Source organism: Phragmites australis, chromosome 7 (genome assembly GCF_958298935.1).
Source record: "Phragmites australis chromosome 7, lpPhrAust1.1, whole genome shotgun sequence".
NCBI classification, from domain to species: Eukaryota; Viridiplantae; Streptophyta; class Magnoliopsida; order Poales; family Poaceae; genus Phragmites; species Phragmites australis.
Genome location: NC_084927.1, coordinates 33,637,041 through 33,692,797, shown reverse-complemented (window position 1 = coordinate 33,692,797; position 55,757 = coordinate 33,637,041). Strand labels below are relative to the sequence as shown.

General features: G+C 44.1%; 4 protein-coding genes and 1 pseudogene across 4 annotated transcripts; 2 read left to right on the top strand and 3 right to left on the bottom strand.

The window, feature by feature from the left end:
- The first annotated feature begins 16,402 nt into the window (after positions 1-16,402).
- On the top strand, positions 16,403-20,230 carry LOC133923645 (probable transcription factor FL). The gene is made up of 3 exons (XM_062368928.1): positions 16,403-17,035; positions 17,178-17,569; positions 19,880-20,230. The coding sequence occupies exons 1-3, from the start codon at positions 16,648-16,650 to the stop codon at positions 20,228-20,230; spliced, it is 1,131 nt and encodes a 376-aa protein (XP_062224912.1). The 5' UTR covers positions 16,403-16,647.
- A 437-nt stretch (positions 20,231-20,667) lies between these two features.
- Positions 20,668-22,578, bottom strand: LOC133924887 (large ribosomal subunit protein uL11z). The gene is made up of 2 exons (XM_062370621.1): positions 21,989-22,578; positions 20,668-20,953 (listed from the first exon to the last, which is right to left on the bottom strand). Exon 1 carries the CDS (start codon positions 22,489-22,491, stop codon positions 21,991-21,993), a length of 501 nt encoding a protein of 166 aa, XP_062226605.1. The 5' UTR covers positions 22,492-22,578; the 3' UTR covers positions 20,668-20,953; positions 21,989-21,990.
- A 14,784-nt stretch (positions 22,579-37,362) lies between these two features.
- Positions 37,363-40,551, top strand: LOC133924886 (late embryogenesis abundant protein At5g17165-like). Its single transcript, XM_062370620.1, has 2 exons — positions 37,363-37,626; positions 40,011-40,551. Exons 1-2 carry the CDS (start codon positions 37,544-37,546, stop codon positions 40,276-40,278), a joined length of 351 nt encoding a protein of 116 aa, XP_062226604.1. The 5' UTR covers positions 37,363-37,543; the 3' UTR covers positions 40,279-40,551.
- Positions 40,552-41,204: 653 nt separating this feature from the next.
- LOC133924885 (uncharacterized) lies at positions 41,205-44,982 on the bottom strand. The gene is made up of 5 exons (XM_062370619.1): positions 44,710-44,982; positions 43,490-44,612; positions 43,243-43,383; positions 41,700-43,000; positions 41,205-41,615 (listed from the first exon to the last, which is right to left on the bottom strand). Exons 1-5 carry the CDS (start codon positions 44,821-44,823, stop codon positions 41,514-41,516), a joined length of 2,781 nt encoding a protein of 926 aa, XP_062226603.1. The 5' UTR covers positions 44,824-44,982; the 3' UTR covers positions 41,205-41,513.
- A 4,708-nt stretch (positions 44,983-49,690) lies between these two features.
- Positions 49,691-50,225, bottom strand: LOC133925602 (uncharacterized; annotated as a pseudogene).
- Between the last annotated feature and the right edge of the window lie 5,532 nt (positions 50,226-55,757).

The window sequence follows — 55,757 nt, the reverse complement described above, 5'->3', positions numbered from 1 at the left end:
TTGAGGGTTGTCGGGGCTTTCTTGCCTTGTTCACCTTGTTTTCGGTCTGTCTCCAGAGAGCTTTTTTTTTCTTTTGTCGTCTTGATGAATGTAAATATAGGAGTGAACCCTTAGAAAATGCCTTGTATATGTCTTGTGAATATAATGACAGCTTTTCCTTGGGCTCGCAACTCCAATTTCTCTGAGTGTTTGATGTTTCTTCTGATGTTTTGCCTGCAAGTCCCGGGGAGTACTCAGTCGGGCCGTTCCCGACCTTCCCATCCCCGAGAACGAAGTTGTCCCGATCGCTGTTGTTGGCGCAGTCAGCCCTCGAGCTCTCGCGAGTCCGCATTGTCTAAGTTAAGAAACAAAGACACAGACTTCCTTGCCCAGGAGATAGATCGATCCAGCACGGAACACGCCGTGCCCAGTGAACACTTTTTCACTTCGCGACCACTCAGTTAGTAGACGGGAGACGTATGCGGGCGAGAATGTGACCAAGAGTCCTCGTAGTCCGGTGGTGCCCGGGCTTAAAACGGGCCGGACCGAGCATTGACAATATCTATCTGATCCGTCATTTTACCTACTTTTCTGAGCCTCATATCACTATACCTACTTGCAGCGCAATGGTGGTCTATATTTGGTTCGTCTACACCTACACTATCAATGCTTGCTAGACCCCTAGTGTCACAGTGCGCATCATCTAGTGGGTGTGAGAGGAACTGGAGTACACTTGCTTTCATCCACACCAAAGTTCGCAACCGATTAAGCTACAAGAAGCTCCATAAGTTGGTGTATGTCAACTACAACCTGAGAATACTGAACAACTTGGATGCAGGTATCAGGTCAACTGTTGTTGATGATCCATTTCAACGGCTTATGGAGCTCACATTGAATGAGGATAACAATCCGCTCCGGGACTAGATGGAGACCGGGAGATCAAATGCAGCCCCTGAACTTGACGAGGAGGACACAGATAGCGACGTACCCTTGCCTACTCACCTGGTGACAGACACAGTGAACACACCTGACTTGCAACAATGGGCTGCTACAGCGGTTGGTGACATGCACACATGAAAGAGGAAGAAGCAAATGACGCAAATAAAGAAGAGCAAGAGCACTAAGGGCAAGGGAAAAAGATAAGTACAAAGCAATGAGAGCACGAATAGTGACCTAAAGAGCCCAACTTACCAAGAATCGAATGACAGCAGCTCAAAGACTGACAGCGGCGATGATGATGGTCAGGGCGGTGATGCTCATCTAGGCCAAACATCTGTCGTTCCTCCTGTGCAATTCACTGGTGAGAAAACAGTTTTCGCATGCCACGCAAGATCAGGACCACGGTGCTCCATCCTCACCAAGGCATATAGTACATGGTGGCCACGATGGACCACAAGATAGTGCAAGCTATTCAAGCAGCTATGGCATGGAGAGTAGTTATGGATCGTATCCGTACCACTATCCTGCCCCCGATGCTCATTCAGAGCCTCCTATTCAGTGGGTCTATGAGTGGCAAGATCCTGAGTTTTATACCACTTTGTAAGGACAATGGTCAACCACTTCTGTATGAACAGGACAAACATGGGCTAAGTTTAAGGCAGAGTTGCTATCGACACGATGGCTAATGCTAATGTCCACCGATGAGTACAATATGGCCGAATGTAATCGGCCCCCAAGCTGGTGATTCTAAAGGTGATGCAAATTTACTTTCGAAGGTCATGACAATTCCATATATATTTATTAATTTCAGGCGTTGTATATGTAATATACGTATATATTCGAAACAATAATTATATGTTCGTGCTTGAATTGCTATTACTATCTGTTTGTTGCCTTTGAAACTAAAAAAAATAGCAAAGGTCATGCCAAAATTTTATATGATATTAAAATATATCATGGTTATATACTATTTTCCCCCATGATTTAGTGGTAAATTATTTGTTTATTATGATTTTTCAACTTAATTATTGATAATGCATCTACACATGTCGGTAATCGCTAAAAATCGATCGGTTATCGCATCAATTCGGTCGGTTTTCGACCTGTCGGTTACCGCCCAAACCGCTCGATTTATCGAGCAAATCGCTCGGTAACCGGTCCAAACCGACCGGTTACCGAGAGGGCAAAACTCGATATTTTCGTAAAAATTCAAATTTTGCCGAATGAATTTTTTTTGAATTTTTGACCGATAACCACGGTTACCGTGAGATTTCGATTACCGCCGGAGGTCGGTAACGTCAACCTTGATCATGAGTAGAAGACTTGGGTACGTATGAGTCAATGCATAAGTCCTGATCAACGTTATGTTTCCATGGAATTGAACTGTATGATGGCAGTCATAACCTGAGTGCTAAATGGGACTAGTGGATGACAAACGTGACAGGATGGCACCCTCAGTTGGATTGGATCGGAGTCCTTGACGCTGAGAGGCACCCTCACAAATCCATTGTAGCCACCACTGCTTATTGTTACTCTGTGTGCAGTTTTGCTGTGCTTTTTTTACATTTTCTAATATTAATATTTAAATAAATAGATTTTTGATGAAAAGATTTACAGGAATATGCACATACTACCTCTAAAAGTGCTATAACCTTTTTAAAGAGTGATAAGTATATTATAGTGGCACAGATACCCCTTACCGTCATTTGAGGGCGGTTAGGCCTCACCCTACCTTACCGTCCGGTACCCCTTACCGCCCTCTAAAAGGGGCAGTTAGCCCTCCAACCATGTGCCCTCTCTTTATTCCCTCTCAGGGGTGGTTAGCTTAGCTTTTTATAAAAAATGACAAAAATACTAAAAGTTATGTAAGATAAAAATAAAAAAAACTAAAAAATATTTAAGTGAAGATAGAATAAATACATATAGGTGAAATGATAAAATCATACTTAATGTTAGATAGAATGTGTTCATGAGATGAGTATATAGAATTTAAACATTACTAATATCATGTATGCTACATCTAAGATACATACACGACTTAGGTAATAAATTAAAAATGATAGAACCACCTTGAATTCAACAAGTATAACAATTAGTAGTATAAACATTATGGACAAAATGACCCTTGAAGTTGTCTGTGACTTATCTCTCGGGCCATCCAATTGTAATCATATTCTGGGGATTTTAGTCTATGTGGTGCTGGTTGTAGCAAAAATGACCCTATTAGGTTATGATTATGCTTTTAGTGATTAATGATATTATAGATATTGGAACTAATATATTTGTCAAGAATATATGTTAGTAGATCTGATGGATGCAATACATCAAGAAGCCACTCAGCCGGGATAAAGTTTGATTAAATTGGAGAAGTTCCAGAGAAATTATTCTCACCGGATAGTTCGGATAGTCATACTGAATTGACAACACTCTCATAAACTACAACAATGATAGTATGATACACGTAGCATACAGCATATAAATGTCTTACGTGGAATACATTGGCAGTAACAAACTCAATGTTCTGCACTAGTTGAACCACTCTTCCCATGAGAGGCAACAATAACTCTTTTCTGAACTTTTGAAAAATAAAATGACTAAACCAAGCAACAACTTTCATAGAGAATCTCTGTCAAACACCAATGCTACAACTTTTCTAACTTTCACAGGGAATCCCATGCTCCAGCTCGCAGTCATGCCTATGTACTCAGTCCATGCACCAGCCACTATAAATAACCTCACCCTCAAGCATGGATAGACCACTCATTCATGAGCTCTCTCAACTACAATATTTTTCTCAGCACCACTAAACTCACTCAAAAAACATTAAAGGATTTTCATCCCCCAAGGGATCGAACCGTTGAGTTGCTTCTGTGATGATCCTTGTAGGATTCGCGAGTCCCAGAACATCTACTACACCTATGACAGATGCTTCTTCATGTGTGTCAACTACCAGTATGACCCGTCTCGATATGGACCGTGCGAGTACCCACTGGTATAGCGATATAGGTCACTCATATGACACTTTACATACGATTTCATGCATTGTCTTACTAATCTTCCCTCTTTTTTCATTTCTCCAGTTTCCTCCACCTATTTGTGACTTTATGGGATGCCTGGACATGGATCAAACTGAGGATCAGAAGCGGTGAGTTGGCATGAGCATAAAGTGAAGGAGACAATTCAAGCTTACGTACGTAGGGAGTATGAGTAACAACAAGAGAAACTTTAGCTCAAGCGTCAGGAGGAGTAGCGCGTGATGAAGGCAACGAAGGAGTGCGCCGCGGTTGAGGCACGCAAAGTAGAGAGGGAAAGGAAGCGGGAGAGGGCTTGTCGTGCTAAGGTGAGGGACCCTAATACCTTGTAAAAGGCCAGATATCTTAGGTGCACTCAGTATATAGCATCTATTGTAACTCGACATATTTTCATTTCCTAAGGTATTTTACGTGTAGAAGCGGAACATTATTAGGTTAGTCTTTACGCATACCATACATACCAACGTTTGTTGCCGTAATCTTTTTATGATTAGAATTCATTCATGCAGTGATGATAAACCCATGTCATATGTAATGTTTATCAGCATATGTAACTTATGTGTCAGGTTATATGATAATTTTGCTTCACAACTACTATTATTCGATAAATTAGATTTGTATCCTCCCAACATTACTTAAAAAAAATTAACTCACACACTTTTACATTAACTATACAAAGAAATATCGATAAAATGACATCGAATCAAAATTAAGGATAGAATGAATCACTCTGTAATGCCGTTTAGATAACTATTTGCATAACTATTATTTTTCGTCAAATAAATGTGCAATAATTTTGTTCGTTCAAAAGTTATATTAAAAAATTATACATATGTCTATTCTAATATATATTAATAAAGATGCCGTTCATTCACCAAGCGAGATGAAGGTCTCGTCTATTTAGCGGGCGAGATCAAATTCTCACCCACTAAACGGGTGAGATGTTTCTCTCTCTAGTTATGTAATGCACTGAATGTCGGACTATAAGTTCTCACCCGTTTAAGAGATAAGATCTTATTCTCTCGTTAAACGAGCGACGATAACCTATCTATACAATTTTTTCAAAAAGTCTTGTTTTGTGCCACACCCGGCTGGCTCGGCCGGACGTTCGGTGAGTGTTGGGGATCAATGTTCATGGGCGGCCGGGGTGCACTCTACGTACACGCGGCCTGATGCGAAGGAAAAACTGATTTGGAACCAGCCCGCCTGGCACGACAGGGCATGTCGCCTGCGACCGTGGCCCAGTGGACGGCGTGGTCCGGCGGCCACCGAACGAACGGCTAACAGCCGGAGTAGATAGGATCGGTTTCGGCGGATGGAGGTTAAGATGGCGGTGCACATGATGGCACGGGATTTCGAACGAATAAACGGAGTCGGGTGTGCGGTGCCGAGGAGTAGTGGGGCGATGGAGAGAGGCTTCAAGACACACGGCTGGTCAGTGGCCACTGGTGAATCCGTGATCAGCTCGTGCGGCGTGCGTTCGGCCCCGTCCCACTAGGGAGGTGACGAACAATGAGGCCAAGGAACCGGAGACGGCGTGTGTCAGGGTGGGAGGATTGGGACGCAGAGATCGCGCGACCGTCACTGGGCCTGTTTTTTTTAACGCAGAGATTGCAGGAGAGCTGCCCGTTACTGAGACTGGTTGCTTGCGTTGTTCGTTTAGCCTAGCTTAGTACTAACAAACAGTCTAACAGAACGAGCAGGAGTAAAGGGCTGCGCGATAGGACGACTGTAAGATACGAGTGGGGGGCATTGAGAAACTTCACGTTACATTTCGAGGCAGTGAAACTGCTGAGCGCCGAGTGTGTGCTGTGTAGGGCTAGTGTTGATTGGTGACGCCGTGTTGTGATGCTTCTGCGGTTCCTGGGTTCTGAGCACATCGCTGAGGATATCTGAACTCTGTGCAAATTGCACGTGGTCAAAAGATTCCCGATGAGGTAGGGTGCGCCCAGCTTTAGCTTTCATGAGACAGCGGCACAGCCGCGTATGTAAGTTGGTGGAAGCAATTTCACGTGCAACTTTGTCAGTCTAGCTCGTACATCGTCGATCTCACAAAGTCCGAAGATAATACGTGCTGATCACGGTTTCAAGGAGGCGGGTCGAGACTTCTCAGTTGAAATCGTTTTGTTCACAAGAGACGTTACCTCGGCATGTAAACGCGTTGAGTGTATTACTGTATTTGGTTTGGTGTCATAACTTACCCTACCAAAGTAACAAAAAATTGCCCATGCCTGCTGTACGTGGGTGTTGTTTAGCTCGCCATTGCATATTTGATTACCCTCTCACAAATCTTGCCGAAAAGTTGGCAAAAGCATGGGCACCAATTCCATCGACGAAAGATTGGTGAGTCCATAAATCCTTGAGCTCGTGCATGGGAGCTAATACTACGCAGTCGAATTGAACGAGGACAAGTTTGGATGCAAACCACACTTCGCTAAACTACCTATGTCAAAGTGTGGCATTCCACGCAGCCAACAATTTATTCACCGTAACTGTGATGTCACGGAATAACAACAATGAGATGGTGCGCATATGGCTAAGAAAATAGGGCGCGCCAAAACGGCTAACAAACCAGCCTTAAAAAGTCGAACTCGCTTGAATCACCACCCGAGGTTATTTTCGGTATTTAAAATTTTATTATATTAGTCCCTGAATCAGTCGCTATTAAATACAAGTCTTATAACACGTGATGCCACGATCATATAAAAAAGATAGTGTTGAAATAACTCTATTAAACTAGTAATACATAAAGTACTATGCTAAGACCTGCAAGAAACATAGTCAACGATATCAAAGGGCACAATATGGCCAGCACAGGGGACATGCTACTTCACAGGCAACTCAGGTGTGGACGCGACCAAGACTTATTCATCAGCCTCATTATCGTCATCGGTGAAGTCCAGATCTTATTTTGCAATCATAAACAAGAGTGAATACAAACGTACTCAACAAGTCTCAACTCTTATCTTACATCAAAAGGTATAAATACATACACACACTATTGACAAGGGTAAGACAATAAATTTAACTTTTATGAAAATCCGAGTTTACACATGCAAGGGTTCATTTTTATAAGATGAGTTTTGTAAAAACACTATAACATTAATATTAAATGAATGGGGTTTGGCCGGGATGAAAGTTCACCAGGGCCTAAGTTTTAATGTTGCTGGTCACTCCGTGCATAGTAACCCATGTCGGGCCTATTTTCAAAAACAGGCATACCCTGCCCGCTCACACTCTAAGAAAACACACACAACATATGCTAATTATTGTGATCGAACTATAGTTTGTCTGTGACCATGGACATGACTATTTAAATATTTTTACCTCAGCAAAGTGATACACTTTACCTACAAGTTGAGCTTAGTGATAAACTACCATCGTGGCAGTGCGGCTAAACAAAAATATTACCCACCACAGCATCATCACACTAGCTGCCTACGAGTGCTAACCAGGGGTTCCTGATCTATACTAGGGCTCTAACCGAATCGACAACCCTACACTTGCTTGTGTTTGCTCTATGATCTCCTGTTGCACTCCTACCTTCGAACGTCTAGTGGACTAGCTGGTGGGGTTTAGACTAAATCCTGCCACACACAGGATTGAGTGGTTGTACGATGAAGACTTGGTAAGATATCACACCAACTCGGTCATTAATTGAACCAATGCAAACATCTCTACACTAAACTTGCCACACAAGCAACACTTAAACTCCCAAAGTATTTCTTTGGAACCCTGATGTGCCCAGCTCTAACATGCTCTCTGTTATTATTAGCCATCCGGTAACCCTTCCCATCTCGATAACTCATATGACACCAAAACACCAAGTTTCACACATTTCACAAAACTAAACATGATTATGTATGAAATAACCGTAAAGTACGCAACCCTAAGCATAGTAGTATCAAGGTGTTCGTATTAGCATAGTAAAAATTGCCGAGACGACTGTCCTAGAGTTACTAAGGTTATAAGTCAAAAGTAATCTGATGGGCTACTCTAAAATAGGACATAAAATCTAGGTTCAATATGATCAACAAGGGAAATAAATTGAGACTTGCCTCCGATGAAGTCCTCAAAGGGGTCCTACTCGAAGTCTTGCGTTCCCGGCTCCTCCTCAAACTCTCCGGTCTCTAAAATATGGGCACACAAACAACACAAACACACAAATAAATACATACTAATTTGAAACAAATATAAAACTTATGGGAAAGAATACTATTTGAAGTTAGATGACTATCGGTGAAAGAATCTTCAAAATTGGAGTTGAAACGGAGGAGATATAGGCTTTGGAAGTTGGTCAGCAGAAGAAATTCGAGAAAAAGGAGGAATATTCCCTGGAATATTCTCTGAAAAGGATTTTCAAGAAAAAAAAGGTTATTGTGTTGTGGGTTGGGTTCATGGACTTGTGGATCGGAGGAACTCCAATTTATGGTATACGATGGACCAGGGGCGTGGACATGCTGACTGGGCTAAAGGGGTGGGGCCGATGCTGAGGTGGTGCTAATGTGGGGGCACATGTCGGCACAGGGGTGAGTGGTCGTCGGGGAGGCGCTGGGATGGCGACGTCAGGGAGCCCATGGCGGGGGCTTGTCGCCGCCGGCTCTCGTTCTTGTATCGGACTGAGAGAGGGTCCAACATCATGGGTACGACACGATAGAGCTAGTGGCTGGCATATCGTCAACGGGCTGCGACCAGTACAGAGCCAATCGCTCGCCAGGGTTGGGAGCGACGGCAACCAATAGGGAAACACGTGGAGAGGCATTTTGGCTTGGGTTTTTGGGCGTTGTGAGTGTACACAGGGTGTAGGAAGCGATCTCCATGCTCGATTTGACCGGTGAGGCATCAATGACGGCCGACTACGGAGACAGAGGTCAATGGCCATGGTGGCTTAGTTGCAGAGGGGCGAGGGAGGCGGAGTAAGGTCAGTTGAAGCTCTTCGCGAGCCTAATTGGCTAGTGGTAGCCTCTGGTGAATCAACGACAGTGTCCGTCGGAGGGGAAAACAGTGAGTGAGTGAGTGAGTGAGTGAGTGAGAGAGTGTGTGTGAGAGAGAGAAGCTTGCCTTAACGGGCTCGGCGAGTGGCATGAGCTGCGGTGGAGCAAGCGGGCGGCTTTTATAGCTGGGCGGAGGGGGCAACAATGCCGACGGTGGGGTCCAGTGATGGTACTCGTGCGCGGTGCGGCGTGCATGGCTCGTCAACGGTGATAGGAGGTGGCGGTGTAGCTGCTTTCCTTGCATGCTTGCGCCAGCGAGGCTATCGGGCAGTCGTCAAGCACGACGCCAGAGGGGAAAAGGAGCGGCGACTCGTCACCAGTGCGAGGTGACATTGTGCACGCGTGCAAGCACAGAGAGAGCGGCGGAATGGGAGCAAGGCATGTGGTTAGTGGTGACCTACCATTGCTCATACATCTCTCAGTCCGCGTGGCATTATGTGCTCGTCTCCGGCTCCTGTGCACGGCGACCTCACAGAGAGGGGAGGGGAGACAGGGCGACGGAGGCAGCACATCAATTTGTCATGGTGGCAGCAGTTAGGCAGGCAGGGTCCAACTGTGGCGAGCTCTGGCACGTGCGAGCTGTGGGAGCGAGAGGAAGGAGGAGGAGGAAGGGTGACGGGCCAGTTGGCGTGAGCGGGCCACGAAGAAAGAGTGAAAGGGAGAGGAAGGAAGAGATGGGTCGGACCGCGGGAAGATGGGTCGAGGGAGTGGTGGTGGATCAGAATGATCCCAAGGATGACCCTAAGGAGGGGGAGAGGGAGAAAAGATTTTAAAAAATGGTTTGGATTGATTTCTTTGAAAATAATTCTTTTATCCAAACTTGCTGAAATTTGTGATGCTACACCTTAGCGAATAAAACAGTGTTAAATCGTTTTGCTTCACCACTGATTCCCATCATTCCATGCATGCATGGAGGGACCAAGTGAACAGTCTTTCTGATTCATTTTTCTTTGACCACTGTGCCATATGCTACGAAGTACGAGCTACGGAGTATATATCCACGTTCATCTCATCTCCCTCCGTTTCTCCTACCTGCCTACGCCCCGAAGCCTCATTTGTTCCTTCATCTCTTCTCCTACGTGTCTACATCCCATAGCCATGCCATAGGTGAAGGCCAAGGACCAACCAGGAAGTGAGAGGTCTGCTCGATTGCAGAACAATGCTTTTTTTAAAGAAATTGAGAACAATGCTAGGGGCGCAATGCTGGTCAGTCATCAGTACCCCGTGAGTACATGCTCGGCCCGGCCGGCCTGTGCCTTGAGAGGAGTGTACAATTGTCCATGTTCATGTCCATGTCCATGCCCGTGGTGGAGCAGATAGACATGCTGGCTCTCTGATGACTGCGTCAGTGAGATGCATGGCGAGCCGACATAACCCATGTTCGCGCACACGAACTGTAAAGTGTCTGTGACTCCGAGCCAGAGGGCGTACCGCGTACGTGCATTTGACTGAGAAACTAATCAAAGTTAAGAGTAGGAGCCAGTCAAATTGCACTGTGCGTCCCGGGCACCTGGCGGACTGCCGGACTCCCTGTCCCTGGCCTGGCATCATATGTAGTGGGTGTACTACTCTTTTTTTTTTTTTTGAATACACTTGCATGTTCGTGCGCAGGGAGGCAGGGAGCCAGAAAAAGCCTGGGGAGCACCTGCGTCGGTTTAGAGTGCTTGCACTTGCGCGTGCATGTGGATTCCCTTCACATTTTGCACGGATCCAATGATCGATCGATCAAATACACTGTTTTCATTTGTTCATTACTGGATAAATCTAGCTAAGAAAATGTCATTTTGTTTTTTAATAATGGAATAAAAATATTATTCGTCCCCAACAACTACACAATCATTCAATATTACAAAGTCTTAGCCATATGTTAAAGGTACGTAGCCTGATCAAAACAAACGATCACCAAACTAACATAAGGTAAAAAAAAAGTCATCAAGCTTCAATCTTGGTCTTAAACAGTTAACCAAGCATGCACTATTTAAGAAACCACCATTAGTGATACTGTATTAATGACAGCCGACCAAAACACGTCACTAATACACTATTAATAACGGTTCTAGTGGTGGCGTGTCATAATGTATGGTTCGGATTGTGACCCGTCTAAGACCCATCACTAATAAGGGGTCATTAATGACGATATGAGAACAACCTGTTATTAAAGATAATAGTGACAGGTTATCTCAAAGTCCGTCATTATGATAAAGTCATTAGTGATGAGTAGAGAGGACACGCATCATTAAATGTAGTCTCGGGCGACTAAACTCATCAATGATGGGATACGAAGACACCCGTCACTAATGATCTATGTATATAAAATAGATCTAGAAACACTAGCCCCAGATTTTGGTTAAGTCCGAAGACGCCTGTTGCCCCGTCCTCCTTCACACCCGCCACCCGCTCCTCCTCAGTCGTCACTCCTCCTCCCCTCATTTTCCCCATGGTATGGGCTTGTTCCCCTCTAACTTCCTCATCTTTTGGGGATTGCCATGGTAAGGGCAGTGCTGTGGTGGTGTTACAGTGAGGAGAGAAGGCCGAGAGGTGTTGTGGTGAAGGAAGTGGAAGGAGATCATCAATTGGGTCACTGTTCAGTTGGTTGTCGCTATGATTTCTTTATTTCCAGCGATTTCCCCCTTATGCAACTGAGGTTAGGGTTTAGCACCATCTTTCCCCCCTATTGTAGTAGCTCATAAAGCATCGACTGAGAGGTTAGGGAATCCGTTGCCATGTGTTTCCGGTGTTTCTACGCGCTATCGTTTGGAGAAATTTAGCGTGTTTGCGCTATCAAAATGATTTTTCGTGCAAAAGTGATCAACTAGAAAGTTGTAGCTAACTCTGAAACCTAGCTTCTGTTTAAAGCATAATTTTTGGATGTGTAGTTTGAGAGTAATATATGTTGGATGCCTGCTGTGTTGTTGTGTCAGGTTTTTGTAGACAGCCCTGTTGGAGGCCTTTAGTGATGGGTGTCTTATTGAATACCGTTATTAATGATTATTTTTAGTGATGGACGTCTGTGCACAATAGTCATTAATGATGGTCTTTTGTGACGGACGTGTGTACACAATAGTCACTAATGATAACATATTAGTGACATATATTGTAGTTATCCGTCACTAAAAATCATCATTAGTGATGGACAATAGACCCCACAAGTTATAGGAGACATACGTTAGTGATGAGTCTCAACTTTGACCCATCACTAATTATCACCATTAGTGATTAATGTGTCATCATTAATAATGTGTTAGGAGTAACCGGTATAGGATCCGTCACTATTAACGGTTATCACATATCACTAATGTGCTTTTTTAAAATAGATATTTGCATCACCACTGTAGCCAAAGAACGTGTAGCCGTATGCATCAAAGTCCGGTCCTACTCCTTGCAATAATGGCCACAAAGCGGATTTATTATGTCCCCTGAAGATTATATATGCATCCAGATTGCTTTCCTACTGGGAAGAGAGTTTTTAATCCTAGTAGGAGTGGAATTTCTACTTGCGAGGGAAAGACAACCTATGGTTATAGAGCCCTGTATAACCATAAAAGTGGGATGCCATATAAACAAGAAAACTAACACAAGGCCTGATCCAACTCTTTACCACAAATTTTTGTATAGAGCAAGAATCTAAGTATCTAAATGATCAAGAGGGTTGTGTGAGAGAGCGATAATATCTGAATTTTTAATATTATTTTTTATAGGAATTTCAAAAATATTGCACGAATTCAAAAATTACAAAAATAACCTACTATCGTGAGATGGTTCCGCAAAAATCAATTTCTACAAGTTAGAACCACGAATATATATATATATATATATATATATATATATATATATATATATATATATATATATATATTCGCGGCTCGATTTAGCAAAATTTAATTTTCACGGTTTGGTAGGACGAAATTCTTTTCACACCTTGAGACCACGAAATTACAATATTTGTCGCGGGACCGAAATGCGAAAACCAGTTCACGGAATGGGCGTGCAAAAAATAGTTTTCACTGTAACATTATTTGTTTAACCTTCTCAGTGTAACATTTGTGCTACCTCTTTTGCAGGCATGGAGCCCTCGTACAAGCTTCTGAACCGTTCATTGGACCAGCATCACCATGGCTTCTTACAGGCCACGCGTGGCCCAACGAACGTTCCTGTGCTGGCAATTCGTGCACCTTTGAGGGCTTGGCGACTTCATCCACAGTGGTTCAGCAGGTTTACACGTAGTTCAATTTGTCATCAACTCATTAAATCTTTTATCTTAGATAATCAACTCATGTATTGTAGGTTGGCCCGAGCAGGACTTCTTCATGTTGCACGAATGATTCAGGCCACAGATGAGGACACAAGTCTGCATCAGGTGGTTAAAGGTGACAAGGGCGAGGGTGACGGTAACGACAGCTAGATGGAGTGGTTATGGCGATTCCCGTTAGACCGTTCCCTTATTTCGGCTTTGGTGGACCGATAGAGGCTGGAGACACACACGTTTCACATGCCATTTACGGAGATGATAATCATACTATAGGATGTCTCCATGCTCACTGGGTTACCGATTTCTGGTGAAGCGATCTATCTCTCAGTCAGTCCATCTAGTTGACAGTAAGACTTGTTCGAGAGGTTATGAGGAGTTGTACCTGACCCATACAATGGTTGCATCTTGCCTATTCCAGTGGATCAGAAGCACAATCCCAAGAAGTAGTTGTTGGAGCAGTTCAAGGTTAGTAATATTTTTTTGTTGATTCATTAATTTCATATTGCAAGTTGTTTGTTCATTTATTATCTGGATGAGAAGCCTCCATTTTTCCACCAACCTAGTAAATATTTTCTTGCACCCGATAATCTGTCTTTCTATAAGGCATGCTTTATTTAACGATGGAGTACTACATGCCATTGTAACTTGTCGTAGATTATGTAGGAATAGTATACAGGTCGGTGCATGTTATCTTATGTATTGTAGCCACAGATAAGCATCGGATGCTTATGATGAGCCTTATATGTAATGTAATTTCCTTTCATCAATTAAATGGTCGTAATTTATCATTCTACCAATAAGTATTTTCTAAGTCCAATACTTTCATAGAATTCTCTGATTTCCATGCAGTGCAGAGGCAATAATAACTTATTGCTGAACTTTTGCAGAATGATATAACCACACAAAGCAACAGCTTTCACAGGTAATCTCTGTCAAGCATCAATACCATAATTTTTTTTAATCTTTCATAGGGAATCCCTACGAAAGTGTCCTTGGTATAGTACTCCCATGCTACAGCCTCCAAGCATGCCTATGCACTCGGTCCATACACTAACCCATAACCACCATAAATAATCCCACCCTAAACCATAGATACGTCATTCCTTGCCCAACTCTCTTAACTCCAATGTCTTCGTCAGCTCCACCAAGTCCACCAAAAAAACATTGGGGGAATTTCATCCCCCAGGGAGTCGAACCACCGATGTGTTTCTCTGACGACCCTTATAGACTTTGCGAGTCACAGGATATCTCATACACCAATAACAGATGTTTCTTCATATATGGCAACTACCAGTACGACCCGCGTCGACATAAACCGTATGATTACCCACCGATATAGTGATATAGATCACTCACATGGCACTTTTCTTACGATTTTATGCACTATCTTACTAATCTCTCATCTTGTTTTATTTATCTAGTCAGATCCACCTATCTGTGACTTCATATAATGGCTAGATATGGTGCAAAATGAGCACCAAAAGAAGTGTGTTGACATGGAGATGCGATAGAGGTGAGAAGCTTACGAATGCCGTGAGTACAAGCAACATCAGGAAGAATTACCGATGAAACGGTAAGAGGAGGAGTACATTAGGAATGCCGCAAAGAAGTGCGCTACAGCTCAAGCATGCGAAGCAGAGAGGTAAAGAAAGCAGAAGAAGGCTCGCCACACTAATGCGGAGGGCCCCGATGCTCTGAGGAAAGGCAAATATCCTAGGTGCACTCAGTAGAGAACATCTATTGTAACTCTGATACTTTCAATTCCTAAGGCATGTTAGATTTAGCATCGGTATGATATTAGGTTAATCTTTAGACGTAACATATATGATAATATTTGTTGTCGTCGTCGTCGTCTCTGTATGGTTAGGACCCATTCGCGCTACGACGAAAACCCTAATTCTAATGTAATATTAATCAGCGTACGTAACCTTCGTATCAGGTTTTATGATAACTATGGTTCAAAACTACTAGTGTTTGAAAAATGATTTTTCCCACACTCTCAAGGTTAATACACTAAAAAAATTACTCACTCAATTTTACATTTAATAAAAAAGGATTGTCAACAAATTTATATCAAACAAAAAATTAAGAAAAAATGAAACACTCCGTGATACATTCTGACAACTATTTACATAACAAACATTTTTCGCCGAACTAGTCCAAGGAATTCAAACTATTTTTTCCATGCATAAAAAATCAAACTATTTTACAAATTTTTGGTATTAGAAATAAGATAAAAAAAGCCAAAAGAAATAGATTTTCAAATATTCAGCGCAAAAATTTATTTTTCAAATTTCATTGTGAAAAAGCAACCGACCTACGAAAATAAAATATTTGCGGGACTAAACTCCTTCCTCTTCCTCCTCTGCCTCTCCCACCTTCCTCTCCCTCTCTTTTCTCTTCTATCCCAATCGACCACACTGTCTCGCCCGAATGCCCAGGAGGGAGAGGAGAGGAGTGAACAGAAGTAGAATAAAGGCAAGGAGCGCATGGGTGAACAGTGAAACTCAGTTTTTGCACGCCTGTCCCGCAAAAATATATATTTTCGCGGTTCCAACTTGCAAAAATTGATTTTCATGAAACCTTCTTGCGACAGACGATTATTTTTGTAAGTTTTTGAATTCGTATAATATTTTTGAAATTCCCATAAAAATAATTTTAGAAACATTCGATAATCCCTTATACTCTTTTGGAGTTGTACTTTAAAAAATTGAAAGCCATAATGTGGACGATCATGAGTTGTACTTAAAAAATTATCGGGTAGCTTTGCAAAATCTTGTCCTCTTGTCATTGTTGTTTCATCGCCGCCGTTATTTAGGTTCTTCTATGGGCTTCATCTACCTCGTTCTCGGTACGGTCTACACTTATACCGTAATCACAACACATTATATATCTGGATCCGGGGCTCTCTTGCGCATAATTAAACAGGTATCAAGAGTCTGACATGTCAAGTGTTCGAAAGAAGAGAAGGGGGAGGGGTACAAACACATTTCCCGTAGCACTCACTAGCTCGCAGCTACTACCTGCAGGCTCAGAGAAACGAAAAACATTGAAGAATTTGAGACGTGCACCGTGACATATGCACGTACGGTGCGACAGGACTACACGCGCGGGTGTCCTATTATAGGCTCGCCGAGTCTCCTTTTTTATGTACCAGCACGTAATAGGGGCGCAGAAGCTAGACTATCAAACCGCGATGGAGACGCAACTCTCTACAGGACAAGTCGTTTCACGTCGTAGCTCGCTCGCTCGCTTGGCGGATTCCACAAACAAGGCAGCATAAATGCACGCAGATACAGTACGTCCCAAGGAAATGAGTTAGGATTTGTCAAGTCAACCGGATGCGCGCGTCCGGTGGAGCGATGCAAGCGACAGTGCTCGCTATATAACGAGCTCCGTCGACGCACGGCGAGCCAAGGCACAAGACCCAGAAGTGGAAGCAAGCACCGCATGCATGGATCCCAACGACGCCTTCTCGGCGGCGCACCCGTTCCGGTGGGACCTCGGGCCGGCGGCGCACGCCGCGCCTCCACCGCCGCTGCCGCCTGCGCCCCTGGTGAACGCGCCGAGGGAGCTGGAGGAGCTGGTGGCCGGGTACGGCGTGCGCCCATCGACGGTGGCGCGGATCTCGGAGCTCGGGTTCACGGCGAGCACGCTCCTAGGCATGACGGAGCGCGAGCTCGACGACATGATGGCCGCGCTCGCGGGGCTGTTCCGCTGGGACGTGCTTCTTGGCGAGCGGTTCGGCCTCCGCGCCGCGCTGCGCGCCGAGCGCGGCCGTGTCATGTCCCTCGGCGGTCGCTTCCAGACTGGGAGCACCCTCGACGCCGTCTCACAGGAAGGTATGTATACTTGTTCAGTTCTGAGTTTTGCCTGTGATGTGATCATGCATGCATGCATGCGAACAGTATGCATGCGTGGGGCTTGAGTTGTGTGCTCGCCTGTGATGCCCGTTATTCTTATGCATTAATTCATTACAAGCAGTGCTGTCAGACGAGCAGGACGCGGCGGCCAGCGGCGGCATGGCCGACGACGAGGCGGGCAGGAGGGTGGTGGCCGGCAAGAAACAGGCGAAGAAAGGGAACGCGACGAGGAAGGGCAAGAACACGGGGAGGAAGAAGGAGCTGAGGTCACTGGACGAGCTGGAGGACGAGAACGAGGACGGCGGCGGCGGGTCGGAGTCGACGGAGTCTTCGGCGGGCGGCGGCGGGGAGAGGCAGCGGGAGCACCCGTTCGTGGTGACGGAGCCCGGCGAGGTGGCGAGGGCCAAGAAGAACGGGCTGGACTACCTGTTCCATCTGTACGAGCAGTGCCGCGTCTTCCTGATCCAGGTGCAGTCCATTGCTAAGCTGGGCGGCCACAAGTCCCCAACCAAGGTACACGTAATTTACCACCATTACGTTAGATTAGAGATGGGACTTGGCCGTGTCATTTCTGAACCGCTCATGGCACGGTCTAAAGCACACCACATCACGTCAAGAAATATTTTGGATAAGACTGTCACAGCATGAACAAGAAGTTTTTGCCGTGTCTAGGATTTTGACACGGTGAATATATTGGTACAATATGAAAAGGATATGATATAATCTATATAATTATTTTCTTTAATCTTTTTATATAAAATATGAGATATTAAGGATATGTTTGTTTGGTGAGAGATAAGAGAGAGATGTGTGAGATAATAACGGATAAATATCTAAACATTATTAGATGATACATAATAGGACTATGTCTGAATCCGTACGGTGCGATAATAGCACGATATGCCAAAAGTCATTTTTTGATCTTTCTAATAGATTAATCGTTTCTAACAAACATGGTATAATCTGACACTGCAAGTCTATCTTACGTTAGATATAACGACATGTTAATGCGTAAGCCTGCTTCATGCATCTATCATTCCATATGCATTTATGAAGTTAGGATACAACTGTCAGTTCGACGTGACAACTGAACACTAGCTTTGTGTAGATCACTGAGAGTTCATTGCTAATACTATTTTTTACGTTTACTTATCATCAATAATTTATTATAACAATTTTGATAGTATGTTTTCAAAAAAAAATATGAATACTTAAAGGATACAATATTAACGAAGTATATTTTACGACAAATCTAATAATATAAAGTTTTAGATATCTATAAATTTTTTTATTAAAAATGTATAATTATTTTTGCTACAGGAACTATTGATGACAAATAAATAAAAACAGGGATAGTACTACTAGTACCCTGTATTTCTTTCCAACCTCATGAACCGTATGATGCATAAAGAATGTTATAATAGACAAAACATGTGTAGATAAGTGACATTTCAATGGTACTGCTACCCTCAGTTTTTCTGAGTGTTATACTTGAATTGTAATAAGCAAAATGTGTGTACTCGATCAGCTCTTAGCCGAACTTGCATTCACACGAAGCTCTGAAACTTTTGTTTAGGAATAAGGGACTGTTGGGTTTTTTTTTGCTAATTTCACCATATATTGCTATCTAGATTAGTCTTCTCATATTTTCGTGGTAAGAAAATTAATTAACTAACTTTAGATAAGCTTTGTCAAAATATTGTATCTATCACAAGTGAGTTAAAAGGTTAAAAAGTTAGACAAACTAGAATAATAACATCAACCAAATATTGCCTAACAAAACTGATAGCACATTTGGTTTTTTACCATACTATGCCACATATTTTGCCAAATTTTGTATAAGGTGTGACCAACAATTTGTTAGCCATGCCTTACGTAAGGATTGACTAAAGCATGGTTCTACAACAGGTGGATCTAAAGTTAAAAAATTATAGCACATCAGAATTATGAGTTATGACAGCGGCCAAACAGTTGCTATAGAAAAGCACAACAGGCCAAACAGTTGCTATAGAAAAGTAGGTAAAATTTGGCAAACTGCAGTAGCCATCCAAACACGTCATACGATTGCTTAAGTTTATACGTGGCAAATATAGTGCAATTCAAACCAGCTCTAAGCTTTATTATTATTATTTTGAAGACTATAAGCTCAAAAAGAAATGATCACTCATATACAATCTAGTGACGTGCGAAGGGCGTTCTGCTTTACTTGGGGAAAGCGGCCGGGCCTATCATATAGATGGGATTGTAGAAAGACCACGTATTTTCATTCGAACGTGTGATATAACCAAAGCAAAATCAACGGGAGTAGTGGTAGTATATCCTAGATTTTTCGTGCATAACTCAGTAGTACTGTAATACAAGTACAAAACTGGGAAAGAGCGTGGACGTGTCAGTTATCGGTAGGCTGGCAAAGCCTGCGCTCCTTGTGTTGTCTTGTCCGGCCCTAGCGTCAGGTAGCTAGGCATGCAAGACATGGACGCCCTCTCGGAGTCCGTCGCCCTATGCGCTTCAAGCCAAGAGTTCCGCACGTACGAGCCATGTGAGCTCGCATCGCCGGGCTCCGCCTGCCACCGTGGCGCAGTGGCGTCGGAGACGGTGCAGTGAAATGAATGCACGGCCTGGCAGGATTCCAGGGTGATTGGATATGATGGCATCTGGACCGGACGGACGCATCGATGCGCTCCTGCCTCCGCGCCAGTCGCGAGCTTGTTCGATCCGTGAGCTGCGCACTGCGCGACATGACGGGAAACTAGCAGACGAGCAGCACAGAATCGCTGGAGAAATGTGGCGAGACGTGTGAATTTCTGTGGTGCGCGCGTGCAGGTGACGAACCAGGTGTTCCGGTACGCGAAGAAGTGCGGCGCGAGCTACATCAACAAGCCCAAGATGCGGCACTACGTGCACTGCTACGCGCTGCATTGCCTGGACGAGGAGGCCTCCAACGCGCTGCGCCGGGCGTACAAGGCCCGGGGCGAGAACGTGGGCGCCTGGAGGCAGGCGTGCTACGCGCCGCTCGTCGAGATCGCCGCGCGCCACGGGTTCGACATCGACGCCGTCTTCGCCGCGCACCCGAGCCTCGCCATCTGGTACGTGCCCACGAGGCTCCGCCAGCTCTGCCACCAGGCGCGAGGCAGCCACGCCGCCGTGGGCATCCCGCCGCCCACGATGTTCTAGCTGCACCGGCGTGGTGCGCGCCGCCGGCGTACGCCTCACGACTTCATGTGTTATCGGCCGTGCTTCCTTAGGCAGTTTGATGGTCTCGTCGATAGTCAAATAGTGCTTTCTGATGTTGTCACTTCATGTCTTAGTAGTGTTCAGGTTAGCGAGGAGTGGGCTCGGAAGGGATGTTACTTGCTGGGCCGCGCAGGCCGGGCATACCAGCATATGCTTGCAGTTTGGAATTTGGATGGCCCGCTTGTTTGTTGTTACCACGTCTAGGCTGCATCTTTCGTGACATCCTAATTGGCTGTTCCGCTTGTGATGCCCGATATCGTGTGATGCATTCTTGTATGAGTGAACAGATCCGTGGCAAGAGTAGACTGATTTTGGCAATCAGAAGTCAAATAACACGGAATGATTTCAGCACAGGTGAGGAATAAGGACGAGTCAGATGACCACAAAGGCTTAGGCAGCCAAACCAAATGTATTCAGGGAACAAAACGGAGTACGATGCTTCAACCAGACAGAAGATATAGATTAAGTTGCGCAAGTACTTAGAACTCCATTCCAAACTCCAAATGGAACCTAGATGAGGAATTTGACATTGAGGTCTCACAAGATAACTACTAAAGCAAGAAAAAAATAGGTGGAATCGGAGTCTGGGGAAGTACATAAACAACATTTGGAACAAAACACCACTTCAGTAGCATGTGATGATAATTTCCTTAGATGTCTAGGCTGCATAGAGAAGAAATGAAGGGAGTCAGATATATGAAGCGTGCAAAGCATTTGTTCATAGTTCAAGCAAAAAAGTAGCAACACTAATCACAATCACAATTCATCAAACATCATCAGACTGACAATACAACAAATGCAATATGGTTCTACTAAAACTATAAAAAAATTATTGGTTCCGTATTTGCCTACCAACACGCTAGAAAGGGCATCGATCTCAATATGTTACTGTTGAACAGAAGGCGCTGAAAAAAATTCAAATTCCAGGGCATGATTGACAACATGTCTAGAAGAAGCAAATAGTATTTGAAGAGGAAACATTGAAAATCGGGCTCAGGTATCGAATACAACTGTGGTGAATTGTGACAGTATTACATCATCACATAAGCATCTATTCGACTGGTCAATTGCTCATGATAACATGGTCGGAAAAAAAAGAGCATCACAACGATTACAGAAAAGAACAAGAATGAATATCTAGACCTCCAATCAACAGGTATGCTTAGACCGTAAGACCAATCATTTAAATCAGCAAGAGCAAACCAAGGTCCAGCTAGCAATTATGGATTGTGAAACAAACACACCCTCATCACAATACAGATTGTAACAATCCAATCCCCAGATTGTAACAATCTGGTAATCCGGATTCCACCGGCTTTCTGCAGATTGTATAATCCAGCTTCTGTCCAAAATATACTAGCTATTTTTCACAATCTCAAACAAACAGGCCCTAAGTCAGCTAGTCAATGAGACATCAAGACAGATAGTCATCTATCACCAGAAGAATGAATGTAATATAGCAGACCAGGCATCCAGCTTTGACCTACCGAACAATCACAAGCTCGCAGCGCAATCCTAAAGGGTAGAGGCCAAACATAAAACATATATCACATTTGATTATGCACACAGCGCACTAAAACTAGTACTAGAACCAAGGATGAGCACAGCAAAATCACACTAAAAACTGGTCTTATTTGTATCAGTATCCCGCAGAGCAATGCAACTAAGATTATAGTATGAAGTGCTGAAGTATTTCACCTTTACGCTGAGGGGATCTCGACCTCGCCGTCGTCTATCTCCTGCTGCAGATCCTTGGGGTCCTTGCCGTCGACGGTGCACCCGACGCTGACGCAGGTCCCGAGGATCTCCTTGACGGTCCCGGACATGTCCTTGGCCATGGACCTGGGCTTCATGGTCTTGGCGATCTCGATGACGTCGTCGAGGCTGATGTTGCCGCTGTGCTTGATGTTCTTCACCTTCTTTCTGTCCCTCTCGGGCTCCTTGAGCGCCTTGATGACGAGCGCCGCGGCGGAGGGCACGACGGAGACCTTGGCCTGACGGTTCTGTACGGTGAGCTTGACGGTGACGCGGAGGCCCTTCCAGTCCTTGGCCGTCTCCTTGGCGATGTCCTCACCGATCTTCTTCGGGGAGAGACCGAGCGGGCCGATCTTGGGGGCCAGCGACGACGCCGCGCCGACCTCTCCACCGGTCACGCGGACGAAGACCTCAACCACCTGCGACGGGTCTAGCTTGGGCGGCATGGCTGGTGCTCCGGTGGTGACGGCAGGTGGGGGAGGGTCTGGGAGGGGGTGGAGGCTGGAGGCGGCGGGCTAGGGTTTTGGCTCGAATGGTTACATGTATTTATATAGCAGCTCGCTTGTGTTCCGCAGTGGGTGATGGTTTTGGGCCTTAAGGAGTCGTTTGGGAAGATCAATTGAAACCCAGATTGGCAATGGTTTGGGCTTCAATGAAGCATTTCGGAAGTCCACTCGAAACCCAGTTTCGAGAGGCCTTTGCGTTCAGCTGTGTCTCTCCTACCCCTGAGCAGGACGGCCCTGCGCGTGTTTGTCAAGTGGACCGGCTCTTCTCGATCGAACGCGTGCTGCACGACCACGAGAACAGCTCACGGCCTCAGATGAGCCGTTCACCTAACATTGGTACGTGACTACACCTGCGAACAGCGATTGGGGCCCTGATGTTCGGATCTGATGTGTTTACTGTGGAGGCCCAACCTCTAACAGGATCCGTAGCGTGCAGACCTACCAAACAAGGCGTTAAAGCGGAATTTTCTTTCACACGACGTAGCCGTCGATAGCGAGCATCTGACTTCATCAATCATCAAAACCCTCCCCTGTCTTCTGTTATGTGAGTATGTACGTGTGAGTATGTGTATATTTTTATAAGTTACTAGTTGAGTAGCCGTGCATCCTATTCGCAACATACCTTCCTTGCTTCATTTTCCAATTCTCTACTCAGCAAAACCCATCTTCCCATCGAAAATAATAAAAAAAACTCAATCAATGGCCATACTTGAGCTAAACACAGGTAGGAAGCAAGAACCAAATGTTCTGGAAGTAATTCTAAGGAAAGATCGGGATGATGAAACCACTTATACAATTTTCATGGCTGCTCACAACCATGGATGTCGATTGTTATACAATTCCCTATGGGACGAAAGGGCAGCTTCGACCATTGACGACAATCCAGCGAAGAACTTCCACAACAAACCCGAGCGCCTCTGCTTGTCTTGATTTCTTTAGGCACCTTTGCTTCTGCTAAGATATGGTAGCATAAGAAAAGAGAATTCATTTAGAAAAATTGCATACTCATCAAATAGTGTGTTCAAACCAAGCTCCAGGTGGGCTCTTCAGATTAGTAATCTAGTAAATTTCCAATGGCCAAGCGATATACCATGTTTGAAAAAGAAATAAAGTAGGTTCCTTAGTCATGTGCAAAACATGGAAGTGTACACGATTTTGAAATGTTTGATCAGAAATCTCACCGTGCAATTCATGTAGTGCATAGTAGATGAGCACTATCTTTCAAAACCAATGAACAACTTGTGATACGAGACAGACTGTGAATATTAGTGAAAAAGGAAGAAAATAAGACTAAGTTGTCAGGAAATATTAGGACAAACTGCAAGGTGGTACAAAACCTTCCAACAGGTTTAAATGACCAAAATTGAAAGTTAACACAGCTCTCATAAGCAGAGACGCTCAACATAAGGAATGTAGGGAAACATATCTGACTTGAAGTGCATAGGAAATATTACAGACATCATTAAGTATAAAAATTCATCAAGTATTACATTGGATAATTCACAGGACTTTGAGAAAAACAAGGGTCAATCGCATGAGCATTCATACAGGGAGTCGTGAACAGATCTTGCACAAGAAAAAAAAATATTAAGACAATTCTAAGAATCAATCACTATTCAAGACAAGTGTTTCCTATTGACGAGCAGCTTGTAGCTAGCAGCATGTACAAATTGGACTAGGGGCTCCATGCCAATAGGAGCTGCAGGAGTGCACGAACGGCTATGCTTCAAATTTAAAATGTTCACCTGATGCCGCTGAGACAAAAACATAATTGCCTTTCTTAGGCTTGGACACATCGAAAAATCCAGTGTATGCAGTAAGACCAGGCATGCCTGAGTGGTCGAGGTTGTAGCATAGTTAGAAAACAACTCTGCACAAGATTTGAGAGTTATCTTTTTCAGAGGAACTATACAACATTGGCTTTCAGTAAAAGATAAAGGAACAATCAACTACTCGACTCAACTCATGACATTATGATTTCTCAGTCAGGCAAACAGAACAAAGAAAAAAAAGGTTTCATGGATTAAAGATGGCATTTTCCTCGAGGTAAAAAAGTGTGCGCTAACAATGAACTCACCAAGAACACCTATGTAGTACGGCAGAGGCATTTCATGACGATTGATCTTGAAGAGAGACTCTAGATTAGGGATGAGTATGTACTCCTCCCATCCCGTTATTCCCCACACAAGATCACTGACCTTAAAATCCGGGTGCTCGGATGCTACCACCTTGCTTACTCCATGGTTAACCAAAACCTGCAAGGTTTTGTACCAAGAGATACAACAGAATTGTAAATTTCCCAGTTTGAAATAAGAGGGTAAATGGAAGAAATAGTGGACTCAGCTCTAGTAAAGAAGCTGCAGTTTAAAAATAAGAGGGTAAATGGAAGAAATAGTGGACTCAGCTCTAGTGAAGAAGCTGAACAGAGTGTTGTAAATTTCATAGTTGCAGAACAAACAACAAAACCACTTGTGTTTTGTCCAAAATTTGTTGTTCAGAGCACACTGAATTCTTCATTTTTATCCCAATTGATAAATCAAGCCATATATTTGCAGTCGCTTTTGATAAATAGTCCAATTTGCTCGCTTAACTAACATACTTGGGCGACAGCGAAAACCTTTTCCGAAATCAGTAAGATGAATCTCAGAGGCTAGATTCAACCAGACCTGCTTTCATCAAATTCATCTAGACCTGGTACTTTCTGGTCTGAGGTCAATATTTTTTTTTTTTTAAAGGTGGAAAGTGGCAGGAGCTCTGCATATGCATTCAAAGGAAAGAAATACCAGCAGTACCATGGATAGCAAGTCAACAGATTAGAGAAAAGAGCAGTAACCCTTACTAACAAATTAAGAAATGAACTCTAAAGCTTTTGCTTGACTCTAATATTAACTCTTACAGCTTCTTACAGCCACTGTGGTACTGGAATTTTAAAAGTCTACAAGCTTTGTTCAGAGTATACCGATTGGCATGTCGTCAGCCAAATTTTTCAGTTACAGTCACCACAACCCACGGTTTAACGCCATCTACTTACATTTCCAAGTTTCATGAAAATAATCAAATGATACGGATAAATAAAGAGCCAGAGATAAATTGCAGGAGATGAGAGCAACTCACGTTGGAACAGAAGCCTGGTGTGGGTGTGATACGGCGTGAACTCCTTGATGATGAGGTGCTCAGTTCTGTCGTAGTAGTAGCCGTTCAGGATCACTAGCCTTCCACCCGTCTCGCCTCCTCCCAGATGAAGATCAAATAGATCAAAATAAGCTCTAGTGCCATCAGATTTACATACAAAATGTTTATTAAGCTTAAATGTTTGCACCAATTTGAAAGAAAAAAGTCAAAACTGTTTGCAAGAAATACATGTATAGTTTCAAGTGAGACCTCCTTCCAGATTAAATCAACCATGAATTCTAGGTTTTATATTCTAGTTACAATAGGCGAATAGAGGCAATTCAATATTGCCAAACTGATTGATGTACAATTTGAAAATTTATATAAGCCTCAAACGAAGTTATGATAAGTGATAAATAAAAGTATAAAAAAAAACAGAGGAAAAGCAGCAAGCATGAGCCATCAGTCTGACCTTTGTAGTGTATGGTGGAGGCAGCGGGCACCTTCTCCGGGCCTGTTGTGGATGGAAGAAGACGGGGGCGAGCATAAGCCAGCTTAAGCTTAACTATCCACATAAGCTCCTGTCCATAAAAACTCTGAGAAGCTTGTTGTCATGTTATAAACGGTTTATGAAATTTGGGCTTATTGTCTATGTAGTATGGAGAAAAGTTTAGTTATTTCTCGACTTGTTTTGTTTGGTGTTTAATTGATAATATTATTATTTGAGATTGTTTTTATGCAGTTAAGTATTAAAATAGCATTACAAAATAGAAAATGCTAAATTATGTTAATTTTGAAGCGTCATGTTAAATAAGGGGAAATTTGACTAGTATTTTTTGCCATGTTAACTTAAACACCTGTATTTTGTTAGTGCATTAGAAGAACACAGTGATAATGGACAAACAAGAAGGCGTTTTTTCTTTTCAGAGATTTGAGAAAATCTCTATCATTTTATAGTAGTAGAATAGGGTTTAAAAAATCATAAAATCTAGCACGGACTAGGGCAAGTCTATAATGGTTTGTTTGGTTTAAGAAATGGGGGTGGTGATGGATCATCTCACTCCTCATTTTCTTGTTTGGTTTGAGAAATGGGGGTGGTGATGGATCATCTCACTCCTCATTTTCTTGTTTGGTTTAAGAAATGGGGGTGGTGATGGATCATCTCACTCCTCATTTTCTTGTTTGGTTTGAGAAATGGGATAGGTTGATCCATCATCACCTCATCCCTAAGCACATATCTAGTATACACGAGGAATGGAGTCATCCTATCAAAAATCATGAGATGATCTCATGATGGATCATTTCGTTTAGGATCAATTGACTTCTTAAACCAAACATGCCATAAGACAACTACATGATCACAAGGAGCACGATAACAGTAACTTAAAATAGCAAAAGGTAAACATCATTTGAGCAACAAACGGGAAGATATACAGTGCACCAAACTAGAATTTTACCGAGTGCTTTGGTAATTGCATTGAGCAATTTTAACACGATTGAACAAGATTTACTGTCCTTGGCAGTTTGGCCACTATCCAGATAGGAGATTTCAGAAGCAACAAAGGAAGATATACAAGCCCCGAAACTGAGCAATTTTAACACGACTGATTTTTCTTGGTGCATTGGAAGAACACAATGAACACAGAGGAATATATATAGTGCATCAAACAAGAATTTTCTCATCGCTCTGAACATTCAGGATAAATGACACAGGGATGAAGAATATTCCAAGCTTCCAGAATAGAGCATTCACGGTGGCCGGGGAACCGGGACGGTGGCACGGTTGTTGGTGAAGGAGCGGCGGCACGGTAGAGGATCCAGTGGAGGAGGATAGGGGATCGGAGGAGGATGTGGCAACAGACGGAGGAGTAGGAGGTCTGGTGCTAAGGTTTGGAAGCGGACGTGCGATGCGGACAGACGGACGATCAACCAATGGACGGATGCACGATTAAATGGAGGAAGAGCGGGGTGGACGTGTTCCAGGACCGTGCGTGCGGATTTGGGCTAGGAGCAGACGGGAACGGGAGCGGAACGTGTGTAGACATGCAGTAGAGACTTTAAGAAATAGAGATACTGGTGCTTCTTAAAAAAATACTCAACAAAGAAAAAACATGAACAAAGACGTCCATATCAGCTAGTATGAAACGCGACCAACCTCAAACTTTTCTAAGAAGAATCCCACACGCCCGGATTAAATTTTGGATGGATCCGTCATGGCCGGTGCATGTAGGTCGCCTTGCCTCTTGACGTGCGCAGCACGGTGGCAATCGCGGACGACCGTCCAAAGTGTAGACCGGTCCTTTTTCTTCATGTGATTCAAAGCGTACACGAGTTTCGTTCACGACTGTCAAGATGACGAGTCATGCGTGACCGGTGCTTATCCCGTTGTGGGAAAAAAGGCGTGTCCTCAATGAGTTGTGCGTGACGCCGCGGAAAACGTGGGAAATCATACGGATAAGGAAATCGAACATAGTTTCCTTATTTTTTCAATGAAGAGATAAGATTATTGTAGCATCTGTATCACATGATGCGTGTGGCCGGAGTTGAACTACTCATGCAGGAACATGTATTATGCTTTAGACTCTTTTTTAGTTCCGTGTTTTTATGCAATTCGCGAACGAACACCTGCGCGCGGCATCTTGACTCCCAACCGATCAATAATCGCATCGATGGAGGTAAGATTCCGATACGCAGTAGCCGACGGCCACCGCTCCGCGTTGCCACACTCCATTCTCCACCGATACGGCGAAAGGAGCACGACGGATGGCCGGGGCGTATCGCGTACAACCCGCATCTGGTTCCAGATCGACTTCCAGTTCCACTGCCGTCACCCGGCGCGCGGGCGGTGGCACTCGGGGACGGTCCCATGCGCGTCACGTCGAACGCTCGCACGACCAGGTAACCGATCGCTCCATATATTAATTAGACGAGTACTTCCCCTGAAGAAGAAGAAACCAGGCATGAGGGATGAGCCAGCGATGACGTGTCAGCAACCGCATCGAGGACGGTATCGCCTATCATGAGGCCTGGCAGGGCGCGTCGTTGTTGCACCGGGCGGAGGCTGGACGGATCGTCTGTCTATCCGCATGGGACGACGACGGCTTCAGCTGGGCGCGGCACGACGCGGGAGTCATGCGCCTACATGACCTGCTCCTGGACGGGTGTCCGGTGCTTATCCGGCTGGATGGCATCGGCCGTGCAAACGGCAAAAAAATATAGATGCGCTCCAAAAATGGCATTTGGAAACTACAGTCTATTGAATTAGCTCTTTGAACATGAAAATTTACAATAATCTCCGTAGAACAGCGAGTGAGTCGACTAATCTAGTTGGTAAAAAAATTACTGCACAAGGCCATATGCTTCGGTGTCGCTATTATGATCCGTGGCGTCCGTCCTAACGCACACGAGGGCAGCACATGTTGACTGGCGTGGAACTGTGGAAGGGACTGGCAAGCAGAAATGGTGGGCCGGTGCTTAATCCGCATCTGGCACGGCATATTCGCGCGCCAAATAAACTACTCTACGGTACAGGCAGCGCCGCCCCAGGTACGAGCTAAAGCGCCGCGAAGGAGACGAGATCACGAGGTCGATTTTTTTTTTCATAATATTATTTTATTAGCAAATTAAAAATAATAGTTAAATTCAAAAAATTACAAAAATAGATATTTATCGGCACACGGAATGCCGGCACGGGACCTATCGGTATTCCGCATGCCGATAGCCTATGTGGCATGGGACCCGGAGGCCAGTCAGCACACAAAACGACGATATGTTGTGGGTCCAGCTAAAGGGGTGGGCTACGTAGGATGTTCGTGCAACGTACTGGCTTGTCGGTATTTTGCGTGTGGATAGGTGATGGGTCATGAAATGTCAGCATGTGAAATACTGACAAGTGCCACATCAGGTCTATCCGCATTCCAAATGCCGATAGATCTTTACTATCATCCTGGCCATCAAATCCTCTTATGTTTCTCGTCTTCCACGCGCGCGATCGAGCAGAGAGTAACGACGATAGTCGAGAGTGGCGGTAACTGCGCGCGAGAGCGAGACTGCAACGGGCAGGAGCAGACCAGCGAGCGACGACCGGGCTTCAACGGTAGGTGACGCGTGGCGGCCTTGACCGGCGAGGAGCAACCCGATGGCGGCGATAAGAATCTTGCATTTTTTGAGAAATAATAGTAAATAGTTAGAATAGAGTAGGAAAAATTAGTATAAAATATCTAGAATATAGTAGAAAAATTAGAAAAGTTAGAATATGAAATTTAGAGTAGAGAGGATCTAGTTTAGAAATTTGTAATAGTTAGGTAGAAAATTTAGTATAGTTTGAAAATTAGGTTAGAATAGTTTGGGGTAGTTCATAATGTAGAATATGTAGAAAAGTTTGAATATTTAGATAATGTGGTGTTATAAATACTTAGAAAAATAGTAGAAAAATAGTTAGAGAAATGTAAAGTGGAGTAGATAATTTAGGAGAATAAAGATATGAAATTTAGAGTAGAGTATGTATGGTTTGGAAATTGGCTATATATAGAAAATATAGTATAGTAGTTAGGAAATATAGAGTAGTTGAAAAAGTTCAAATATTTCAGTAATGTAGAGTTAAAATATGTTATTTAATATGATTTAAAAATTTGATATTATTATACGTACATATTTTTTGTTGACGTAGTAATTGTATATTTTTGTAGTATTGTATTTAGAATGAAAGGAGAAAAATATGATTTATTTAGAATTTAGAATGGAGAAATTTAGATACGCGTACAATAGATAATTTAACATAGAGCATACATAGTTCGTAATTTTTCAATCTTTACTAATTTGAAGTCAGATTATTATGATTATGTAATACAAATATTTCATAGCTGTAGGATATTTAGAATCGAAATGGAGTAATTGTTTTTGACAGCGATATATTTAGAATGATATCAACAGAAAGAGTACGTTTGTGATAATACTTGATATTTGTGGTCGTAACTATTGTATGTTGATTACAATTATTTAACCTAATTGAGTATAGTATGGTTGTTGAATCAGGAATGTTGACTATAGTTGGGTTCATGATTTTTTAGAGTCCTAGACATATCATGCATTGTGATAATAGGATGGATCTGAGTAGCTTCCAATATGTGGACACATAATTGCATAGTACAGGAGAGACTCAAAGATCTCTAAGTGTTAGGTTGGTTGTATAATCTGCTGCAATTCAATCCGGCACATCAGCAGCTGACGATGAAGATTTTGATTCCTAGATGTCGAGAAACCGGCTGGGAGTGGGAACTCTTGGAGGTTACATGTTCGAAGAATTTGTTGGTGAAAATGTTATCCATGAGGAAGTGCATGAGAGTGTGGTTACGAAGGTATCCCCGTAGACTAGTGCATCAGTTGAGATACAGACTGCATGAGAAGAACGTAACGACGGGGAAGAAAATCAGTATGATGCGTGCTGATTAGAGAGGGCAGGACGAGACATTAGTGGACTAGATGGAGATAGATAACGATGAGTTCCGCATATTTGTGGACTCGGGTGTAGGAATCTCAGAAGAATGGTCAAATTTTGTTCTGCAGAAGTTGACGATGAATGATGGATAAGAGTCGGTGTAATACCGAATAATTGAGAGAGAGAAAAAAAAGAGATTTGACCAAATAGTTGACTTTTTGATCCGTTGCTCGTATGGACGATCGGAGACCGTTGTTGCGTCCATCTCGTCGAGACGAACCCATTTTGCTATTCATATGTCCGTTCTGAGCACTTTGTGACCCGTAGCAAGTCCAATAAACTTAGACCATTGATTGTTTTAAAAAAAATAAAAAAATAGATAAATACCGGATGGATCGGCCCTCAACCCGATCCATCTAGAGCCTCTTGCGCTCATCTCTCTCCCCCCCCCCCATCACCGTGCGTCGCTGCGATGAGCTCGCTGCGCCGTCCGCCGTCCGAGCCCAACCTGCACCTGCCATCACCAGCCTGCGCGCCACTGCAGTTACAGTTGCCAGCCTGTGCGCCTACGAGCCATCGCCGCCGCGCTGCCCTGCAGTTACAGTCGTGCTCTATGCCGGCCGCCGTGAGAAGCAAGCAAGCAAGCAGGAGCTAGAAGCAAGGAAGAAGAAGCCAGAAAGGAAGAAAGGAAAAGAGAAAGAAGGAAAGAAAAGAAAAGAAAAGGAGAAAAGAAAAGAAAAAGGAGAAAAAGGAAAAAGGAAAAGGTGAAAAAAAAAGGATTGGAAAATTTTCTGATTTCGCTGGATTTGTCGTCAAACCTTCGAAGGTGACTCCTACATAATCCTAGGCAATTGAGATTCAATTGAATCAGTCGATTTCCATCAGATGCGTGATCGATAATCTGAATTGCTTTCGATAGCCATCGCTAAAGCGAAGATGTGACATCCAAATTGAGATGTTCATTCCTCTTGATCAAATAAGGTTTAACCAGTAAAAGAATTCTAATTCAACTCTGGAGTAGAGATATCACATCAATTTATGCTTTAGGAGTTTCCGTTCGGCATGTCCCGAAGTGTTGACGTGTATGCGATGTTTTCAGGCGTAGGAATGACGCTTCACATTATATGTGTTTCAGATGTGCTTTAGTACTAAAATGTGCTTGTACAGGTGGTAGTGCTTCCGGTCATATCTAATCGAATTCCTTCGTCGCCTTCGGTAAAAGGCAAGTAACGTGGGGGTGTAATTCAATGTTATGTTTATATTCATGTCTTACTTATTTCACAGATAAAATTGAAATATCTGATATTTTCCAATTTATTCATATGATGAATGATGTCGCATTTGACGAATTAAATCAATGTCATTTCATTGATTTTGAGTATATCGGTGATGTCATGAACTAGTAGTGGTGATACTCATGAAAAAGAATTATCAAAAGAAAACTAAGAATTGACGTCAATTCACATACATACATTTGCATCTATCCATTTCATATGTTGATAAAGGCCGATCACTGCCATCGTGCGTGATTCGTACCGGTACATGGAGTTGCATGAGAGGTTGGCATCGCCCAGCGCAAAACTCTCAAATGGAGTTGCATCATGGCATTCATACATTTATTATAATGTTTGAAGAATACAGAGGGGTTAGTGCCATGATATATGGGAGATCGTATTGGAGTTTGTTGTTGTGTTTCCGTTGACAGGTAAATCAAGATTGTTATGGCTTAAAACTCATATGTTTTGGCTTTTCATGGTGAGAAAAATGATTGTATCTAAAATACTCTTTAATCTAGAGAGATGTGTTTACATTCATAGCCGTTACTTGCTGAGCTTGTCTCACCTCGTTAACTCATTTTTTTCAGGTACGCTTAGGTTGTTGATGTGCAGTTTTTGGGGATGGATTTGGTAGTTGCACGCACTACCTTATGACAATACCGATAATCTAAACTTATGTTTGAAAACCATATTTTTGGCAGTATGTCGTTCGTGCTGTAATAAGCTTTCTACTTGAAGAAGTAATCCTGTATATGGTGTAGATAGATATATGTTGTGGTTACATTATTTATATCATATTTTGTCTGCCTGTGAATTGTGTGGTCAGTTATACCGCAACTATTGGGGAAATATTGCTAAAATTTTCCATATTCGAATAAAATATGTTTAGTTGTAAAGTAGGGTGTTACAGTCGGTATGGGAGTATGATTCTATCATGGTAACCAAAGGCCAGATATTTTATGATAAGGTCCATCTGTAGCATGCAGTGAAGAGATGGTGTTTCTCGAAGGCGAGGGAGTTCAAGGTGGTAATATCTAATCCTCGGACCTATGACGTCAAATGTTTAGCTCAAGATTGCTCTTGGCGAGTTCATGGATTCTTACCGAGGTGTGACACAGTATGGTTAGCATCTATTGTTAAGCCACATACTTACAACTTGAGCCAACCTCTGTGCGCATACAGGAATATGAGCGCTGATTATGATGCAAATGTAATGTACTCAGAGATTATGAAGAAGACTAGTATGTCTCATTTTTGAGATATGGATGCTATCAGTACCAGATTTGGGTATGAGATTTCATATGACATGGAGAGCAAAATAGAAGGTGTTAGAGAAGAGGTTTAGCACTTATAAAGACTCATACCTATCACATCCAGTTTTAAGACCAAAACGAATGTGAACTATATGTATGTTAGGATCAGTTTAAACATATATATAGCGACATCAATAGTGAAAATCAGACACAATGTTCATTATTACAACGTTATTTATTATAAAATGACCACACGGTCTAAAGAAAAAAATATAACAGCAGAAATAAATAACAACTCAGTGCCCACAACTTAGGCAGTCGACCGGAAGCGCCATAAACCCAGCACTCTACACCGTCTTCAGGATATTCTTCAAAAACTTCACCTTCTGGAAAGCAAGCGTGAGTATTTCCGCTACTCATCAAATGGGGAAAGTATGACATCGAGGTTTAAACCAAGATTTTCTATCTTCTAGGTTTCAACTAGCATAAAAGCCAATTTTTGCCTGAAGCTACGGAAAAGCAGTTTTTCAAAAGAAAAGATGTCCAACATATCTCCTTTAACCTCCGAGAATTCAACCATTTCTTAACCAAGGAAAAACATCCACCCAGCTAATTATGTGAGGGTCCATACCACTCATAACCATGAGCACGGCTAAATATTCAGTTTGACACTATGTAGAGGTCGTACATTTTACCCATGAGTCATGATCAACTCTTTTGTTGGTACCTATCAGTATCTTACACACTTCTGGGGTGTGCGCCAAGAGATCACTACGAGGTTTTTCTAAAGAGTTTCCCAGTACGCGCTTGCTCACTAGGGTTTCACCGTTGTACATAAGTGGAGTAACTCTTCACCCCAGGAGTCCCCTCTTATGCCAGGTAAAATTGAGAAGTATCCCTTCCTTCTCTACACATCCTGCTGGCTCATACATCACTGGGAGAACATCTAGTTACTTAGCCAAGCTATACCATGTAGGTCTCGTGGTTGTACTATTGTCATAGGTGGTCACTTCATGAATCAGTCCTTAACATGGTCTGGGCAAGACCACCAACCATCTAGCAAGGGTAATCATCGAAAAATATCCATCCAAGGATAACCATGCCTGGAACACATCAGCAGGCACATACCAACATTCCGTTCTTCCCTAAACCCTAGATTTCTTGTTGTTAATTCCCTTAACAACAACAAATACAATAACCTACTTTTATCATAACTTTTAATTTCATAGCTTATGATTCATCACCTACATACTACATGTTTATCTAAAAGTATGACTAAATCGAAACATGACATTATTGAGAAAATAGGCATCTACAAGTGTAAAACCTGTATATAAAGCTAGTGTTTAGTATACTACCCATTTCACCACAAAAATAACATGCATCTTTTGTGAAAACGACTTTAAATGAAAACTAGGCTCACAATATGGTCAAGACACTTGCCTTCATCAAGGTGACGCATGGTTCCTTCAAAATCTTCTTCCTGCAAATTTTTGAACTGCTCTTGAACTGACTCATCTACACAAGTACACAATCAGATATAAGAACAGTACACCAAACAATACTAAAATATGGTAAAAAAAACCCTCTAAAAAGATTCTACATATCGCTATGAGAATTTAAGTATAAAGATCGCCTAAATCAGAGTTACGAGCAAAAAGTTATAATCGTTCGAAGTTGTAGGAGCTTTTCTGCAAAACTACCAATTTTTAGTGTTTATTTTTATACTAAAAACTAATTATTGCGCAAGGCATTACTAATGCTGACGTCATAAATCAAAAAGAATTATTTTAAAAGGGGAAAGGGTGTGGACCGGGTCTATATGGCTGTGGATCGAGAAGAGCCTTTGGTCCATGGGTCCATGGTGGACTCGAGCGGCTAGCAGCAGCGCTATGCAGCGGAGAGTGGTCGGAGTTGGCTGGAAAGGGGGCTTCGATGGCTAGGTTTCACCGACGAGCGGCAGAAAAGAGAGAGGGAGGGCCGACGATCTTACCCCAAGCGTTGATGGGGTCGGAGCGGCAGCGGGGTGACCGGGCGATGAGGACAAGTGGCAGAGATGGTCGGAGTGCGTCGGGGAGAAGGTTTCGGTGGCCAATCGGGGACGGGGACCTTAGGACTCACCTCCGGAGTTCCCTACGAAGCCGAAGGGGCAATTAGTGAAGCTGGAGACGGCATGGCGGTGGTGGTGGCACGACTCACTGGAGACGACAACGACGATGAACTAGGTGAGGAGAGAGGACGGAAAGATTGGACGGGGTACGTGAAAGAACGGCGAACTCGATGGCATATAATTTATAGAGGGGAAGGGAGAGGGAGAGACACATGATCCAGTCGGACTTCATCGCTAGAGATAAACCCGCATGGGCCAACATGGCAACGGATGACCATTTCACGCGATTGAAGAGGGGAAAGGGAGGGGAAAGGGTGTGTGCGCGCGGCGGTTTGGTGCTTGGGCGGGGAGGCGAAAGGAGGTGGGTCTGATTGGAAATGGCAGCAGTGACAGCGCGGGAGCGGGGAGGCGAGTGGTCGAAGGAGAAAGACGAGTCGGAGCTCGGCTTGGTAGTTGTTTGGCGGCTTGAGCTGGGCCGCAAAGCAGAGAGGGTGGGGCGGCAGCCAGCTTGGAGAGATAGGCTCGGACGGATGGGCTCGGTCCAAACCAAGAGAAAGAGAGGGAGGGCGGACGGGCCTCAGCATAGGAAACTACTATTGTAACTCAGTCCTATGCTCCAGCCCCATCAAAACCCTATTGTAACTCAGTCCATGTACCAGCCCGCAGCCACTGTAAATAACCCTACCCTCATCTATAGATAGACCACTCATTAATCAGTTATTTTAACTGCAATGTCTTTCTTAGCTCCACCAAACCCACCCAAGAAATATTGAGTTATTTTAACATTCCGTTTCGGGGAACTAGCAAAATTATGTTCAACTTGCATGGTTTTGAAGAATAATTGAAATTGTCCACTAACCACCAACAAAGGAGACGCGATTATATTGCCTACTTGCTTTCCAAGTCCAAAGTACTAGTGATTTTGATATGGACTACCCATAAGTTAATTCTAGTAGACGAAAATTTTGACAAGACGATCTCGCCATTTGAGTATTCCTACTATAATATTCCATTCTTTATCAGTAGTATCTTTCCCCTGCATCCTAGTCAAACCACGAGAAGAAATACTTCAGCTACCATCCACCATTCCTTCGTCATAAGAAAAGACCTAAAATAAGACATACTCTTTTTTTTGCGAAGGGCTAAAATAAGACATACTATGAAACAAAAATTGCAGCATTACGTGTGGCAGGAATAATCTGGTTCTTTTTTACATACACTTGCCTTCAAATAAATACTACATGGATAGCGCCATCTCTACAACAATTTACGCACTAACCAGTTTATCACTATTCACTAATCAGACGGTCCACCGCTGACGGAGGTTGAGAGGTACACGGTCTCTCGACGGGCATCCATGCCGCTGGCCGTTGGTAGGTACGCACAGTTGGTTGTGCCAATCGCAATTAGCAAGGTTGCCGTCAGTATTGTTTCCCAATAGCCGTAAGCCCGTAACGCCACTCCCTTTTCTTTTTGGATAGCAGCCGCTGTACGCTAGTGTACCGGCTCCGGCATCCCTGTTGCCTCCCGGGGCGCTATGTAAGTGAACGAGGATCTAGACGTCGCGTGCTGTCGCTGACATGTAGAGCCGGATCTACGCGTCAGCGACAGCCATTGTGACGTTAATCTCAGGAGATCTGGATCCTATGTAAGTGTAGCAGGCAGAGCGGTGTTGGAACGAGGAGTCCACAGAATTGAAAACCCACCACCACCACTCTCTTTCTCTTCTCCCCCATCTCGCAGCAGAGCACGGTACTGTTCGCCCGATAACTTGATCTCTCCTCCCCGACCCGTCGATCTTTGCATGGCAGCAGCTAACTCCAGGGGGCGGGTGATCGCTGGAAACTTCGTCGCCCGCGTCCTGGCCGGCAAGGCCGCCTCCCCGAGGTACGCAGGCAGGCACAGCCGCACTTGTGATCACAAATCTTCTCTCCTATTATATGGGGTGCAGCCTTGTTCTTGCTAGGCTCGTCCAAGATCTTGCTTGTGTGGAGCAATTTGCTGTGAGTGCCTTGGACAGTGTTTCTTGCACAGCTTTTCCTCCGACATCGGAGTATTTAGCTCGGTGGACAACACCTGATGCAGAAGAAAAAATCTTGTTTTGTGTGGCTTTAGTATGCCGTTAGATGCCAAAGATGATAGTAGATTTTAACAACTAGCAAGATTATCTTGTTAGAACCATGATCTAGAGTTCTACATGTGGCAACCCAATACTTCGGGAACATCGCCCATACTGTTTAATGAAATCATCCGGCAGTCTGCGAATACAATACTTCCACCAAGCTGTAATCAGCACCTAGAACTTCACCGAGCACTAGCAGTAGAACCCTTCCATTACCAATCGAGTCAGATCTATGGAGATATTTTGCACCTCACTGTCGATGAGTCTGTCACTTCAGTGGAACTGCGTCTGGGGAGGAAGGAAAAGGCCAAACACCACTAGACTCCGGCGCCACCCACACAAAGGAGATCAGAAACAGTTCGTGTGTACATCAAACTGCGCACTTGCGCAGCGACCACCCATAGGCCGACGGATCGCTCTCCGGATGGATAGTTCGGTGCGCGGTAGTTGTCGCTCCAGTCCCCGTCCGTTCGTCCATCCATCCAACTAAACCTGCCATGTTGCAAGCATTTATCTTGTTTTTTACTCAAAGAAAATAAGGCCTGCTGTTTTTTTAATTATGATTATGGATTTTAGCTTTAAAATTAAAAACACAATCATATATAAAAACGGATTCTTATCATCTACAAATCAAATTATACTACGAAATTTTACAATCTATTAACCAAGTTACTACATCTGTTTTCGATTTTTTACTGTAGTAATTTTAACCTTACGTTTTTTCAAAAAAAATATGAATACTTAAAAATATACAATACTAATAATGTATATTTCACAACAAATTTAACTATACGAAGCCAAAAAACCAAGTAAACAAAAATATAAAAAATATATTATAAAATCTCACTATCTATAATCTAATAGTAAGTAGTTTTTATTTATTTTACAGACTGATTCTTTTAGTGCAAGCTAAAACAGACAAAAACCGGGTGAGCGGGTGAGGTGAACAACAAGTTGGTGCGACTGACGGTGGGCCCGGGCCAGCAGTCCACACCAGAAGCCTCTGGTCTGCCGGGCCCCACCGGCCGTCCTTTGGCATCTTGCCCGTACGATTCCCTTCCCTCTCGTGCTCGTGCTGGGCTGTTCCGCCTCCGGCCCGACGACCGATCGGGGCCGTCGCTAGGTGACAAGTCCATCGGACGGTGCGGGGGTGCGGCGGGGCGGTACGGGTGGGAGTCGTGAGCGGGATGGAGGGCCTCGCGCTCTTTATCCGCAGCCACCGACTGCGAGTGCGCCAACTGGAGCTGCTCAGTGCTCAGTGCTCTGCCCGTCGTTGCCTCCCACGTTCTCGCCTTCTCCTCTTCCCTGCAGCTGGTGTCTGGTGAGGCCTGAGAGCACGGGGATTTCCGGTGGCTGCCCCATGTGTGCTCGACCGTGCGTGCAGCCGTGCATCACGCGTGTACCCCATGTTTTGTTTAGTGCTGGGGTGTTTGAACTTTTAAGCCACCTACTCAAGCCGATGCTGATCTGGTGTCACCCACCGTGTCGATAGGACAAAGAAGATGTGATATACAGATATGGCACCGTGGTGTTAGCTAAATTTTGGTTTGCTTTGCCATGCCTCGTGGATTGTCACTACATTGTACATGGAGTACTTTCCAAATTCAATGCAGGAATCGAATTGTTTCTCATGAATTTCTCGCATTTTCAAAGAAGCTTATAAACACGTTACCTTCTGCGAAATTCTGGTTTCTAGTTCACCCTTAGATTATTGTGATGCTTGAATGTGTGCACACATTGTACTACACTATTATGAGTCAGTTTAATTAAACCTAGCATGATAGGACGTCGCAATTATAAGCTCATCTATGCATATGCAAAAAAAAAAAAAGCGTGTGGGATTGTTCTATAATCGTTTCTTGTAAAAGGAATATTTTTTTCTGATCTTGGTACAGTCTGTCCTGCCACTCTTGTGACTCGGTTCAATTATACATAGCATGATAGGACGTCGCAATTATCAACTGATCTGTGTGCATCTCAACAGAAGTGGGTGGGGTTGTTCTATTATCCTTTCTTGCGAAAGGAATAATTTTCTGATCATAGTACTGTCTGTTAATCTGTTATTATCACGAAGTTCGTCAGATACGTTTGTTCCACCAAGTCTCAACAACCACTCCAGCACTCTGATCGGTATATCTGACGTGTGCAGGAGGGCCGTGCACGCCTCAGCCTACGACAAGAACCTGGAGGACCAGGTGCGCCCGTCCGTCGTGCCGGACGATGTGATCGGCAGCGCCGGGAACCCCGACAAGTACTGGGGGCCCCACCCGAAGACCGGCGTGTTCGGCCCCGCGGTGGTGGACGCCAAGCTGGCCGCCGGCGCGCCGGACGCCGGCGCGAGTGGTGGAGGCTCGGTGCTGGATCAGAAGGTGTGGTACCGCCCGCTGGAGGACGTCGAGAAGCCCCCTGTCGCCTGAGACGGGCGGGGCCGGCAGCACACTACTGCGAAGACGAGCCTAGCACTGCAACACCTACCACTGTTAAGCTGGGGCTCCTTGCTTACTACCGGTAGTGTGGCTGTGCTAATACTATTAGCATGAAATCAGACATGGCGCGCATCAGAACTGGTAATAGTGTTAGTAGTAACGTGATGCTCGTGTCTGAAATAAGAGCAAGCAACGGACGTGTGCCCGTGTTGCTTGTGGCTGTGATGCAATTGTGTCCTAATCAGTATCGTAAGTACTTTGTCACTGGTGGTGCATGTTTTGTGGGCTTGATGATTTTATGGTCGCTAACCATAAAGATCTGAGATGTGCACGGCTATAGTTGGTTTCGGTTTGGTTTGGAATCAGCCTAGCTCAGGTATTCAGTGTTGAGAACGACATGACAGGTACCGGTGGACGAATGGCTGCTAACCACGCTTGACGCGAGATCAACATTGTTTCGGTCGGTTGAAGATTACGTGCAGGATTCAGGAATATATGGTGGACGACGAACAATGAGCCATGTGGATCCAAGAATTTATTGTGACGGTAACGTTTTGGCCAATTGGAGCATTCTTATTCAGGCCCCTGCAAAGATTCTCGAATTTGACAAAAAAAATATCGGACGAGCTGCACGGCTGCAGCCCAAGTTCTACTGGGGCCGAGATGTAGAACATGTACTCTGCCTTCCTGATTTGCTGTTGTGGAATTTGGATTTCGTGGTGTGGCACTGGTTTCTGAAATATCTAGCTAAGCATCCTCTTCTCAATTTAGAAGGGACTGATCTCATTTTCTTAAGGGACTGCATGCGTTCATAAGACTCGTGCATTGAAGCTCATGACCGGCAAAACTCGGCAATTGAATGTAATGTGGGAGCAATGAAGCTCGTTCCAAAACAGTCAAGCAGCGAAACACACACGTTTCAGAATGATTAATGACGTGCAAACCAATTCCAAACAGTATGATACGGTCAGGTGCTGACTGACACATGCACACAACACTAGGAAATAACTCATAAAACAGACGCAAACTGGTGAGCTGGGCACAATGTGCTACTAGCCCGATTAGATTTGGACCAGAAACACTGCCGAATCGTTTCATGCCCCTCCAACACAAGAACATAAGTTAGATGCAGAGGTTGGAGAAACCATGGTTTCACAACCTGATGCTATATGCCATGCACACGTGATATCAGTATATCAGAGTTCAGATCTAGCTTCTTCTCCGGGTTAATATTGTTGCAGCTTGAGGATCTGCTGCTGCCCATTTGCATCGGATCGACAAACATTCTCGTCCACCCTGGCAAGGGCCACCCTCTTGGTTTCCTTGCGCTGCATTTTAAAGGCAATTCAGTTTTCAAATCAAATGCCAAAATGTACCAAAGAAATACATAAATAGAGGTGAATTGGTCTAACCTCTTGGGCAATCAGCTTCTTCCTGAGCCTGGCTTTTAGCTTCCTTAGGCTGAGCTTAGCCAGTTCTGTAGATTTCTTGGCCTCCTTCTCTTCCTTCTCATCTTTCAATGCCTCTGGTTCAGTAATGTTCTTCCCACTGCTATTTTTGTGCATGCACACTGATACAACCTCGTCTCCAGACACCGTTGGCTGCACATTTATAATACTCTTGGATAGGGATTTGGTGACATCGGCAAGCATGCTGGCATACAACTGCGAAGTAATGTCTTCAGTGGTGTTCTCCTGCGGAAGGTCGCCGGTGAAGGCATCCTCCTTGCCGACATCCTCGTCTTCCGTCCCGGTGACATCCGACACTGTGTCAACACTGATCGCTTCGTTCTGTTCATCCTCATCCATTTTAACACTGTTCTGTGGCATCTCGTCAGTGATCACTAATGCCTTCTTCCTGACATCCTCGTCTTCTGTCCCTGCGACTTCAGGCACGTTGTCTGCAGTGACCACCTCCTTCTGTAGATCGGCATCTACAAAATCATATTCGAAGTGATCTTCCCCAACATCCTTATCCAATGTAACCGAGCCTTGTAGCATCTCTTTATTGACCACTACTGTATTCTCTTCAACAACCTCGCCATCTGCCACCATGACTTCCCCTACGTTGTCGACACTGGCCACTTCACTCTGTTCACCGGCACCACAGGTATCCAGTGCAGCTGAGTTCAGTGGCATCTCATCAGGCATCTCTACTGCCTTCACCTCAACTCTCTGGCTAATCTTGCCGGAGATATCAAGAGAAATGGCCTCATCGCCAGCCGCGGTGTCATGCCCCTCAACAGCCATATATTCCTCCTCTTGAGAGACAGGACCATCATCTGTGCCGACCTCATTGATTTTCGCTGCACTATGCAGCACTTCTTTGAAATTATCTGCTTCGTTGCCATGGTTGGCGTCGCCGGCGATACCAACCTCTGCGCTGGGATCACTGGATGTCACGGGGGCCTGCGGCACCTCAGTGACGGGCTCCATTTCCATCTCTTCACCAGCATGATGGATCTCCTCGCCCATCCCTTTGTCCAACGGCCCCACAATGGAACCTGCGCTGTCCTGAAAATGGGCACCGTTATCCTTCTCAACGGCCTTTCCGGCTACGAGACCTAGAATAGGTGAATCCTCCTCGCTGAGCAAGGCAGTAGGACAATGTTGCTCGTGCACTGCTGATTTATCCGCGCATTCCTGATCAGTCACAGGTGTCTCTTCTTCTAGAGTCTCCTCCGTCAGTATCTCATCCTCTTCCATCACTACCTCTGAAATTTCCAATTGAACAGCAACAAACAAAAATATATCTCTTTTAGTAGCTAAGACACAACAGCTACCAAAAAACTGAAAGCAGGGGACGTGGGTTTTTTTCCTAGGATGTCCCCTAAGTTCTGAGCCGTCGGATCTGCTCTGAGATTCGTGCAGATCAGAAATATGTCACAATCTCTGAAAAGATGCGACAGCGTATAGCGCAATAAAATTTTCTTTGCCATAAAAGGAGGTGTCTCACCTTTGTGTTCCTGCTGCGGTTCGTCGATCACCTCGTTTTGCTCTTCGTTCCGAGGAGCTGTAGCCTTTTCCACATCTTCAGGCTGATCACATCCCTCGTCAGAAAGCGGTGCAGGCACAATCTCTGCATCAGAGATGACACCTGGTTTCGCAAAAAAAAAAAAAAAAAAAAAACGGCATCAGCGAATATAAGAGGCGAGAAATCAAATGGCGCTGACAAATTGATTGAAATCAAACTCTCTTGTCACCTTGCGGCTCCTCTTGATCCTTTTCCTGCTGCAAAGCGGAGTTCCTCGCCGCGGCCCTCCTCGTTGCCCTTCGCGGCACATTCTCCTCTGCCCCCGCCGGGTCCACCGCCGCCTTCATAGTCGGCCTAAGCAGTCGAGCGGTCGGAATCGGTACGGCCTCCACGGCCACGCTGCCTTCCTCAGTTTTACTTTCCGCGGCCCTTCTCCTTGTAGCCGCCTCTACAGGGGCGGGCCGAGCGCGTCGGCTGGCACCGCGCCGCGCCACGCCGCGTGCTGGCGGCCCCTCCTCCTCCCCCCTCTTCAAATCCTCCTTATCTTCCTCCTCGCCGTCTTCCGGCCTGATGGGGTCGGGCGACTTGACCTTGAAGCGGCGGCTGCGCGGGATCGGGGCCCGATGCTCCTCCTCCGCTACTACCTTGCCAACCGGCGCAGACACAGCAGCGCGCTGCCCCACGCCTAGGGCTGGCACGTTCCCCTTGCTCCCCTCCCGCTGCATATCCTCCTTCTCGTCCTCCTCGCCATCCTCCTTTCTGATGGGCGCGGGCGACTTGAAGGTGACGCGACGGCCTCGCGGTAGCGGGCTCCCCTGCGACTCCTCCGCCACCGTTGCCTTGGCCGCCGGCTTAGAAACGACTGGCGCGGGCCGAGCGCGCCGACTGGGACCGTGCCGCGCCACGCCAAGGGCCGGCGCGTCCTCTTTGTTCGCCTCCCGCTTCAGATCCTCCTCCTCCTCCTCGCCGTCCTCCGACCTGATGGGCTCGTGCGACTTGACCGTGACGCGGCGGGCGCGTGGGAGCGGGCTCCCCTGCTTCTCGTCCTCCGCCGTTGCCTTGCCCGCTGGCTTAGGCACGGCAGGGGCGGGCCGAGCCCGCCGGCTAGCACCACGCCGCCCAACGCCAAGTGCCGGCGCTTCCTCCTTGTTTGACTCCTGCTTCGCATCATCCTTTTCCTCTTCCTTACCGTCGTCTGGCTTGATGGGCTCGACCGACTTGACCGTGGCTCGGCGGCCGCGCGGGAGCGGGCTCCCCTGCTTCTCCCACTGCCGCTCCTCCTCCGCCACTGCCTTAAGGACCGGCGCAGGCACGGCGACTGGCTGCTTGTCGTACTCCTCGATCCCATCAACCTAGAATTACGGAACGCGTAAGCTAACAAGTAACCCACAGTGCCCAGACCTAGAGATCGGCACGCGTGACGGGACGAGCAAGGGGCGCCTTCCTTACCGTGGGGAGCGCCCGGAGGGCGTCGGCCATGGCGGCGTTGGTCATGTTGGCGCGGACGCCGTTGCGCTTGCACAGCGCCTGCAGGTCGCGGCGGGGTAGCGCGTGTAAGTCCATCCTCGCTACTGGCTGCGGGCGGCGGTGCTCCTCCAATCACGTTGTCCTCTCCTCGCGTCCATTGTTGTCTCCTCTCCTCTCGTCCGATTTGGCTCGGTTCGGTGGGCGTGTGGAGAAGCGATGGGGAAAAGGGAAGCAGAGGAGCTGGGAGGAGGATAAAAAAACAAGTGTAGCTGGATTTGAATTCGAGGAGCTCGACCGTTGGAGCGGCCTGTTTGTTTCTTCCTCTTTTTTTTCCCGAACGTTTCACTGTTTCAGTAACCGGGACCCCAACTCTATTAGCGTACTGTAGCTGTTGGCCCAACCGCAGTATGCCACGTGGTTACTCGCTCTCATCTCTTCAATCATATCATATATTTACTAATCGGAGGCTCCTCCACATTAATCCTAGAAAAATCCTAAAAAATCTCATAAAAAAGCAAAACATCTAACCGTCGAATTGATCGATTAACTAACTGTAACCATAGATTAACAACCAGAAGAAACAAAAAATTAAAAAATAAATCATAGAGTCCAACTCTAAGACTACTTCTTGCCTTGTCTTTTTTTTTATAGATACCTTTTGTCCAACAAGATTACGTTAGCAAACTCCAACTTAGTTACGTTAGCAATAAACACACTTTTCTAAATCAATTAAAATATGCCAATTAAATATACGTGTAATCAAACATTACAAAATTAAAACAACAGAACACAAACATATTACAAATTATCACATAAAAGTAATATCAAAGAATTTATAATGTATTTAAAAATAATAATATGAGATATGGTGACGACATTAATAATAATAATAATAATTTCAAAAAAATCAAGAAACAAATAAAAATTAATTTGCATAACACATAAAATGAAAACTATAAATTAGATCTATTCACAAATAATAAATATGATTCCAATATTATGAATAAAAATTACATTTATATTTTACATTCTAATATTTAAATATAAATAGCTGATGTATCTTAACATACAACCATTATTAACACAAATATCTAAAATTCAGCTATAAGTTAAATTTCTAGCCTGTGCAGTCGCACAGGTTGATGCGCTAGTAGTTCTGAGATCGAGGTTAAGGGTCTGTTTGGTAGAGCTTTCACTGATTCAAATTTTTTATAGGGAGTGATTATCTGGATGAAGTGATTCTGTGGCTAAGAGTGATTCTCTAAAATAAAATATATGGAAAAGTAATTCTCTACAGGAAGTGAATCAGGGGAAGCTGTTTTTTTTTTCAGCTCCTCAACTTTTAGCTCATTTCAGATAATCACTCCCACGAATTCTACTCAGGAAGTTAAAAGCTGAAAACTGCTGTTTGACAGAGCTCCCAGAGCAGCTTTCCGGCTGGAATCAGCGGAGCTCTGACAAACAAACCCGAATACAATGCTTCCCTTTATTTTGAATCAGAGAATTAGTACTATACTAACTGTTTTAGAAGCTCTGTCAAACAGACTCTAATACAATACTTCCCTTTATTTTGAATCAGAGAATTAGTACTATACTGCTAGTCTTCAACCGTCGCACGGGCCATATAAAAATAATTGAAATATTAAAATACTGTAGTGTTTACGTGAAACTTTTACAAATCTAACAAAAAAAAAGTTACGTACACCTCACTACAGTTCCTTCATAGTGAAAGTTGATTGTTGATGCAGAGAACGACAGTTATACTTCTATTATTAATAAACTACAGTTCTTTTCAATGTAATCTTTTACAAAATGGCATTTCTATGATTAATAACATAATTACGATCTTTCATAATATTTATCGTTCGAGTCCATAACAAATTTTGGAACTAAATTATCCAAACAAAAGTGCGAACATACATGACTTTCAATAATAAATTCTATGACGAATATGAAAATATGGGAAATAAATATGTGATTACTCCTATTAGTTTAGGACCACAATTATAACACATTACATTGAAACAACAGAAGAGATAAGAAATAAGAGAGAGGAGACTGACATGCGAGGTTAGTGCCATGTTGTTGGCCGTGTAATATATCACCTGAGTGGAACTATTTCCAAACCCGCCCCGGGGTTATTTTAGATGGAATTGGATACTTTAGGAAGCCTAATTTTTTTATATACTCGAGGGGTTAAGTAGTCATACCTTAACACTTGATGTGGTCAAATAGAGTTTTTTTTCTTTTCATAAAGGAACATTATTTAAATTTTCGATGGTATTTTAAAAACTATAAGTAGTTCACAATGTTGATGGGCAAATAAGCATCATTCAAACAACCCGCACTACAGCGTGCAAAAACTTTTTTCCATTCTCAGCTTATGGGATCATAGTTAGTTTCTAACAATTTTTTTCTTCATATTTTACAAGTAAGGTGGAAAAATCAAAGCTAATTTCTAACATGGGACCGCACTCTACGGCTAGTGGTCCCGTGTTCACACTGTTTCCCCCTTTCTGGGTCTCCTATCATTCTCTTTGTTCAATTTGACACAAACGAAAATCAAATTGAAACAAACCGAAAACACAAAATGGATCCAAATCAAATGTAAGTTTCTATGCCACGTGAAAAGTTTTTGTTTCAGCTTTTAAGTAAAAAATTAATTTCAAGAAATTTCTGTTTCTAGTGGAAAGTTTCAAGTTGAAGAAATTTTGTTTCAAATGGAAAGTCTCAAGCTCAAATTTTTCTTTATCAAGTGGAAAGTTTCAAGATCCAAAATTTTCAGTTCCAAGTGAAAAGTTTCATGGTCCAAAAGTTTTTGTCTCAAGTGAAAAAGTTTCAAGGTCCAAAAGTTTTTGTTTCAAGTGCAAAATTTCAAGGGCAAAATTTCAACTAAGAAGTTTCTTCTTAAAAAATTCTACTTGGAAAATTTCCAAAAAGAATGACAAACCACTTCTTCAGAAATGACGGTGCTGGCGAGCGGCTGTCCACCTTCTCTAACTAGTGGAAAGTTTGTTTCAAGATTCAAAAGTTTCAAGTACAAGGCATCATAACTCTTTCTTCATGTACAAGATGAAGGTATTCCTTGACACCCTGCTGTTTGTCCATGCTCCATCCTATAACACCTCAAGAGAGTTTCCTCAATCGCAGCTGTCAATATCAGGTGATGCCTCCTCAATATCCTCCATCTCATTCTCTTTAGATTTGCATTTCATCTGAAATAACAAGTATTAGTGACAATGAACAAATTTAGATTCTACGACATTTACAATGGCTAAATAATGTGTTTTGAATATGCGTTGGAAGATTTACCGCTTCTTCCATTTTGGATAGCATCGGCAAGGGAATGTCATCAGACATCTTGGTGCTTTCCATATCTACATGAGAATGAAATGCTATATCTGTATTTCTTTTTCGCCTCTCACTTCCAATGGGGGCCTACAAAACAATTTCAAATGTTTGAGCTGATATTTGAATATTACTATTTGTCAAAACAAGGTCACATGTTAGTGTTCCAAATTTGGAGTTGTAAACTAAAAGCAACTTGCAGAGCACCGATGTGCAAAAAGGTCGGGAAAAAAGGATAAATTCATAGCATTTTGAAATTCTGCATATGCCCATTTAAGACTCACACAATATAAGAGCAGTCAGCACAAAGTAGAAGATTCAGTGAATAAATCAGAACGTGACATGCTATTAGCAAAATATGGATTTAACATATGTGGTTTCTATGTGCAAATTTAAAGTTATAAGTGCCCTTTTACACAACACAGATTGAATATTTGAATTGCCATAACAAGCATCTACCATAAGAAGCGGTAGCATCTATTAGAGATGGGTGGTGAGTGATCTTTGGTTGGAAGCAAGGAGGTTGAGGTTGTTGAGGAAGGCAAGAAGCCTTGGTTAGCGAGGAGGTCATCTCCTCTTGTTCGTCCAATTGTGGTTTTGACCACAGGTGAAGCCACCTTCCTCCGCTGCTAAAGAGGCGTCACCACCTTCTTTGAATCACTTGTCGATCAATCGGAATTACTGTTTATGGCTACAACCCAAATGATTGCGCACATAAAGAATCGCAACATAGTGCAGAAAGAAGAATTAAGTACATGTTCCTTGCGACATGGGTACTTTGTTAGAACGACCAGGATGGAGTCCATAAGATTAGTTTCATGCAATGTTGTGCCCACCCGATAAGTAAAACACTTTGCGAGAAAATCTTTCTGTGTATCTTTACCAGTTCAATTATTTTTTTTTATTTTTAAAGAGCTCAAAGATAGGTTTAAGTAAATAGATCAAGTGAATATCCAACACCTATGATGTAGTCTGCAGAGGTATAAACATATCTCTGTTGGGGGAATTGAGTTGTTGCGATAAGAAGGGGTGACAATTCCTTGAGGAGTGACCAAAGGAAGTTTCCTTCTTGAGTGGTAATATTTTGCTTATTCTTGATTTGCTTCTGACCGCAGAGGATACTAGTATGATTTTGGACACAATGGCAAGAAGACAAGGGGGCATGCTAGTTTTTTTTTCTCACCTAGTAATAGTGAGATTTGAATCAGGTAGTACTACTTTTAGCTTGTGGTAGGGCAATTCACCGTTGCCTCCTTCGGGTATGAAGAAATGGAAAGATATATTATATGGATCACTGCCAAACAAAGGAAAAGGTACGTTGGTGACACATGATTCAGTCATCAGTTTAATTGGTGCAACAAACATAGGAGTAAGACTATCCAACAGCACAGAGAAATTTGAAATAAACATGCAGAAAAGACTTGTCATGCTGGATAAATTTTTATCCATTTTAACTAAAAGGATTTCATATAGTTAAAGCTGATTGTAATTAGAACAAATTTCCTATAGTTTAATTGCTGAAATATACATGAAACAGAACCTTGAGTTGGACAGAGTGGAATTTGTCAGCACAATACGAGTACGAAGATCCAAACACCCACACCTCGGCGTCGGCCTACGCCACATCCCTAGTCGCGAACTTCCCAGACCCGGGGCGCGCATTGGCAGACCCGAGCAGGTGTTCGCGGTAGGAGATAGCGGCGGAGACCGTGTGGTAACAGAGCAAGAGGACAAGGCTGGGGTTCCAGACTTGGAGGTGAAGCGTGAGGCCAAGGTCGAGCGCAGGGAGCGGCGACGAGTTGACGCGAAGGTCGACGGCGCAGGCAGCAGGGATGGACGGGTAGAGAAGGAAGGTGAGCCTCCCGAGGAGAGCGAGGAGGAGGAGCGGGAGTGTCTGGGTGGAGCAGCAACGGAGACAGGGGCACGGTGCGGGCACAGGTAGTGGAGACAGAGGCAGAGGAGCACGGGGTTGGGATGAAGACGAACGTCGGGGGAGACAGCGGCGGCAGGGCGTAGGAGGCGGAGGGGTAGGCGTAGGAGGGTTGTTGTGCAGGCTGGGGCGGCGCGAGTAGTGGGTGGGCAAGGTGCACGTGAGCCCGGAGCGAGGGCAGAACGTGACACGACGAGTGAAACATGGGGTGGTCCCACATGTCGGCGTCGGGAGGAGGACAAAACACGGTGGTGAACGGGAAGACTTTAGGAATTATTACGTATCTTTTAGTAGTAGAGATAAAATAAAAAGAAATTTAGAAACATTAAAGTCCATGAGAAATATAAAACACATAATTCAGATAAAAAGTCATGTTACTTAAAGCAATGCAGTTCAGTTATTTCATGAAGTTCTAGAGTCCTTTTTGAAAAGCGCGTATTCCAGAATTTGAGGGAAGGCTGCAACATTTATATTCTTGTCATGAGGAACTTATATCAATTAGATATAAATTAATGTACCTGCTCTTCTTTTCACCAAAATAACCATCTTTACACAAGCAAAGACATAATTTCCTCTTGAGTTGTACTAATTTTGAGGTGGTAGAAACTAATCTTGTGAATCTGAAACAAATTTTGTAGAACAATGGGAATAATGCTAAGGAAGTAACGTGCTGTAGCACATACCTGAGATCTGCACAAAATAACACGTAAGAACCATTGCAGAGACCCATCGTGCACTCTATGGTATAACCTAAGTTAATTATCTATGAGCCTAACCTTCACCCTGCTGCAATTTTTGTCTCGCAATACCTTACAGATCATCTCCAGTATTCCCTGCAGCGAGACGAAGAGTATATAAACTCAGCACCTTCCTTCTGTGAAACACTACAGAACTTTTTTTTAACAAACTGCAGAACAGGGGAGGATAAAATTGCAAAGACCAAAACAAAAGGTTAGAAATGTAGGATATGAAATGAAACGGTCATGGATTTAAAACGTACCTGACAGAGAGAAGAGTAGTGCTGTCAAAAAGTTCACAGGACTTCGTCACGAGGATTACCTCTAGCATGAACATCGTCAAGGTGGTTTGCAATATGATGCCATCCTGCAGCAGTCCATCAGATAGGAATTTAACATTTAGAATGAAAATGTCCACTGTACGGTCCCCTGCTAATCAAATTCAAAAATAAGACCTTGGCACCTTGCAGCAGTTTAACAGCAATAATTTGGTTCAAAGAATATACAAGTTCACCATCACCATGAATCTGTTTGTTTTGCTTCACTAAAATAATATTCATTTTTTAAACATTATCCAATTTGGACCAACGCATAATTTAGCTACTTACATGGTTATAGCCAATATAAGTTGGATGATTAGTATACATAATTGCTTAATTGTGTTTCCAAAATTAGATCCCTTCGAAATTTGTCTACCGCTACTTATGATTAATTAACCAAAAGGACACAAAAAAATATTTAGTGACTAAATGCCAAATCCCCTAACAGAGTAACAGGGATGCTCAAACACCTAACAAACGCCGAAGTGGTATCAGAGGAAGTGTGCAGATACCTGTGAGGCTGCAATAGCTAGTCCACAGGCATGCCTGAACATCTAATTTGATCTTGATTACTGCATCTTGGATACATGGTAGCAGGGACATTGCGTGACCCATCTGAAAAAAAAGGAAACAAATATTCTTCACAAATTAGATCTGCATGAATCCTTCTCGCACGAGATAGATTGAGCGGGACACGGTTGAACACCTAACCTGCATGTTGGTGTTGATTCCTGGCCGCAAGCCGCCATCGCCAAGACCTTTGAGGTCCACCGGTGACCACTAGCAAGACCTTCAGAGATCCATCACCACCGCCAAGCCGCGAGCTTTTGCCGCTGATGCCTAACCCTTATGCGAGCAGCTGCAGCCAAAGCTTGCAAGGAGGTATCTCTGATCCGTAGCCTTGCCTGTGGCGGGCTGCCCAATGCCCCCGATGTAGCTGCTAGGTATTCGCAGATAAATTAAATCCCATCGCTCTTCCTGTCATGGACCGGTGACGACAACGGCGGCGCCTACGACTATCGGAGCCCACCAAGCCCTCTGAGCTGGAACCCTAAAAGGAATAGTAAAATGTCAGATCTCCACCTCTGCCTCCGCCTCCACCAGGACACGACGGATGTGTGCAAGAGGATAAGGGTGGGGAGGGGAGACTCACCTAGCATGGTTTGAAGGAGCGCGCGGACCGGCTAAGGGTGTGGGCGAAGGAGGCGAGCATCATGTTGGTGGCGGCGACGCCATGCACATGGGAGGTGGGGAGGGGCTGAGTCGGGCCAGGCCATCAAGGTCATGGGGCTCGAGTTGAGATGCATTTCGAGATATATATGAGCCGTCGGATGGTGCAACGATAGATAGGCATGGGATTTATGAGACTCAGGGTGGGTACGAAATTTATTAGAGACTTTTTAAATAATACATAATTTTCTACTCTCATCATGTTTTTTTGCGTTGAAGAGAGCTAGTATAGAAGTGAAGAGTGTCCAAGAGAGAAAAAAAAGAAAAGAAGTGAAGGGCTGCAAAAGAGGATCCAACAGTTGAGATGATGCTAAGCACTCGTCCAACGGTACAGGAGTCCAAGTGCACCTCTATTTCTCTGTACCTGACAGTCCAGTCATACCGTGATGAGTTTCTCATGGTTACAAGCCTAACAGCATAACAGTAAGCCGCGTAAGTGTGCACAGGACTTTTGGTGAGTGGAATGCCAAGCAGCGGTGACAGGTAAGCCGTGAGAAGACCAGGGTTCAATTTAGTGACAGTTACCGCTTAAAAAATTATGATAATTAAGCTTATCATTTCACATCGATAATAGAAACCGATCGATTTTTAAATTTAAATTCAAAAATTAAAAAAAAAATCTAAGAAAACTAGAGACAATTCTAAGACCTTTTGTGAAAAAAATTCATAAATAATATCTTTTGTATCATATTCTATAAGGAGAAAGTTTGAAAAAGAAAAGTTAAAACGTACAACTCATTTATTAACTTATGTTAAGAAAAAATTTAACATATAAACACATATTTTTCTTATATAGGGAGTATCTTAAGAGTATCTTTAAGATTAGTTTCACTTCATTTAGAATTTTATTAATTTCTCCATAATTTTTACAAAGTTCACAAAGCATAAAGTGATTATGTTAAGAAACAGCACCACAATTAACTTTTTCATGTCTACCATTATTTGTCCTACATAAAGCATAGTATAAGTAAACTAATAAAAGTGGTTTCACTAATTTTGGTGGTGTGATGGGTTAGTTATGAATTAATCTAGTTGTAATATATATTACACAATTCTGCATGTAACAATAGCTATTTTATGAATTCATGTATTTTTAAAGGACATAGGATCATATAAGAAGACTAACAAAATTGGTTTTGTGATTTTTGGATTAGAAAAGAGTAAACTATGTATTTAACTGGGTTTAGAAAATACATTTCTCATAAAAAAATATTTAACTTTTTTATGAATATAAATACTTTTATCATGTAGATCATGTTACAGGGGAAAAAATTCACTTGATTTGAAGCTCATATAAATTAGTTATTGATTTTACAAGGTTGAGCTATTTTTTGATTTTTTTTTTTGTTGAACTTCATTAAAGTTCGAGAAAACTACTCGATAAATCGCTAAAACCGAACAGTTATCGATGAATTCGAACGGTTACCAACAATTAGAAAAATACAAAAAAATTGCTCGATAAATCGCTAAATGCGATTGGTAACTGTCGGTGTATCAGAAACCGAGGGTCCCCGAATCCCGAGGCCAGGCCAGCAATCCGCTACATGGCACCATCCCGCGGAGTCTCTCCCGCAAGGTGAAAAAGATCGAGTCCTGAGAGAGGGCGCTCGGGGCCACAGTCGGTGGCCCCCGAAGTACCCCAGTTCCCCGATGATCCATGAAGTCTAAGTACCGGGAAGAAAGTGCTCGGGAAGGTGTACGGTGACCTCCGAGCACCCAAATCCCCCGACGACCAGGAAAGCTAAGTACCGGGAGAAACGTGCCCAGGGTCGCTAGCGGTGGTCCCCTGGGCACCTAAGTATCCCGAGGACCCACCAAAGGAAGTTCCGGGAGAGAGTGCTCGGGGCTGCGTGCAGCAGCCCCCGAGCACTCGGTTTCCCAAGGATCCGTACAAGTGTGCCCGGGAGAGAGTGCTCGGGGAGGTGAACAGTACCCCTGAGCACTCGGTGCCCCGACGACAAAAAGGGCATTCTCAGGAGAGAGTGCTTGGGGAGGTGAACGACGACCCCCGAGCACTCGGTACCCCGACGACTCAGGGAGCCCCCTGGCAGTGGCCCCCGAGAGGCCCACCGATGAGGTGTCAGCCAGTCAAAGGCCCAAGACCGCATTTAAAGAGCGTGCGTGGCCTGTCACCTTCAACTGCTCCCGCCGCGCTCAGCGTTAGTTCCTGCCACGTTCTGGCAGAGGGGCGTGAGGTTATTAATTGCACGGGTCCCATCCCGTGCCATTCGGCCCATCTCGGGATAACGTCATAAGGGCCGAGGCGTTCCGTCTGCCGCGCTGTTGTGGCAAGGGAACAAGACAGGGCGGGCACGTCGGGCCGCTCTGCGGCTGCCCGGTGGACCCTCTCCACGGCGCCCGTTGCCAGTACATTTATGGTGATGGATGCCTAGGCGTGCTACGCATTTTCTACCCCCGGTCACTTCGCCCAGAGGAAATGATGACGCCCTTTCCATTTATGGTGTCTCGAAACTCGTGCTCCCCCTCCCGTTCGGGGCACGCTGTTGCCGGTGGGTATTTAAAGCCGCCGGCGGCATAAAAAAAAAGAGGAGAGCTCGGTAGTGTGAGAAAATACAGCACAAGAGAAACAACGGCTGAGAAGTGAACAACACGAGATAGGCCAAAGAACAAAGAGCCCTAGGCTCTAAGATAGACCAATATTCTTGTAACCAGCAACATCCTTGAGGGACTTCCTCAGGGCATTTATAGTATTCATACAGGAGTAGGGTGTTACGCCCCCGTGCGGCCCGAACCTGTCTAAACACCAGTGCATTTACTCCTTTCCGCATTAGATCATTCCGCACCGCCGGCCATCGCATTCATACCCATTTATTTCTCAGGCGAACATATTCAGGATCACCCCCCAGCCAAATCTCTAAAAAGGGGTCCCCCAGGGTCCCTGCGACAGGAGTTCACCCTCCGACAGAGTAACCGTAGCAAACCGAGACGGGTTACCATTCGGTTGATTTGGTCCTAATTTTCGCTAAATTTCAAATTTGACAGAGTGAATTTTGCCTAGTTATCATGATAACCGAGATTTTGTGGTAATCGTCGACGAGCGGTTTTCGAGATCAAAACAGTTTTGTGAACTTGGTAGCGGATAAGCTTGCTGTTACACTAGGCAGGATTTGAGGAACAGTTTGAACTGGACATGGCTACATCAGCGCAAATGGCACATCCCAGATGCAGAGATGCAGGTAAAAATAAACACCAGGGGAGGAATCACAGGACCACACTAATAAAAGGAAAAAATGAATCTTAGACCATCTCCAGCAGCTACCTCAAATTTTCATTCTCAAAAATACTATTACAGCATCCCCTATCACTATTACAGCATCCTTTATTTTTTCATCTCCAGCAGCTATCCCATTTCTTACCTTCTACTCCTCTTTTTCCCTCTCTGAGTCCGCTGTCAGCCTCTATGAACAGTGTTGCTACAGCAGCCCGCAAATTGTAGGCCCGCTC

What these genes read in the sequence shown, in the direction of transcription:
- LOC133923645 (XM_062368928.1), top strand. Translation starts at nt 16,648, where the DNA reads ATGGATCCCAACGACGCCTTCTCGGCGGCGCACCCGTTCCGGTGGGAC. An exon ending in CGACGCCGTCTCACAGGAAG is followed by an intron (nt 17,036 to 17,177) that starts GTATGTATACTT and finishes CATTACAAGCAG; the next exon opens with TGCTGTCAGACGAGCAGGAC. An exon ending in GCCACAAGTCCCCAACCAAG is followed by an intron (nt 17,570 to 19,879) that starts GTACACGTAATT and finishes GCGCGCGTGCAG; the next exon opens with GTGACGAACCAGGTGTTCCG.
- LOC133924887 (XM_062370621.1), bottom strand. Translation starts at nt 22,491, where the DNA reads ATGCCGCCCAAGCTAGACCCGTCGCAGGTGGTTGAGGTCTTCGTCCGC.
- LOC133924886 (XM_062370620.1), top strand. Translation starts at nt 37,544, where the DNA reads ATGGCAGCAGCTAACTCCAGGGGGCGGGTGATCGCTGGAAACTTCGTC. An exon ending in GGCAAGGCCGCCTCCCCGAG is followed by an intron (nt 37,627 to 40,010) that starts GTACGCAGGCAG and finishes TGACGTGTGCAG; the next exon opens with GAGGGCCGTGCACGCCTCAG.
- LOC133924885 (XM_062370619.1), bottom strand. Translation starts at nt 44,823, where the DNA reads ATGGACTTACACGCGCTACCCCGCCGCGACCTGCAGGCGCTGTGCAAG. An exon ending in ACCGCAGCAGGAACACAAAG is followed by an intron (nt 43,001 to 43,242) that starts GTGAGACACCTC and finishes TGGAAATTTCAG; the next exon opens with AGGTAGTGATGGAAGAGGAT. An exon ending in AGAAGCTGATTGCCCAAGAG is followed by an intron (nt 41,616 to 41,699) that starts GTTAGACCAATT and finishes TTTAAAATGCAG; the next exon opens with CGCAAGGAAACCAAGAGGGT.